Raw genomic sequence first — 72,089 nt, 5'->3', positions numbered from 1 at the left:
TTGGCGATAAAGGTGGATACTTTGAAGAATACTGTAGATGCATTGACAAAGTTTAAGAGCACTGAGAAGTTCTTTTGGTGTAGAGAAATAGTGGGCATTACAGGGCTAGATCAATGACTAAGCTCTCTTGTGGCCCATTGTGGAAAGAAAAAAACAAGTGGGAGAATGTTGGGTTTGTGTTATATTCTTTCCACCTCTACCCCATGCATGGGTAGCCCCCCCTGTATGCTACTTCAGGCACAACAGGGGGGTATATATGGGGGACGTAACCCCCCTACGTGAGGTCTAGGGCAAGACCCTGGGAATTTTTTTTTTTACCTTATATTAGGTGGGTGGACTTACCTATGGTTTTTTGCATGTATTGAACACATTGTTTTCGGCATGATGGTTCTCTTTCCATTGTATTTTGTAGATCCGGTCAAGGGAACTATGGATATGTGCTAATCCAAGGTTAATGGATTGGGGTTTTTGGATGCTTCGACATGTATATATATGTATTGTAACATTGAAAGGAATATAATGAAATAACAATATGGTAGTCTTGGTTTTGGAATCCAGTGGAAAATAACTGTGTATATCTATTTTATGTTTTATGCTCTCGCTATTGTTTATTTTCTATTTTTTAGAATTTGTATGCAGGTAATTTCTGTATGGGGTTAAAACCTACAGTTACCACCAAAAAGGGATACTGATTTCACTATTGAGCTAATTTTGGGGGTCGCCCTAGTATCAGGAGCACCTTATAGGATGAGCATACCAGATCTCACAAAATTTAAAATTTAGTTACACGAGTTGCTCGATAAGAACTATATATGCCCAAACGTATCTCTATGGGCAGCTCTGGTGCTGTTTGTTAAAAGGAAGGATGATACCCTAAGACTGTGCATTGATTATCGACAGTTAAACAAATTGACTATCAAAAATAAATATCTACTGCTCAGAATTGACGATCTATTTGATCAAATCGAGGACACTAAGGTATTCTCAAAAATTGACTTACGATCAAGGTACCATAAAATTAGAATAAACAAGGAAGATATATGTAAGACTACGTTCAACACTCACTATGGAAATTACAAGTTTTTAGTCCTACCCTTTAGATTAATGAATGGCCCAGCTATGTTTATGAGTCTTATGAATGGGATTTTCCACCTATACCTTGACAAATTTGTACTAATATTTATCGATGATATTTTTGATTTATTCTAAAAGTCTAGAGGAGCATCATAAGCATTTTCAAATTGTGTTTCCAATCATGGGAACACTAGATGTATGAAAAATACTACAGGTGTGAATTCTCCAATGAACAAATATAGTATTCGGGGCATATTATCTCGCAGGAAGGTGTATTCGTAGATCCCAAGAAAATCAAATCAATCATGGAATGGCATGTCCCTAAGAATGTGGTAGATATTTGTTCCTTTCTATGGTTGTCTAGGTACTATAGTCACTTTATTGAAGGATTTTCCAAAGTGGCCCATCCTTTGACTTCCTTGCAGAAAAAATGGAAAATGTTCAAGTGGTGTGTGGAATGTTAGCAAAGTTTTGATCGGTTGAGGCATTTTCTAACTACTACATCATTTTTAAGAATAGAAGATCAAAATAAAGAGTTCTTAGTTTGTATAGATGCATGCCAAACTGGAATTGAGGATGTATTGATGCAGGAAGGTCGAGTGGTGGCATATGAATCAAAAAAGTTTAGGGAGCACGAAAAATGCAACTCGGCCTATGACTTAGAGATTATAGCAATAATTCATGCTTTAAAAATTTGGTGACACTATCTTCTAGGGATGAAATTCATCCTTATGATAGACCACATCAGTCTAACCAATTTCTTTCATCAACCGAACTTGAACCCCTGTTAGGCATGATGGATTGTGTTTTTAAGTGAATTTAATTTTGATATTAAGCATGTGAAGGGAAAGGACAACCAAGTGCTTGATGCCTTAATTCTAAAGTTAAATTTTATTTATGAAATTTCTGTGAGTAAAATAAAATTTGACTTTCCAAATCAAATTAGAGAAGCTGCTCAAAAATATCTAGAATATCACTTCTTATGGCAACAAGAAAGGCATGAGGACATCTCTGAAAGGAAATTGGGTGATGAAGTTAACAATGAAGGCATGTTGATGTATAGGAATCATATATATGTGCTAAACCAACAAGATGTTAAAAGATTTATTCTAGACGAATACCACAACAATCCATATACAACACACCTAGGGTACTAAAAATTAATTACAGCTCTAAGGAAAAACTAATTTTGGCCAGGCATGAAGCTAGAAAAAGCTGGGTACTTATCATAGTGCTTAGAATGCCAGCAAATGAAGACAAAGAATCAGCACCCTTCAAGCTTACTTTTGCCTCTGCCTTTTCCCGAGTGGAAGTGGGAGGTTGCAACATTAGATTTTATCACTGGACTACTAAGGTCAAGAAGACATAATGACTCCATAATGGTGGTAGTAGATAAATTAAGCAAGGTTGCACACTTTATACCTGTACAATCAACCTATAAGGTTGTACAAATTGTTGACATATTTATGAGAGAAATTTTTAAGTTACACAAGATACCTAAAATGGTAATCTCAGATAGAGATGTAAAGTTTACTTCTGCCTTTTGGAAAGCCTTGTTTACTGGTCTGGGCACCCAAATACAATTTAGTACCACTTATCACCCATAAATGGATGGGAAAACCGAAAGAGTAAATCAGGTGTTAGAAGATATGCTTAGGATGTATGTGATGCAACAGCCCGCAAAATGGGAGGAATATTTACACCTAGTGGAATTTGCATATAACAATAGTTATCATGCATCATTAAAAATGAGCCCATTCGAGGTCTTATATGGAAGGAGATGTAGAATACTTGGCAATTGGAATAGCCCAGAGGATAAGTTGATGTTAGGACCAGAGATGCTTAAAGAAATGGAAGAAGCAGTGAAAAAGGTTCGGCACAACGTAAAGGCAACCCAAGATCGACAAAAACATTATGCTGACCAACAGAGAACCTACTAAGAATATCAAGTTGGAGAACATGTATATGTGAGGGTAAAGCCCAAGTGGAGTGCTTTAAGGTGCGGAGGATGCTCCAAATTTCCCCTTGATTTTGTGGCCCATTCCAAATCGTTGCTAGAATTGGCCCAGTGGCTTATCAGCTAGCCTTACCCAGTCATATATAGGTGCACAATGTGTTTCATGTATCTTTAGTAAAAAAATACATACATGACCCTAGACACATTATTCATTGGCATATCATGCAGTTCGAAGTAGACGGGGAGTTCCTCGTCGAGCCCTTGTGTATTCTCGATCGGAGATAAATAATGTTATGGAAGCGATTTATCTCCCAGGTTAAGGCGCAATGGCAGCACTTTAGCCTAGAAGAGGCTACCTGGGAGGATGAATAGTTTATGCGAGAAGCATACTTAGGTCTATTCTGAAGGGAAGAAAACACTGGGGACATGTTTCCTGCACTGGGGGGAAGATGTAACACCCCTATGGGTTAGGATAATTTTCCAAAATTACTTTATCTTACTTCACTTTATTTACTTTACTGTAGTTAACCCAATATAAAGATTTGATGTAATTAATGCAAAGTTTTAGGAAGTTACATTAAATACTTTTACGAAAATAAAGCAGCCAAGAGTCACAGGGATAGAATGAAAAGAAAAGATTTCATATTTGGAAATAGTTAAAGAAAAAAAAGTTATGGGTTGGTGGTTACCTGCCCAACTTCTCTCTCTCGGAGAAACTCTGGAAAGGAGGAAAAGGAAAAGCCAATAGGGTATTGGGTACAAGAGGGGATAGAGAGGAGAACTAAAGGGAATTGAAGTGAAATGCTACTAGCTTGCAGAGATGGCATCAAAATCTAAGTCCTTGAGTTGGTTGGCTAGTGGGACTTCTTAAAAGACCTGTGACTGAAGGTGGTTGGGACCAGGTGGTCTAGGGTATCAGAAATCTGTTTCCTAATATGCAATCAGCTTGGGGGGTTACCAATAGAGTTTTTAGTTCTCATAGGTTGGGAGGAACATTTGATTCCCCATCATCATTAGGGGAATTTTGAGGTCTAAAATGGGCCTCGTAAGAAAATTTGTACAAACAAAATAAACTTTATAAGAACCAATATGATTTAAAATGATGATCTCAACCATGGCAGATGATTCGCCATTTTTGGAGTAAAAAGGTAAAATGATAAATAAAATAATAAAATTACTTTTTCAACTCATATTTTCAACTTATCTCCCTAATGTTTTAATCAAATTTTGAGCGGGAGTACTTGTTGGATGAAAAACTTAATTCCTCTTCTAAAGAGTATCCTTGTTGCATAGTTTTGATGGACCTTTATACACAAAAAAAAATGAGAAATACATGAAAACATGTGATTGCAATCACATTTCCCATGTATTTCTCATTTTTTGTGTAGCAAAGTCCATCGAAATTATGAAACATTGGTACTCCTTGGATGAGGAATCAAATTATGCATCTGACAAGTGTTTCCATTGAAATTTGAGTAAACCCATAGGGAGATAAGTTGAAAATACGAGTTGAAAAAATAGTTTTTTCTTTTCTCCCTATAAAATTTGATGATGTAATCTAATCTTATTTTATTGTTTCCACTCTTATCTTATAATTTCCTTAGGAGGCTCGTTTTAGACCTCAAAATTCCCCTAATTTTTGTGGTTGGTGAATCGAACCTGCACATATAAGTATAATTTATTGATCATTCTACTAGTTATTGACAAAGTGAATGAATGATTTAGTCATGAAAAATTGTAGGATATATGTTAACTACGATTATCTATGTTTTTAACAAGTAAATTTAGGTTTGAAACCATATCAATGTTGGTAGACTTGAGAGAGAGAAAAATTGTTATTAAGATAATAGTTGTAAAACTGATAGAGGAATCATTTGTTCAGAAGTACTCACAGTGAATTTGAACTTGGCAAGGAAAAGAAATAAACAAAAGAATATTGTTATTAATCCATTACTCATGTTTATAAAAGAATTGACAAAAATTATTTGTTGTGAGTTATATCTGTGTTTATGAAAATAAAATATTTGTAACTATACCTAACATAGCCAGAAAATTAACAAAGGAGACAGGCATGGTAGGGCTATGAATCACACTAGGAATTTTAGTCTCGGAACTCTACATGAACCCCATAAGTCCTTAAGAAAACAATTCCAATTAGGCGTAGAATCTCATACAAGTAACTAGTAGTATAATATGGGAAATGAAGGGAAATAAGAACATTAATGTTATTACTAGAATTTCCTTTAGGAAAACTGGAAGTCAGGCCATAAGAGAAACAAGAATCATTGTACAAGTGAGCTTTGTGAAAACTCGTTAAAGGTCACAGGTTGGTCTCTCGATATTAGGGAAGAAACCCTACAGAGCAACAATCTTGCTAGTCATGTGTAACTAGAGTAAGTCAAGAGATGAGTATGGTCACTTATTAGCCTACCGTTTCATCCACTGTATAAGATGAGGGAGGCATCAGAGGAGTAGGAGTCCTTTTAAAGGGAGTAACAGGAAGCCTTATGAAGGTGAGTAAATACTGTAAATAATTTCAAAAGAAAAGCACAAGCGTATAAGAGTAACAAGACTAAAATCTGTTATAAAAAAAATCGAATATGGGAAACTCAATGCAATATGAAATAATCTGATAAACCTGAATTGATAAGAAAGAACCCATGAAAATTAAATGAGGTTTGTTACGCATTCTAAGCCTTGCAAAGAAGAAGCAAGGAGACCAAACCAAAGAAACTTTCGTATGCATATCCAAAAATATATATATATATATATATTAAACATGTGGTAGTTTGGTAAAAATAAAAGAAATAACTAATATGAAGAGAGATAGTAAATGACCCAGAGTCTATATGTTATCTATTTACAAAATGTAACCATTTCCAGTATAACATAGTTGAAGTTAAACTCAAAATAAAGGGTTTCATCTCTTAATCATAGCGATCACATTTAGAACAAATCTGTTTAAGAAAAATAAGCCACGACATCTAACAATAATTAATGACAGTAGCAACAAGCCCTTAAAAACCTGCAATGACTTCAGGCAACTAAACTGCTAATCAATTTGTAAAACGGCTGTGCCAAGTCTAGCGTATATATGTAGAGCTAAGACCACACCTAGAGTTCAAAGGCATGACTGAAGAAACCCCACCATGTGAAAACCCTCAAATATATCTCTATCATCGTGAAATCCAAAAGAAAGGTGAGGGGATGAAATTAGATACACAGATAATGGGATTAATAAAACAAATTCTTCGATTTCGTAGCGAAAATCACAGGTTACCTGTAGGGAGTGTTGAGGGTTCGAACATGCATTATGTAAGCATACTTCCTTCATGCCAGGAGAAGAAAAATGTTTGCCTTGCACAATAATTTGAGAGTAAGATCTTTTTCTCATGCTAGGAATAGATAAAAACAACTAGGTAAGTAGAGTTTCCATAAACCCTTTCTATTCTAGACTTACCATGGCGAACTGGTTAAAGGGATGGACCTTTGTAGGCAACCCATTAGCTGACCAAGCTCCAGGAAGGAAAATAGTTACCGGTAACCTGGGTTGCAGGAAGAAAACATAAAACCCTAACTGAGTTGCAAAAGGAAACATATGTCTCGGTGAAGGTATCGAATGAACGCTTTGGTAGCGCAAGAGAAAAAGGTAGTTACCCTTTACCCACCGAGATTTCATCTCAGCCATTGATGGATTCCCAATTTTGTTCCACTGTCAATTTAGTGTTGATCCTGAGAACTACATCCGTCATCGATCTGTTGCCCATCTGTCGATGGTGAATGCTCCAGGTGGTAGGATAGTGCACTTGTCTAGAAGTTTCAAGAGGGCTAGGTTATAATTAATGCTAACTCGTTTTAATTGCCTTCAACACATATTATATGATCTCATAAAAACAATTAAACATTGTAGTCGAAATATTGATTCCAAATCCCATGAATGAATGCATATATGATTTGTCATCTCAATTCAAATAGTAATATTTACATTGTAAAAGTTATGTATATAGATAAATAAAAAATAAATAAATTATTGGGAAACATTACAATCACCATCTATGCAAAACCAGTAAACCAAGTTAATGATATTTGTGAAATAAATTTTAAAATACAAAATAATCTATTCTTTTTTATAAACATATTATTTAGAATTTACATTATTTTAATTAAAAATGGTTAAAATAAAAATTAGTTTTAGTATTAGTACTTTTATTCGAAGGAGGATATAAATACCCACGTGCCAGTTGAATTTTAAGGAATCGTATTTTTTTTTCAATGAAGATAAAGATAAAGTTGTTTTAATGTATCAGTTTCAATAATAATGTATTTTATTAATTTTATTACAAAATGTAATATCAATTAAGTAGTCACAATAATTTTATTAAGATATAAGATACAATAATAATATTATATATTAATTGCGCATGATGCCTAGAATGGATTGTGACAGAGTGTTTTTTTAAGGAATTTTATCATGAAATGATCGTGTGTTCAGAATTCCAAGGGTAAAATCTAGCCATGCTAAGGGTTGGTGAGGCCAAGGTCGGGTGCGATCTTTGGATGGTTTTGATGGCTTAGATGTCCCTGGGGTGTAGTTACTCAAGTCACACGTTAGGTGTTATCTAACAGTATATATATATATATATATATATTAAATTGATATTTTTTAAGGGGAATTGTATTGCATTTAAAATAAAGCTAGGATTTACATTGTGAGTGTGAACAATATTGTCAGCTTCTCATTAAGGAGACTAGACTAGATCCAAAAATATAACTCTCCACAGTGTGGAAAATGATAGCTGAAAAATAAAAGAGATAACATTACTCAAAATATGACTGGAGTACTAGTCTGAGAAGTTTTGCATGATAGTTTTTGTAGTAAAGGAGGCACAAAGCATGGATATGACACACCTAAGCTAAATGATCTAAATCTGGGACTGCAACCTAGATGGGTTCTTTTGGGCCCTCAGATGTTCTCCCTTGCAGAGGAGGTATGTTAATATGTTTTTATATTCTTTCCTTTCTAAAGTCCAATTCCCTCAAGTGTCGGTGTAAGTGCTACAAGGAATGTAGAACATCTTCATGGTGCTCATACTACTCTATAAGCGTATGCCCTAGAAAAATTTCATTTGCCAGTAAAGGTCCATAATTTTCATATACTTATTTAACTTACCCCTTAGAATCTAATCTACCCATTCTATAAGCACCTCCATATTTGAGAAGGGAATTTTGTGCATGGAATCTTCTCCCTTCACCCAGGTGATTTCTTCCTTGATAGGTTTTGGCATAAGGACTCAATGACGCATAGAAATATCCTTCAAATAGTTGTGCATGTATGTCTTCCCACTATTCACATGCTCTTGGTAATATGTATCCCCACTTCAAACTCGTGCTTGTGGATGAGGCATGGTGGCGAGAGAAGGAGGAATGTTAGGCTAGAGTAAAGGTCAAAAAAGTATAGCAAGCTCTGTAGTATAGAAGGGGTGCCACATAAATAAGTATCACCTAGAGAACCATCACCAATAGTGGTTCTATGCAAGACGGAACTCAGAAAAGGAATCACAAAGAGAAGGGGAAGAGGAATGCAGGGTTGTACTCCCACCAAAACATTATCTGATGCCATAGAAAAGGTTTGTTAGAATTCCATAGAGAAAAAAAAGGTTGCGCCATTGAGATGATGGCGGGGACTCAAGGTTTAGCAACATGGAGGACAATTAAGATCTGTATCCATGTCTATAGGGTCGGTGCCAAGGACATAATATATTACTACCAAGCATGGAGTGGAGAATAAACCACCAGAGAACCCAAAGACATATGGTTGAGCTAGGAAACAACATGACCTCAAGCCCCAGGATGACAAAATCGTTGATGGCCTTTAAGTTAAAAAACATAACTAACCAAAAACAATTATGAGATTCAAATGAGTGTTACCAAATTCCAAATGCTATTGCAGAGTATGAAAGGAAAAAATAACCACACATTGTTGAAGTCCAAATTTGTAAGGTAGAATCATGATGAAAACGGTCACTCCACAAGTTGTCCAACTACACCAACTCACTAAAACTACACCATACACCACCTCTATTTCCCAAAACTCACTCTAGAGGAGATTCTTGTTCAAAACAGTCGTTAGGAAAATTTTCCATTTGATTGCCATGGGGGGAGACTTGATACCACCTTTATTCACATGATTCTCTAGCTTGAATTCTACGCAATTAACATGCCACCTAAATGATATGGTTCTACAAGACCATTGTTCCATTTAATATTTTTGGGCGTGTGTTACCACATATCTAGTTTATTGACCAAGCGGAATGACGGTAGCCCATCGCCACTCTTCTACCTCGAGAATCACCCCATCCAAAGAAATACTAAATTGATTTAAAAATATGAAATAAAAGTAACTTTATATTTAAATGGTAAAATTTTATTATAATGTTGGAGGAAATTCTATTAAAAATATTATATGTATTACATATTATATAATAAAAATATTAAATATATTAATATGTCAATCAAATTTAATTATTTCTTTTAAAAAATTATATTATTTTATGTGGATAATTTTTAAATTCATTATTTAATGTTAATATTCTTAATAACATGTATTTGAAATTATCTTTATTACTTCTTAAATGTTATATTATTTTAGATCAAATATTTTTGAAATTCTTATTGATATTTAGAATAACATGAATTTAATATAATTTAATATTAAATATTTTTTCCCTTTGGAAAAATCATAAATTTCATTAATATTAAGGAAAATTACATGTAGATGATGTGTGCATATGCATTTTTTATAGGCTATAAGTCTGTCAAAAAATAAAAGCAGATATAAATATGTCCTCCATGCACAGAGACATTTCCTTAGATATGTACTATTTAGTTCTCAAAATTTAAATTACTCTGCACAAAGAGTATTTCCTGTAACATGAAGCTAAATATGTATAAGCAGAATAAATATAAATAGAAAAAAGGTCGCATATCAAATGATATCAGGCTCCTGGTAAGCCTGTGCAGCATGGTCCATATAGGGGCGGTGGTAATACTGGCAGTGCTCCCCTTTTCTTTGTTCTTGTATCATCCAGATGTCGTGTGGCCGGATCACTGCCTCTTTCGAAAGCTGGTCAGCGAGTGAGTTTTGTTCCCTATAGATATGATGACATGCAAAATTGTCAAAATATGATATATATCTATGAACCTCATCCAAAATGTGTCACAGAGTGTAAGCATGACATGTTGTAGTTTTGTTTATCCAATTGCAAACAATTTTTGAGTCACCAAACACTTGTAGATTCCTGCAGTTTTTTTCAATAGAAAATTGAATGAGATGTTTGGCTGTGATGAGTTCTGCATAGTTGTTTGTGCCTCCTCCAAGTCCCATTTGTATGTGATAGTAATGGGAGTTAGTTAAGTATAGTACGACACCCCCCCCCCCCCCCCCCCCCAACATCCTGCCTCTTGTGCTGATCCGTCAAAATAAGCCCAAGGTTGGGAGTGATCAATGGTTTCAGGGATGATATGTCTGGGTGGAGTGTTATCATCCTCATCAAGCATATTACTATAGTCAGCAAGGATTCAGGTGGTGATGGAGGGTCAATGGGGGGCAGTGTCTAGAAATATGATGCGGTTCCTGGCAATCCAAAGTTCGCAGCTAATGAGAAGGGGGATATTCCTTGCTTTCTACGGGGATGTTGTTGTCCACCAATTGGCCCAAACCTCCCTGATAGCTTGACCACTCCATGAGTTGGCTATAGGGGTGTGTGAGAGCGTAGAATTCCAGAGGTCAGTGGTGATGGGGCAAGAGAGAAATAGGTGATCCACTGATTTTGAGCTCGCTTTACATAGGCTACACCAAAATGGCCCATGTTGACCCCTTTTGATCAGGTTATCTCCGGTCAGGGCTTTTTTTTTAGGATTGACCACATGAGCAGTCTTGTTCTAGGGGGTCTTTGATCTTCCACATTCCTTTCCACCATATATCAATATGTTGTGGTCTATGTCTATTGGCAAGGTGTAGATATGCCTCTTTGGGAGAGTACTGACTATTTTTTGCTATTGCCCATGTAATATCATCCTCCCCTTCCAGTATTCGAATGTGAGACTCAGTAAGAGTTGCTGTGTATGCCCTCCAGAGATGGTGCCAATGATGAGGTAGGTGCACGTTGTGCATAGATTTCCAAGCTTGGTGTAGGAAGGTAGATCTCTCCTGGTCAGCAATGTGACAGATATGGGTGATGCCAATCTCTTTGAGGTGCTGGATTAGTCCTTCTGGTAATAAGTGTGCATTCCCACATCCTATCCAAGGGTCAAGGCCGATATGAACAGATGTCCCATCATAAATTCTCCATGTAAGTCCATCACGGATCAGTGACAATGATTTCAGTACCGCTTTCCAAATGTTTGAGATCCCTGATTTGTTCCAGCTTGTCTCTCTCAGCCAATCCATCGGCCTTAACAGATCAATGTATTTTGAGGAGGCTACTTTGGTCCAGAGATTGCTAGAAGTGATTAATTGTCATCCTAGCTTGGCCACTAGTGCTGTGGAGAAATCTTCCAGTTTTTTAATCCCCTGGCCTCCCCATTTCTTAGGAATGGACAACAGATCCCATTTTATCCATGCAAAGATCCTCCCTATTTGCTTGCCTTTCCAGAGGAATCTACAGCAGATATTTTGTATTCTTGAAAGGATGCCCCTTGGGATCCAACCTAGTGACATCGAGTATACAGGGGTGGCCTCAAAAACAGCTTTAATATTAAATATTTATATGTACACTAATTAATTTTAAATATGAAATGTACCAATATAAATTATTATTTTGTGTTATATGATAAAATGAATTTTAATTTATAATTACTATTTATGTTTTACATATATATTTTTTAGTTTTTTTTTTTTTTCTATATAGAAATATTTTTTTGTAATGATGTATTTATTAATTTAATTTATTATTATTTTTTATATATTTTAAAATATTATAATTAAGAATATAAATTATTTTAAATTTTCTTTAATGTGATATGCATATGATAATTTAGTTTATGATAAAATTTATCTATAATTTTATTAATAAGAGAAAAATTATAATTTAATATATTGACTTAAATTAATTTGTTATTTTTTAATTTAGGCTTCTGTGATCTATAATTTTTTTGACGAAAAATCTTTCATCTATTTATTTTGATGCCTAGATTGGGTTCGTCCTATCACTAGTTGCTTTGAAAGAACTTGTTTGACAAAAAACCTTTTATCACTAGTTGGTTTGAAAGAACTTGTTTGACAAAAAACCTTTTATCTATTTATTTCGATGCCTAGATGAGGTTCTCATCTTGTTCTGAAGATAAACCACCACACTAGTTGGTTCGGGACAAGATTTTCTCCTATATGTTTTGTTATTTTTATTATTTTTTAATTTAATGAATATCATGTTTTATTAATATTATTTTTAGATTTAACATTACATTATAACATCTCTCACATTTTAAATTGTAAAACAATTCTTAATACAATAAAAAAATATTTTATTTACATAGTAATGAACTTTTGAGTATTTCATTTCAATATATATATATATATATAGAGAGAGATAGAGATAGATATAGATATATAAAATAAATTAAGACATTTTTTTTTTATCTTATTTTATTTATTTTAATTTTATTTATTTTTTTACTTTGAAACTATTTTTTCTAATATTTTCGAAGATGAAGAAAAATATTTATACTTAATTTAATTATACTTTCCATAGACTGGCAAAAAGAAAATGATTGATGTGTAAAAAAAAAATGAACATTTATAAACGGTTTCTTATGATTTTGTCTTCATGAGATCATTCTTACTATATAGTATTTTAAAAGTTCAATATCAGCTTTTGATATAGCTTGAAAGTATGCGTTCGTAAGTTGTTAGTCCATTGTCAATTATAATAATTCACATGTTCTTTTTTTCTGCTGATATTAATTTAAATTGCCTTCCACAAAAATATAATATACTTTGCTTATAGCCAGAGGTCCACCATTAGAGTAAATGGACTAGTAGCTTAGGAATGCAATCTTGATTTAGACCGTAAGTGCAAAACTGATAACATAATTACATGAATTATAGATCATGAAATTTTTTGAAGAATGATTAAGGTAACTACGAATACTATTATAATGGATATTTTGTTCATCGTTCATCCAAAAATTAAAGGTAGAACATAAAAAGATGAATTTTCAGATGGTGGTGAGCTTATCCAGATAGGATGAGGGTGGGTTGTGTCTTCCTTACAATCGAAGAAGTCCAAATAAGTGAGACTATTCATTTATGCATAGGAGAAACTCCTATAACATTTCATACCATTAGTTCATTTCTTATTATCTATGTGATTTTCCAAAATATATCAATGTGCTAGAGGTAGCATGTGTGCCTAGTGTGATTGTTACCATACTCCAAAATTTGATGTCTAGCATCTTATTCCACATGTGTCCTTGATGAAGTGATAGTCAACCTGAGCTTCATGCTCGATGGCTTGAGGAGTGTTATACTAAAGGCTTGAGGAGTGTTATACTAAAGGCTTGAGGAGTGTTATACTAAAAGGAGACTGCATACATTTCCATGATTGATTTATTCTTAGGAGTGAGTCAAGCGTCTCCTTCCATACCATACCCAATGACGCGAGGATGACTCAGGCCTCGACGTTGTGACCTTTAGGAGGAGGATTGAGAAAAGAGGAATACTGGGAGTGGAAACAAAGGTGTAGGATAGAGTAATGGAAAAACATGGCCATCGAGAACTAGAAGATAGCTAGATAGTTGTTATACTAAATTGGCACATATCTAATAGATGTTGAACAAAATTGGTTCATGTGATTACTTTCATATGTGGAAAAGTGTAGTTTTATATGAAACACCATTTCCTTGACTATTTATATGATTGTGTAAGTTTAATAACCATGATAAGTACTCAATATTCTATTAATAAGTTGTTATTTTATTAATAAGTTGTTGACACTAGTTTTATTAGGAGGGGTGTAGGTATTTATCCCCAAAATCTAGTGTTGTGGGACAATTGTGTTAAGCCACACTCCTTTTGACGTGTGATGGTAATGATCAATTTCTTGGTATGGAAGTTTGGTTGATATAGTCAATAATTCACTTGCAAGTTCTATTTGGGATGAGGTCAATGTGCTTATGATTCGAAATAGTTTAGTAGAAGGCATAATAAGCTACATAACATGGAATTAGGGTATGGTAGAAGGGTGATTTAAAGAAATTTAAAATTTCATTGGGAATTACAAATGTAAACATAATTTCCTACTTACTTTCTTTATGGGTTTTAAATGTTATATTAATTCATGTATGATGATATTGGTGCAATGTTTAGTTCATATGTAAGTATTTTGACTTAGTTATTATGATCAATATTGAATGTTGCATATGAAGGATAATTGTTTTGCATACCTGGATGACAACATATAGGAATTATGCATTAGAGGTGATGATTGCTACCTCTATCACATGCACAAACTATGTATGTGTTAGTCACATATACATAACTTGCATGCACATAATAACGTAGATTCATATGTAATAGATATTAGAATAATATTATTAATGATTGATGCATGGGTTTAGTGAAAAATAACATGTCATAATTATAATTTAACCTTCGATGGATTAGGTACCTTTTATATGAAAATTTGGTCACATATACATAACTTGCATGAACATACTAACATAGATTCATATGTAATAGATATTAGAATAATATTATTAATGATTGATACATGGGTTTAGTGAAAAATAACATGTCATAATTATAATTTAACCTTCTAAGCATTAGGTACCTTTTATATGAAAATTTGGTTATATTATTATGTAAAGAGAAAATTTCATTTGAATTGAAATATGATTTCATTTGTTAAGAATTAGGATTTCATCACCTACTCAAAATTTGGTTAATTTTAATTCATTTTAATATCATGTTATAATTATTAATGTGGGTAAGTGGGGTGATATATTTTTATACTTTCCTTTTGCTAGGTTATATTGTAATCAATTTATGGCAAGTAAGATTTTACTTCTCAAAATGTTCAAACAATCTATAAAGTTTATTAAAGCTTTTGAAAATTATAATATTAAATCAAATTTTTTGAAAATTAAAAATCAATTTTTAAAATTTTAAAATCTAAATTTCTTTTTTTCAATTTGCTAATGCATAAGGAATGACTAATTTTATAGCATTTTAGATATACTTTTCAATATATATATATATATATATTAAAAAAAAATATCACAAAGTGTTTATAAAATAAGTTAACATTGCCACCAAATTAATACTTAGTACTTCCATCAAATAAATCCATTGCAAGGTCAGTATATAAAGTCTCTACCAGTTTGATTGGCTCACCTTTACTTGTTTTAGTGTGCCTGAAACATGCCTTTGTCTTGTTAATTCAAGTTTTATCACACTAATAGAGTACATATAAGAGCCTTAGAGAAGGAACGAATACTGAGACTTAGTGCAACATCAGCTAGAGGATTAGGATTTTCATTCTAAGAAGAAAAACATAATTTCCTACTTACTTTCTTTATGGGTTTTAAATGTTATATTAATTCATGTATGATGATATTGGTGCAATGTTTAGTTCATATGTAAGTATTTTGACTTAGTTATTATGATCAATATTGAATGTTGCATATGAAGGATAATTGTTTTGCATACCTGGATGACAACATATAGGAATTATGCATTAGAGGTGATGATTGCTACCTCTATCACATGCACAAACTATGTATGTGTTAGTCACATATACATAACTTGCATGCACATAATAACATAGATTCATATGTAATAGATATTAGAATAATATTATTAATGATTGATGCATGGGTTTAGTGAAAAATAACATGTCATAATTATAATTTAACCTTCGATGGATTAGGTACCTTTTATATGAAAATTTGGTCACATATACATAACTTGCATGAACATACTAACATAGATTCATATGTAATAGATATTAGAATAATATTATTAATGATTGATACATGGGTTTAGTGAAAAATAACATTTCATAATTATAATTTAACTTTCTAAGGATTAGGTACCTTTTATATGAAAAATTGGTTATATTATTATGTAAAGAGAAAAGTTCATTTGAATTGAAATATGATTTCGTTTGTTAAGAATTAGGATTTCATCACCTACTCAAAATTTGGTTAATTTTCATTCTAAGTAGGAAAACATAATTTCCTACTTACTTTCTTTAGAGGATTAGGATTTTCATTCTAAGTAGGAAAACATAATTTCCTACTTACTTTCTTTATGGGTTTTAAATGTTATATTAATTCATGTATGATGATATTGGTGCAATTTTTAGTTCATATGTAAGTATTTTGACTAAGTAGGAATACTTAGTACTTCCATCAAATAAATCCATTGCAAGGTCAGTATATAAAGTCTCTACCAGTTTGACTGGCTCACCTTTACTTGTTTTAGTGTGCCTGAAACATGCCTTTCTCTTGTTAATTCAAGTTTTATCACACTAATAGAGTAAATATAAGAGCCTTAGAGAAGGAACGAATACTGAGACTTAGTGCAACATCAGCTAGAGGATTAGGATTTTCATTCTAAGAAGAAAAACATAATTTCCTACTTACTTTCTTTATGGGTTTTAAATGTTATATTAATTCATGTATGATGATATTGGTGCAATGTTTAGTTCATATGTAAGTATTTTGACTTAGTTATTATGATCAATATTGAATGTTGCATATGAATATGTACTAAGTAGGAATACTTAGTACATATGTAAGTATTTTGACTAAGTAGGAATACTTAGTACTTCCATCAAATAAATCCATTGCAAAGTCAGTATATAAAGTCTCTACCCGTTTGACTGGCTCACCTTTACTTGTTTTAGTGTGCCTGAAACATGCCTTTCTCTTGTTAATTCAAGTTTTATCGCACTAATAGAGTACATATAAGAGCCTTAGAGAAGGAACGAATACTGAGACTTAGTGCAACATCAGCTAGAGGATTAGGATTTTCATTCTAAGAAGAAAAACATAATTTCCTACTTACTTTCTTTATGGGTTTTAAATGTTATATTAATTCATGTATGATGATATTGGTGCAATGTTTAGTTCATATGTAAGTATTTTGACTTAGCTATTATGATCAATATTGAATGTTGCATATGAAGGATAATTGTTTTGCATACCTGGATGACAACATATAGGAATTATGCATTAGAGGTGATGATTGCTACTTCTATCACATGCACAAACTATGTATGTGTTAGTCACATATACATAACTTGCATGCACATAATAACATAGATTCATATGTAATAGATATTAGAATAATATTATTAATGATTGATGCATGGGTTAAGTGAAAAATAACATGTCATAATTATAATTTAACCTTCGATGGATTAGGTACCTTTTATATGAAAATTTGGTCACATATACATAACTTGCATGAACATACTAACATAGATTCATATGTAATAGATATTAGAATAATATTATTAATGATTGATACATGGGTTTAGTGAAAAACAACATGTCATAATTATAATTTAACCTTCTAAGGATTAGGTACCTTTTATATGAAAATTTGGTTATATTATTATGTAAAGAGAAAATTTCATTTGAATTGAAATATGATTTCATTTGTTAAGAATTAGGATTTCATCACCTACTCAAAATTTGGTTAATTTTCATTCTAAGTAGGAAAACATAATTTCCTACTTACTTTCTTTAGAGGATTAGGATTTTCATTCTAAGTAGGAAAACATAATTTCCTACTTACTTTCTTTATGGGTTTTAAATGTTATATTAATTCATGTATGATGATATTGGTGCAATGTTTAGTTCATATGTAAGTATTTTGACTTAGTTATTATGATCAATATTGAATGTTGCATATGAAGGATAATTGTTTTGCATACCTGGATGACAACATATAGGAATTATGCATTAGAGGTGATGATTGCTACCTCTATCACATGCACAAACTATGTATGTGTTAGTCACATATACATAACTTGCATGCACATAATAACATAGATTCATATGTAATAGATATTAGAATAATATTATTAATGATTGATGCATGGGTTTAGTGAAAAATAACATGTCATAATTATAATTTAACCTTCGATGGATTAGGTACCTTTTATATGAAAATTTGGTCACATATACATAACTTGCATGAACATACTAACATAGATTCATATGTAATAGATATTAGAATAATATTATTAATGATTGATACATGGGTTTAGTGAAAAATAACATGTCATAATTATAATTTAACCTTCTAAGGATTAGGTACCTTTTATATGAAAATTTGGTTATATTATTATGTAAAGAGAAAATTTCATTTGAATTGAAATATGATTTCATTTGTTAAGAATTAAGATTTCATCACCTACTCAAAATTTGGTTAATTTTAATTCATTTTAATATCATGTTATAATTATTAATGTGGGTAAGTGGGGTGATATATTTTTATGCTTTCCTTTTGCTAGGTTATATTGTAATCAATTTATGGCAAGTAAGATTTTACTTCTCAAAATGTTCAAACAATCTATAAAGTTTATTAAATCTTTTGAAAATTATAATATTAAATCAAATTTTTTGAAAATTAAAAATCAATTTTTAAAATTTTAAAATCTAAATTTCTTTTTTTCAATTTCCTAATGCATAAGGAATGACTAATTTTATGGCATTTTAGATATACTTTTCAATATATATATATATATATATATATTAAAAAAAAAATATCACAAAGTGTTTATAAAATAAGTTAACATTGCCACCAAATTAATACTTAGTACTTCCATCAAATAAATCCATTGCAAGGTCAGTATATAAAGTCTCTACCAGTTTGACTGGCTCACCTTTACTTGTTTTAGTGTGCCTGAAACATGCCTTTGTCTTGTTAATTCAAGTTTTATCACACTAATAGAGTACATATAAGAGCCTTAGAGAAGGAACGAATACTGAGACTTAGTGCAACATCAGCTAGAGGATTAGGATTTTCATTCTAAGAAGAAAGGGCTATGTCATGTTTAAATGAAACCATTGTTCAAGTGTTTGACCATAATTTGAATTCTAGTCATTTGAATATATGATTCTAGTCAAACTTCAGTTGTTTTGATTAGGGGTCAGAAGTATGTAAAAGCACAAGTATAAGATCTCAGAGTTTTAATATCATCTATGGTGTTGCTCCACTTTCATTAGGCTTGTTCAGTACCCAATGGAGTCATTTCAATGAATCAAAATCATTGCTTCGTTGTTAGTGAGTCTATCTAAAACCCTGGCAAAGTGCTTTCTTCACCTCTCTATACAAGAAGCATTTGTCTTCTTTCACCCATTATTTATTTTATAACTTTATTCTCATTGGAATTGTATCGAGCTTTATATTTCCATGCGTGGAAGAGGGCTCCCGACTTATTTAAAAATTAAGAGAAGTTGTTCATTATTTTATAAATACTCTTAAGTATATATGATTGAAGTATGTTAGTTCACTTAGGTTTCCTCCGTTCCCTTATCTACTCCACAAAGTTAACATGTTAAAACCAACCCAACATAAAAGGCCAATGCAAGGAAGAAGATCCCACTATAGATACAAGTGTCCAGGCTATTTATTGCTTAAAAAATAATCAAGTATTGAACATTAACCTAGGAATTGATCTTTCTATGTCAAGGAAGTTGGAGAATTTTATGCAAGGGGCTTTCAAAACTAATGATGATACTATATGAGATAATCTAGAATCTAAATCCCCTTCACACAAACAGGTTGATTCTAAATAATGAAACCAAATCCCATTAAAAAGAAGGAAATTTAAATACACAACTATCTATTAAATAAAAATTCTAACTAAGGAACACCATAAGCAATCTTAATTCCAAATTTAACAACTCACGAATGAATATAAAATGACCTAATTTAATAGAAGTTCCTCAGGAAATAGCAATAGAGAAAAAAAAGTGAAATATTGAAAAGAAAATTGTAATTTATCCCGGGAAAAAAAATACAAATAACACTATGAACATTGCCACTATTGAAACAACAAAAAAAAATTGTTTAACAATTAGCTTTCAGAAAAGGAAACAACATATATTAATCTAATTTACTTTAGATAAAGAGGACAATGCTTCATCTAGGAAGTGGGTCCAAACTACCCAGAATCAAATTGTCTCAAGAAAAACTCAGATCAAAAAATAATTGATAATTCAAAAGTGAAATAGGGAATTCTTGTATTATAATCCTTCAAAAAGAATAATTACAGTCAATAATTTTGTATTCAGTTATATCTCTTTTACAAAAGGTACAACAATCCCTACAGAGGTAAATTCCCTTGTTTTTAAATTACAAGAATAAAGAGAGCTATAAAAAAAATATACTAAATAATGAATGTTCCTTAGCATCAAATATTCTAAAAACATTCTTTTGCAAACAAATTGTGTCTCCTATTTTCAACAAATAAACCAATAGATTTGCCTCATAAATGAATCTTTAGTTAGGAACATATTCACCTAAATTAACAAAGAGCTCTTTAACATGATCATCCTCCAAATATCTTCTCAATCTTGTTTTTCAACTAGACTCATCCAATGATTTATTAGCTTAACTGTAAAGAAAAATCTTTGGTTTATCTTATTAAAACATGATCATCCAAGCGAATAAATTATACCAAAGTTTATACCATATTGAACAATTAATGTAAAGAAAAGGCAACAAGAACTAGGATATATCATAGTAATTGAAGAGGTTATATTAGAAGAAAATATAGCAATTACAAGTGCAGCATTACCCCCCAACTGACCTGATTGCATTTCCTCATGCAATTAATTTCTAAATCAAGAAAATTGATAGTTAACATGCAAAGAAGTCACAGAGTAATCTTTGTAATTTTCTTCTCCTATATACCTGAATCCACCCCTGCATTTAATTTCTTGAAGAGTCGAATACTTAACTTGTTTGGATAGTTCATAGTCAGATTAGTAATAAGATAGAGGGCACCAAATCATGGGGCATAGGCATGAACTCTGGAGAGAGCTCACTGGAAGTTAAGGAGGCCAAAGGTTTCCCAATTCTTCACCTCTTGTGAAGAAGTTATCCATCTCATTCGAGCCCATCTTAGTGTATCCTCCTTGATGTCATTTAAATAATCAAGGCCTAAAATTAATACACCCAAATGAATTTTTTTGAGTGACGAGAAAACATTTGGTCATTTAGAAAATATGTTATGGTTGTAGAATGTAATAAATGTGTTTTAGGTTCCGCAGGAACCCATAAGTCACAGTTTGCTTCATTATGCACATAAGTGGTATAGGTCTTTCACCATTTTATCTGATTTTGTGCGAAAGATATGAGGACTTGATGTCTCACATCTCTAACAAAAGGTTTGATATTTTCATTCATTTGTCCCATTAACAGAAAATTATGCATATAAAGTTCACATAAGAGATATTTCACATTCTCATTTTTCTTGTGGAAGACATTTATAAAATGCAAAACATCAGAAAACTCATAGGGAAAGCCATGTTGAACTTCTTGAATCTTGAGAATTAGGTAGTATTCCACAAAAAATAAAGAATAACTACAAGATGGTGCTCTACATGCCAAAATATTTGGGATCGTGGAATAAATTCCATCCCTTTGTCAGGTCAATTTGTGAATTTGTTCTTGTAACTCACGAATATGCTTCTAGGCATCAGCCAAATTCTCAACTCTTTCTCCACATTTGTTAATGCATAAAATCGCTTTGAAAAATTCTCATATTCTTCTTGAGGAACCACCTCCACTCGATACTTAGTTACAATCTTCTTTAATGTTTTTATTTCAGCATCTAGGATTATGGAAGAATAAGGAGCCACGACATCTGTTTGTACTCCTATCTATGTCTGTGTCATTTCTTTGGTCTACGTCTCTATAGTTTGACTCTCAGAGACTTTCCTTTTCTTCGTGGCCCTTCTCTTTTGACCAACATAAGACTATTTTCATTCAAATAACTGAATCTGTAATTCCTATATCCTCTTTCTCAAAAAAACATTTTCCCTTTCAAGGTAACAACTTTTCATAAAGCTTATTTCTCACTCGGTCCCTTCCCACTTCTGAATTTATGATTTCATCTTTCCAAATTTACTTATAGAGGTAATAATCCTATAAAGAACAAGTAATAGGCTTTAGCTTCTAAGAAATTAATAAGGGATTCTAGGATTTCAGTGGCTAGAAAATTAGGCGAAATCCTTTGAGTTATAACAACCAAGGAATCAATAGAAGGATCACAAACCATATCAACTCGGGAGACAACATAGGGTTCAATTAAGGGTTTATGCATCAGGACCGTCGAGGACTCAATAGAATGCTCTTGAACCATAGTAATTGAGGAATCAACTCGGGATTTTTTAACTTCATCAACCAAACAATCAATAAGAGACTCCATGACTTCATTAAATGGGGAATTAATAGAAAGTTCTTTAACTTCGTCAACAAGAGAATAAACAAAGGGTTCTTTGATTGTTGTAGTTGTAGAGTTAGTAGAATGTTTCTATATTGCAGTAGTTGTAGAATCGGTGGAAGGTTCATCAATAGCAGCTATAGGAGAATCAATGGGGGAAGTTGGAGCTGTGGTTGTTGAAGGATCGGTGGGAAAATCTTGAGGTATATCAATTGAAGAATCAGTGAAATGTTCTTGAGTAACAATAAGCATTTCTTCCTCCATAATCAAAGTTTCTAACAAACCTTCAACCCTCTCTAATGTCTGCTCCACTTCTGCACTCGCTATTTCTTGATCTAAATCCATTTTTCTAGTACCTGTGCATCTTCAATATTTTTAGCAATTTGTTCCATGTTCTCCTCACATGATTCTTGAACTTTTACAAGGTATTGATCCTTTTGATGCACTTTTTCTTCTTTATGTCATAAATAAAATGACATTTCTCCCTTATATAATTGACTCAAGCTTACTATTGTTTCCAATAATTCTTGCATGGATTGATCCTAACAAGTGTCTCCTCTCCCACCGAAATCTCCTAAGTCAACTTCTCTAGAGACATGAGAGGGGATGAACTGAGTCCTTGGTACATGTGTCAACTCAATGTTGAGCATGGGAAAAATTACCCATTACCCTCATACTAAGTTGTAGAATGAGCCTCTGGGCTTAATAACTAAGAGTGAGAGTGAAATATTTTTACCATATCTCCTTTGTATTGGGTTGTAACAACAATCAATAAAGCAAGAACAAGGACAATTAGAGCGAGACTACGTTTGTAATACTTTTAAGTAGAACTAATTAAATATGTATATTAATTTTTTATTTTGATTATACTTCACATTATTTTTTAATTTAATATATCTATATATATATATATATATATATATATATATATATATATATATATATTAAAGGGACACATGTCAACTCTAAGTTAACCATGTATGAAATTACACATCGCCTCCATACTGAGCCATAGAATGAACCTTTCAACTTAATAAAGTGACTATTGATTATGACATCTAAGTTACTCTAATAAACCATTTGAGATTAATTTAGTTCTAGTTTATAATAATATGAAAATTGTTCTAGAGTGGATATTAACTCATGTTTGAAACAAATTGAAGTTGAAAGTCGACATATTAGTTGATGTTTTACTCCAAATATTTTGAAATTATGTGTAACAATGATGAGATACATGAGTTGTAATAATGTACTCTAAAGTCATTGCTAACAAGAGCGACTTGGTGGCATGTCAGTGCTTATTTGTATACATGAACTATGTGCATATAATTTTTAGCTTATTTGGGTGAAATGATGTATGAAGATGAAAAATTTGAAATAAAAAAACCTTAATCTAAAATGCATATGTTTAAATTTCAATTATGTGTATATTGAAAATTTAAATTATATTTTTATATTAAAATGAATTAGTAAATTCAAAGAAGTTTTTAACTATAATTGAGTTAGAAATGTTGTTATTTGAAAATGAATTTAAATAATTTACTAATTAAACTTATATAATTTGGCTAGTTCCTAATTTTCACATCTAAATATGAGAAATGCTTATTTTAATATCATAATTATAAGTCTTCTATTAATCATCTTCTCAACACTATAATTATAACCAAATTTTAATAGATGTAAATTTTGAAATAATAATAAATATAATGTATATTAAATAAATTATAAGATAACATGATAATTAATATGAAAATTTATAATAGTTTACTTTATTTTGAAACTGTTTAAAAGTATACGTTTTCTCAATTAATATGAGATAATTATTTATATTTAATATTTTTAATTAAAAATATATAATATTTTTAATTAGAGAAATTATATAAATAAATCAAAATTTAATCCGGTTTCTTTTTCACTATTTTCAACACTTTATAATTCAATTTTGATGAGCCTTCTTTTTTCCTTCATTTTCCAATTTAATATTTTTCATAAAGTCCTATTAAAAAATAAAAAATTATTTTAAGAAATAAAAAGATATACATTTGTTAAAAATTTATATTAAATAAATACAAATCTTCTTAATAATAGATTTATGTTATTTTGAGCTCAATCTCATAGAGTCTGTCTTAACTATGCTACTCTAATGGACCACCAATGGCCGATTAAAACACACTTGTACGATTTTGAAATTATCTGTAATATTTAGATAATCGAAATTATTATTGTTATCCGACTCTAAATAAACAAGAGATCCTATCGCACCAAATGGTGGCATTCCTATATGAACGAAAGGATGCAATCACGTCAAATTACCAGTGATCGCAAAAGATGAAAACGCACGCTTAAGGAAAGTCTCCTCTTACATAAAATTTCAGGTTGTAACTATAAGGCGTTTCTGTACATTCTATCAGGAGGATTTGTTCATGGCCGACAGTGATTATCTCACGGGCCTTTCGCTAGACAGGCTTAGAAGTGGTGAAAGTATCCTTCGTTACTATCCAGGTTTATGAAATCAAAGCAGAAAGTCTGACTGGAAACGATTACACGAAACAGGCGGCCGAACCCTTTTCTATTGTTGTCGCCGCTAAGATAATCGTGACAAGCCATTGTGTGGCCGACTTACCAATTTTGGAGGTAGATTTGACGAAGGATAGAGGCGCATTTGACGAAGGAGAGAGGCCCAACGGAGTTGGAGGAATTGTTTGGATTGCTAAAAGTAGTCGGAATTTTGGTAAAAAATAAATTTAAAAATTTTGTAAAGGCAGTGTTTGAATCATGTTTTTGATGGTGGAAATCGATTTAGCACCATCAAAAACGTCTAGAACACCTAAAATTTTGAAGTTTAACAATTATAACTTGGATTTACAAAAATACTTGCTAAATTTCCTCTAAATATGACAAGAATTTCCATAACTTTCCGAACAACTCCTCCGCCTCGGTAAGCTACGCTACGAGGTACCAGATCCCATTAAGTAACTAACATTCATGTGTAATTAATCACAATCGCCGGCGAAAAATGGCCCACGCATGTGACAGCAAGATGATCTCAGTACATTGAAAAACCAAAAGCTATTAACGTTGATCATAGGACAAAATCTCTTCTAATTTTTTGGTATAATTTTGAATAATACTTCCAAATTCAAATGAGATGTCATTGCAGATAGTCACATATTAATAATGAGTTTAATCAGCTTTAACAATAACTAATTTTAAATAATGAATGTTTTTACTTTGAAATAATGATAATAAGTCTCACCATGTGTAACGATAAGAATTATAATATTTAGTACGCACTCATAATTGGTATAGGTGGTTTAATTGATAGGACAATGTAGAAAAAAGTGTAATTTGAGTTTCAAATTTCATAAAATGAATTAATAAATGAAATTAATATTTGTTTAATGTGAATCTGTCAAAAAGACTTATAATATTCCGTACGAACACATAATTGGTATAAGTGGTTTAACTCATAGAATAATGTAGAAAGAATTGTAATTTGAGTTCAAATTTCATAAGATTTTGGGTTAGTTTAATAAATAAATGAAATTTTAATATTTTAAAAAATATTGAAGTGCGAAACCTTGTAGATTAAATAATTTAAGTTTATAACTCTTAAAAATATTTATTAATTTTTTTTTTTTAGAAAATTGACCAGAAAATAAAAAATATAGAAAAAAAACCATTTAATTTATTAATTAAATAACGTAGTATTAATTTTTAATTAATAAGTAGTTAAAATTATAGTGGATATTTTAAATAGGTATGAAAATATTTTGAAGCAAATTTTATTGTAATTTAGTCATTGATTTCAAGTGAAGATAGTTATTGTTTATTACTATGAAAAATATGTATTTATTTATTATAATTATTTATAGAAAATTAAATTATTTAAAACAATTTTTAAAGATAATTATCATCTATTCCTATATAAATGTGTGTTTGTTTCTTATAATTATTCAAATAAAATTAAATTTTTTGAGTCATCTTGGGGTAGTTCAAGTGGTAGTGGATGCGGAAATGAAGTGTCACCGAACTAGAAGTTTTGGGTTCAAATCTTGTGCTACCGTCCCCCCATAGCCAGGTGAATAATGGACATGTAAAGTGGAGTCCTACCAAGCTTAAAAAAATTAAATCTTGTGCTACCGTCCCCCCATAGCCAGGTGAATAATGGACATGTAAAGTGGAGTCCTACCAAGCTTAAAAAAATTAAATTAATTAAAATCGTTTTCTTGGATTGTTTTTAAGGAAGTGGAATTTACTTTTCCTAACAGATTTTTGGATTTTAAAATTTTGATCTTCTTGTGTACAAGATAAATTTTTAATCAATTGGAATCAGTTTTAAATATTCCTTTTGGAAAAAAGGTAAATTCAACCTAAATAATATTTGCAAAAAAATCTAATATCTCATCCCATCATGGTTAATATATTTTAAAAAGTGTAAGTAATTTTTAATAACATTTAAATTTACTCGTAGATATATTTTTGAGTTAGAATGACCATCTTTAAATTTAATTATTAATAATTTTCAGGTGGATAGTAAGGATTAACCTCCATAAAATATGATAGAATATTTTTAGTATTAGGCATAAATTGAAGATTAAGATTTATATCGAAAGTAACTATGCCGTTTATTCTTTAATTGATTGATTAAAAAAATATCATACTAAGAAGTGTCATATGAAATGACTTATAAATTTTTGAGTTTTTGGATATGTGAGATTGATAAACAATAATATTAACTCATAACATTATAATAAAAGCTATTCAATTAAGAATATTCATAAATTTGTAAAACGAATTTCCATAATTTAAATTTGGTTGAAAATACTCACTTCACAAATGCGAATATAATTCTTGTTTAAACCATAGTTACCAAATTTGAATTCAATTCGATACCGAAAAAAAAACAATCATATAAAATCTAATACGAAAAAAATTGGATAGTATACATGTTACAAATATTTAAACATATTAATTTTTTTTATAGGAATTATAAATTTGAAACATAAATATATCATTTTTATAATTTTTTTCCAATATAGAAATTACCTTTTTTTATTTTTGTTTTTATATAGGAATTACTAATTTGCAACCAAGTTACTATTTTATAAAAAAAATTGTTAAGCTTTGCATGACTCTCTCATTTTCGATTGTACATGTCCATTATTTTTGTTAAGCTTGGTAGGACTCTCTCATTTTTTATTTTACATGTCCATTATTCAACCCGCAATGGGGGGAGGGTAGTACAAGATTCGAACCCAAGATCTCTGGTTCGGTGAGACTTCATTCCATGACCATTGCCACTTGAGCTACCTCAAGCGGAGCTATTTTATAATTTTTATTACGCCGATAGGTGTCCCTCCTATTGGAGTTGGGCACTTTAATCATTTTCTTAATTAATCTTTTTGATATGAGGGTGTAAATTGAAAGATGCCAGTATATTCTCGTCATAGCCACTTGATCAATGAATAAAATTGAAAGTGATAACCTCCTTGCATATCTAAATCAAGTGTTTAAACCCTACTTAAATTAATTTTTTACCAAATGATCATTAAAAAATTATTGTGGCTCTTATTTATCTCCATGTATGTGGGATTAGAAAAAATTAAATTAAAAAAATAGTGCCAAACACGCATTGAAACTAATGTCTATTTGCATTCTGAAACGTATGAATGTTGAAACTTGGAGGACATGTTTTCATGCCCTATCATACCAGTTATGCTACTACATGTTAATATTCTACTTGTGCACCTTTGTCATAAATGTGGTTGTGTAATGGCCCCTGTTCATATTCTCTTTGTGTCGCATGATCAGAAGTTAGTTTCAATTCATAGGATGAAAAGGAGACAAATCGCATGTCAGCGAGAGTGTCATCTAGACATATATGCAAGATTCAGGTAAAATGTAATTTATGTCATCTAGAAACAATTGTAAGACATAATCATTCATAGTTTAACATACAATTAATCAAACACAAATTTTTACCTTGGCTTCCCTGATTATGGCCTTACCTTTGGTATTGTTCCATCTCATGCTAACCGTGGAGCTTCACAATCCGCAGACCCATCCCACTACCTGGAATTTGTGAGTTGGGTGAGCAGGAGATTGGACATGGCAAGGCTCTTTAGGTTGGCAGAAGAAGAAATCAGAGCCGAATTTTTTAGATGTTTTCACTTGCTTTCTATTTTTGTTGTTTTTTTAAGCATGGCCATAATTAATTGAATAATTATTTCATGTTACCGTCTCTTATTGGGTTTTTGGTTTTGATTTTATTTTTGAATTTTTGTTTTGTCTTGGTTTTGGTTTTCTTTTTTCAGTCTGGGTCTAGAGGGAGAGGAGATTGGCTCTAGTTGGTTGCGGTTAGGAGGGAGAGGAGGTTGGATCTAGTTGGTTGGGGTTAGTAGGGAGGATGATGCCAAAGAGAAGAGGAGAACATGGGATGGGATCCTACCAAGACATGGTATGCACAGTTTTATTTCTTATTTTTATTTTAGGATGGTTTTGTGGTGGAATGCCTAAATTAATTGTGTGTGTGGTTGAAACATTTTGTTATGCACATTTGTTTTCCCTAATACTTCATGTTTTGACTTTGTGTTTGTAGTATAGAGGTAGAAGAATTACAGATTCAATTAAATATTGTAGAATGCATGCTACAGATTTTTGCTGCTATTGCAGGTGAGAATGCAAATTATGGCTTCCCTAATTAGAAATTTATTCATAAATAAAACTAACCAAGGTTTAAATACACATATGCTACTATTATAATTTTCCCTTGTATTCCAACTCCATGTAAAGATAGACCCAAAAACATTGATGATCTCTGATGCCTTGGATTTCTAAGACTGTATGTATTTAAGAGCTGGGGATAATTGTCAAGGCTTATTTTCGTTCAATGTTCTTAGATAGTTACAGGTTTATTTTCTTTTATAATGTTCAATTTTAATAGAGTAGAGTTATATTTTTGGCTATGCTTTGTTTTTTTTTCTCTCAAAAAAACTGGATAAACATTAAATCTATGAAAACCTTTAAAAAGAATTGGGGTTTATCTGGATTCGTTCATTCTCCCACACTGTAATTAGGCTTCTATATATTTCAAATATATGGTCTCAAAAAACCCAAGTTGGCATGGTTATGGAAACAAATAATCGCATGAGGGTCTGCGCCCTTGCTTAGTCCAATGCAATGTGCCTAGCACAAGTAGGTAAGTATAAATGCCTACCGCAAGGAATGTCCCGCAATCAGACTGTGAACCAGTCATCAGTAAATTTTTTTATATTAGCTGCTCATAATGAGGTCCATTCATTTGTTATTTATTATATGCCTAATTAGACTTACTTGGTCACACCTATAGTTTTCAGAACTCATTGCTCACGTGGCCCTAAAAAAAATGTGGGTGAGGTGGTTAAAAGTTACAGGGTATCCACCTAAAAGGGTCGTTACTTAATTTGGCATGGCATCTTCATGTTGAACTGCGGCCCTATTCCAGTTTTTTCTTTGTTCTTGCCTCTGCTACCCCATAAGGTAATAGGCTCTGCAATAACCTCCTCTGCCTCTGCCCAGTGCTGCTCACGGTTTTGCCAGAGGGACAACGCCCTTGATTTCATGTGAAATACTTGGGGAAATTTATAAAGCCTAGATTTCTATTGTCTATCACATTTATTGTCTATCACATTTATTTATTTTGACTTGGATTTGAAAGAATATTTAATTAATTGTATTTTGTATTTATTATATAAAGATAAAATTTCTAATAAACATTTAAATTTCTTATGATATGAAACAGATAGACAAAGGAAGAGAGCAGAGAAGAGTTGAAACTTAAGAAGGAAGTTGTGCACAAGAATGTAATTTAATTCATGATATAGATCAATAGGATAGCAATTAGATTTGAAAGAATATTTAAGTAATTCTTTTTGTTTTTATTAATTGACAATGAAATTGCTACTAAATATTTAATTCTCTTATGATATGAAACAGATTATATGGAAAATGTTTTTTACAAGAGTAAGATATTGTGCTAGACAAGGTACATGTAGCCAGAAAGTTGTTGGAAGGTCCAAATCATATAGGAGTAGCAAGTAGATGAAGTGTAATTGGTTAAGACAAAGAAGTGTAATTGGTGAAGACAATTATATTATTATTGTTGATGTAAACCTCAAAAAGGAAAAAAAAAACTATAATAGATATATAATTAAGCATTTTCTTTTTGACAGGGGGTTTCCCCTTCTCACAACCTTCATGGATAGCCTTGGCCAAAGCTATCATGGAGGAGTGTGTGTTTTTATTGTGTTTCTCATGCTTTTGTGGTTTAGTTTTTAAATTTTTTATTATTTTTCTATGGCTTTGGTTTTTAAAATTTTAATTTTAAATTTATTTCTGCCATCATTCATTTTATAATAAAAGTTTTTTTTATTGATTTTAAACTTAAAATATTAATAATATTTTTTTATTTCTTAATGAAGTGTTTTTTTCATAATAATTTTATAACAAAATTTCTAACAAAATATTACCTTAAAAATTTACTGCACTCTTTATGTAAAAACTTTTGATATATTTAATTTTCAACCTCACATTTCAAAATTTAATTTTTGCATTTTAAAACTTGGATGTGTAGAACTTCTCTTTATTTTAAATTTCCCATCTCAAAATTTAAATCTTAGCACACTCTGAAGACTCATTTAAATAATAACAATTGTAAAATTACATTTAAAAATTTCCATGTTTGATAAATCTACAATTGCATTTTTAATAGAAATTAATTTTCAAAGTTCTAAAATTTATACAAACACACTTTTCCAAGCCAACCACATTTAATGGACAATTGTACTATTTAATTTTCAATTCCACTACTTAAAATTTGATGCTTATACACACAGTTATATACTCCAATGACATTTATAAAATTACATTTGTTAACTTTAGACAACCTCATGTTAAAATCTGATATATCTAATAAAGTAGAACATTATAAACATAAGCTTAAATCTATATATTTGTGTTGTGATGTGTTGTAGTGTTTTGTGTTGTATCCTGTTAATGTCAATGTCAAATGTTATGTTTTTGTTGTTGTGTTTGTGTGTATAAGGTGATACACACAACACTCTATATTTAAGTTAATATAACTATTCAAAATTTAATGTTTGAGAAACACATACTTTTATTGCATTCATATGATATTTAATTTCTAATTTAGTTTTACCAAAGTAATTTAAATACTTTTGATGTTTGACACACCTAAGCTAAGAAAATTTGTGTTTCATTAATTGTGTGTTAAACTATAATGGTGAAACAATTGTAAGACATAATCATTCATAGTCATATAATAATAATACTTATTAAAGTTAATAATAATAATAATAATAATAAAGAAATAATAATAATAATAATAATAATATTATTATTATGGTTGTTGTTGAAGATTTATTAAGATTAATAATAGATTTTGATATTGTTATTAAATTTAATATTAACAAATATTTATATTAAATATTAGTATACTCGTATTATTAATATGTTAAGTATTATTATACTTTGTTATATAATATAGTAATATAAATATTTCTATATTAATACTTTGTATTGGCATTTAATATTTAAGTATTAGCATTTAATATTCAATATATATTAGTATGTGAATATCAATAAATATATTAATATTAATATTATAATTAATAATAATTATAATCTTTCATAGTCATATAATAATACTTGTTATTAAAGTTAATATTATAATTATTATTAACAATTAAAATTTATATTAATTATTATTAAAATTAACAATAATAATAAAGTTATTAAGGTTAATGATAATAATATTATAGATTAGAATGACCGAATATGATCAACCAATGTATTTTATGATTGAATGTGGTAAACCATTGTCAAAATGCACAATCATAATCTATGATAGAAAAGTATGGTGTGAAACAATGGGTAATCGTGTTTAGCCATGGAAAATGTAGGTCAACCATGGTCAATCAAGATCAACCATAGTCACACAATTGTCAACCATAGACATATAATTGTCAACCATACTTAAAACATAGTTTGTGATGTTTAGACATGGTGAACATGGACACATATAGTCAACTATGGTTAGCCATAGTGAAACAATGGGTTCATTATCCTTTCGGTTTATAATACTAATCCCTTAGGTTTATTAATCCCTTGAATTTATAATATTATTAGTCCCTTGTGTTTACTAATATGTTAGGTTTAATATTCTCATGTTGGAATGGTACGAAAATTTATCCAATGTCATAGTCTCACAAACATCGTCGCAATAAGTCAAGCATAGTGACATGCATCATTGCAATAAGACAAGCACTCTCACAATCATTGTCACAATTATAAATTAAATTGTAATTTATTCAATGTTGCATTGCGATGTTGAATAAATTAGGGTTTAATATTCTCATTTATAATATTGCATTTAGGGTTTATAATCTTAAGGTTTATAATATTATTCTTAGGGTTTTTAATCCATTGAATTTATAATATTTATCCTAGGATTTATAATCCCTTGGGTTTATAATGTAAATCATAGGGTTTTATATTATTCTCATGGCTTCATTATCCCTTCGGTTTATAATATTAATTTCTTGGGTTTATTAATCCCTCGGGTTTACAATATAAATAATCCCTTAGGTTTAATAATCAATAATCCTTTAGGTTTAATATTGTGATGTTGGAATGGTATGGAAATCTATCCAATGTCGTAGTGTGATAAGCATTGTCATAATGTGACAATCATTGTTAGCAATTTATTCAATGTCGCATTGCAACATTGAATAAATTACAGTTTAATATTCTCATTTATTATATTGGATTAAGGGATTAGGGTTTATTATGGTTTTAGGGTCTATAATCTTAAGGTTTATAATGATATGGTTTATAATATTATTTTTAGGGTTTCTAATCCCTTGGGTTTATAATATTAATCCTAGGGTTTATAATCCCTTAGGTTTATAATATAAATCTTATGGTTTAATAGTATTCCCATGGTTTCATTATCCTTTGGGTTCATAATATTAATCCATTGGGTTTAAAGTTTATAATCTTAATGTTTATTATCATAAGGTTTATAATATTAATCCTAGGGTTTTTAATCCCTTGGGTTTATAATATTAACCCTGTGGTTTACAATCCCTTGAGTTTATAATATAAATCCTTGGTTTAATATTATTCCCATGGGTTCATTATCCTTTGGGTTTATAATATCAATCCTTTGTGTTTATTAATCCCCTCAGTTTATAATATTATTAGTCTCATGGGTTTATTAATCTGTTGGGTTTAAAATATCAATAATATCTTAGGTTTAAGAATTTATAATCCCTTGGGTTTAATATTGTGACATCAGAATGGTACAAAAATCTATCGAATGTCACAATGTGACAAGCATCATCACAATGTGACAAACATTGTAGGAATCATTGTCACAATGACACACTACACTGCAAGTTATTCAATGTCGCATTGTGACGTTGAATAAATTAGGGTTTAATATTCTAGTTTATAATATTGGATTTAGGGTTTATAATCTAAAAGTTTATAATCATAAGGTTTATAATAATAATCCTAGGGTTTTTAATTCCTCGGATTTATAATATTGATCCTAGGGTTTATAATCCCTTGGATTTATAATATAAATCCTAAGGTTTAATATTATTCTCATCGGTTCATTATCCCTTGGGTTTATAATATTAATCCCTTGGGTATATTAATTCCTTTTGTTCATAATATTATTAGTCCCTTGGGTTTATTAATCCCATTGGTTTTAAAATATCAATAATCCCTCAGGTTTAATAATCAATAATCCCTTAGGTTTAATATTGTGATGTTGGAATGGTATGAAAATCTATCCAACATTGCAGTGGGACAAGCATCATCACAATGTGACAAACAATGTGAAAATCATTGTCAACAATTTATTCATTGGGTTTATATCATTAACACTTATCGATGTTTTTCAACCATATTTACTAATGTGGTTGGGTTTATAATATTAACAATCCCTAGGATTTATTAATCCCTTGGGGTTTATATACCTTGGGTTTATAATATTTATCCCTTGGGTTTAACATTATTCCCTTGTGTTTATAATCTTTTTGGTTTTTAGTATTAAACCTTTTGGTTTATAATATCAATCCCTTGGGTTTATTAATCTAAGGGTTGTTATTCCTAAGGTGTAATGTTATTCATATGATTTATAATATTAATCCTTGGGTCTAATATAAATCCCCTTGGTTTATAATCATGGTCATCCATGGTCGAACGTCACACTGTGACAAAGTTTTTCTCAATATGAAAATCAAACATGGTCCAATGTCGCATTGTGGCAAAGATTGTCTCCATATGAAAATCATTCATGGTCAACCATGGTCAACCATGGTGCAATGTCACATTGTGAAAAATATTGTCTCAATATGCAAATCAACCATGGTCAACCATGGTCCAATGTCACATTCTCACAAAGATTGTCTCAGTGCGAAATATTATTCATAGGGTTTATAATATTACTCCTATGGTTTAATATAAATCCCTTGGGTTTATAATCATGGTCAACCATGTTCCAATGTCACATTATGAAAGAGTTTGTCTCAATATGAAAATCAAATATTGTTAACCATGGTCAACCATGGTTCAATGTCACATTGTGACAAATATTGTTTCAATATGAAAATCAACCATGGTCAGCCATGATAATTCTAGGGTTTGCAATATTTATCTTAGGTTTTATATACCTTGAATATTAATCCGTTGGGTGTAATATTATTCCCTTCGGTTTATAATCCCTTGGTTTTTTTGTATTAATCCCTTGGGTTTATTATTATCATGGGTTTATAATATCAATCCCTTGGGTTTATTAATCTACAGGTTCATATTCCTAGGGTGTAATATTATTCATAAGGTTTATTAATGCTTATCGATGCTTTTAGACAAGATTTAGTAATGTGGTTGGGTTTATAATATTAACAATACCTAGGGTTTGTTAATCCCTTGGGTTCTATAGACCTTGGATTTGTATGATTTATCCCTTGGGTTTAATATTATTCCCTTGGGGTTTATTATTCCTTTGGGTTTATAATATCAATCCCTTTGGTTTATTATTCCCTTAGGTTTACAATATCAATCATGCTCAACCATTGTCAATCATATCCAACCATGGTCAACCATGGTTGAATGTCACATTGTGACAAGGAATGTCTCACCATGAAAATAAACCATGTTTATTTTAGTGTTTCTAATATCTATATTAGGGTTTACCAATGTTGGGTTTATAATATTAGTCTCTTGGGTTTAATATTATTCCCTTGGGTTCATAATCCCTTGGGGTTTTAGTATTAATCCCTTGGGTTTATTATTAGGTTGGGTTTATAATATCAATCATGGTCAGCTTTATGAATCTCTTGTGTTTGTAATATCGATCCTTTATGCTTCTTGATCCCTTAGGTTTTTAATATTTATCCCTTGGGTTCACTAATTCATTGGGTTTTTAATATTAAATAGTTGGGTTTATTAGTTCCTTGGGTTTATAATATTAATAATCCCTTTGGTTTATTAATCCCTTGAGTTTAAAATATTAATTCTTAGGGTTTATTAATTCAACCATGTTTATTTTAGTATTTTTAATATTTATCTTAGGGTTTGTATACCTTGGGTTTATAATATTAGTTGATTTTGTTTAATATTATTCCCTTATGTTCATAATCCCTTGGGGTTTAGTATTAATCCCTTGGGTTTATTGTTCCTTTCTCTTTATAATCTCAATCGCTTGACTTTATTATTCCCTAGTCAACCACGGTTTATTATGATGTCAACCATGGTCCAACACAGAATTGTGATAAGAATTATCTCAATATAAAAATCAACAATGGTCAATGATGTTTATTTTAGTATTTATAATATTTATCTTAGGGTTTATATACATTGGGTTCATAATATAGTCCCTTTGGTTTAATATTATTCCCCTGGGTTCATAATCCCTTGGAGATTTAGTATTAATCCCTTAGGTTTATTATTCCTTTGGGTTTCTCATATCAATCCCTTGGGTTTATTATTCCCTTAGATTTATAATATTAATCATGGTCAACCATGGTTCAATGTCACATTGTGACAAGGATTGTCTCACCATGAAAATAAACCATGTCTATTTTAATGTTTGTAATATTTATATTTCGGTTCACCAATGTTGTGTTTGTAATATTAGTCCCTTGGGTTTAATATTATTCCCTTGGAGTTTTAATATTAATCTGTTGGCTTTATTATTCCTTTGGGTTTATAATATCATCCATTGGGTTTATTATTCCCTTAGGTTTATAATATCAATCATGGTCAACCATTGTCAATCATAGCCAACCATGGTCAACCATGGTTGAATGTCCCATTATGACAAGGATTGTCTCATCATGAAAATAAGCCATGTTTATTTTAATGTTTGTAGTATTTATATTTGGGTTTACCAATGTAGGGTTTATAATATTAGGCCCTATAGTTTAGTATTATTCCCTTGGGTTCATAATCCCTTGGGGTTTTAGTGTTAATCCCTTGGCTTTATTATTCCCTTGGGTTTATTATTCCCTTAGGTTTATAATATCAATGATGGTCAGCCATTGTCAATCATAGCCAACCATGGTCAACCATGGTTGAATGTTACATTATGACAAGGATTGTCTCACCATGAAAATAAACCATGTTTATTTTAGTGTTTGTAATATTTATATTTTGGTTTACCAATGTTGGGTTTTTAATATTAGTCCCATGGGTTTTAGTACTAATCCCTTGGGTTTATGTTTCCCTTGAGTTCATAATATCAATCCCTTGGGTTTATTATTAACTTGGGTTTATAATATCAATCATGGTCAACCATAAAAAAACATGGTCAATTGTGTGCAATCATTGATTTGATATGACCATATACTAAAAACTATTGTAGAAGTGATTAGCCATCTAAGAATTCAATGTTAACTGAATGTGCAGAAATCGAGGAAAACTGTTGGAGCAGAACACTTTACAACATCTAATAAACCATAATTAAGATGAAAAACATAAGTGAAATTAGTGAAAACACAGATATACCAGACAACAAGATTTCTTACGGAGTTCGTCCCTGATGGACTATGTCTTCGGGTCCACTTTTAAGATGGGTGACTGTTTTATTAAGAAGGAGAAGAAGGTGTTGATTACATAGTGATTTAGTCAGATTTAACTTGCACACAGATAATTATGACCTATATCATCAGTTAGCCCTTTGAACCAGCTTTCCAACGCTGCTTACAGTTTCCAATTCTGACTCCAGATGCTCCCAAAACACTGAAAACAAAACATCCTATGTCCTCCAAAACCTGCATACGAAAACTAAAACCACTCCAGCTCCCTCTTCCATGAGTAATCCTGCCTTATATAGGCCTGTGGATACATTTTAACTTCTTTGGGCTAAACATGGCAGGAATGAGCTGCATTTTGGGTTTGAGGGGCTCGGTCTTATCATCCTTAAACACCTAAGGGTCATAGTCATGGTCCTCAAATTAATGTAAAACAAACTTAACAACATAAAACCAAAAATGACATTTGAAATACCCAAAACCGTTAGCAGTTTGCTAACCGGACAGAGGAGCGCTGATAGCGCATGTGACTAGGGCGGTCAATTGCCACCTAATGGTTATCTCCTGTGGTTCCAGCTATCCTCGTGGTGACAGTTGACATGTGATTGCATTCTCCCCCGCGCGGTCATCGCTGGCACCTTACCATTGACGGCTTTCCACTAACATTTCCACTTGACTGTTCACATAACTCCACTGTGGTTTAAATCCCTGCATGGTTTAGGTTGGTGGTTAGTGCTAACCTCCGCTGCAAACTCTTATACCTACTCACATGACACGGTCCTGCCGTGGTTAGATGCTGGTGATTAGGACTATGTTATAGCTATTGTAATGTTTTATGTGTGTTTTACAATGTTTTACGGTGTTGTAAATGACCCGAGAGGTTTGTAGGTTACATAAATGTATTTTAATACATGGATTAAGCATAGGCTAGGGTTTTAGGTGTATAGCATAGGATTTGGCTAGGACTTAGGAATTAAATTTAAGCATATGTGTATGATATAACTTAGGGTTTACATAAGGTTTGATTAGGGTTTAGACCTTAGATGTAGGAATATGGTTTTAGGTCTACAATTTAAAAACCTGTTTACAATCCTTTGTCACTATGTGACACAAACCCATATGTGATGACAAATCCCGCACACATCGTCAATTCCTGTTGTCTTTGCAATGACAAACTTGACGATGAACTTATACCTCAGACGACACTTTTGTCGACACATCAAACCTCTTCCATAGATGACACAACCATGTCGACACCAATCTTGTTTGTCGAATGACAAAACGCATGTCATCGAAGAAACCCTAGGGAACTATCGACGAATTCAAGTTGACAACCAGGTGCTAAACCATCTACATTGAATGCCATGAAAACCTATAAAAATTACCTAAACAACCTGATCATAACCAACACTATCAATCTCTCGAAGCTAAACTAAAGTGACGATGACACTGAACGACACCCAGGAACACTGATGATGACACTTTGAACACTTGTGCAATTGGATCGACGAATCCTCCTGGATCATTCCTCTCCACTTGAAAGCTTTTGGACCACCAAAATTTTGACTAAACAATTATTCGATGAGGGTAGAACTCCCTCTCTTTCCATCTTGACCTGACGATGTACTAATACATACGATCAATCACCTGCATGTGATGACCCTGATGATGCTAACCATGATACTTTTGATTCGGTGACTTGTTTCTTCCATCCGCAGTATGAACAACTTGCCACGATGGGAAAACAACCTGTTATCAACATGACAATTGAATTCTTTCCACAAAGAATCATGAGTTGGTGATTTAAAAACATCTTTGAAAATATTATTTGTAGAAATTTGTTCAACACATCTGATGGGTATTAACAATCTACTTTCTGGAATAACTGTAATATTCAAAGACTCATTTGATTTTGACTTCATATTAATTACCTGACTTGATTTACTTTCCTGTTGACTAATTACTAAGTGAACTTACTACTGGAACTCATCCAGCTATGATGTAAAGACTGTTGCAACTTAGTTTGATTTTGAAAGTATCTAAGTAATTATTGATTTACTTGAATCACTATTTCTTCGTTTATTAACTGATATTTCTAGTGACTTACACTTTCACTTAATGCATTAGGTTTTGAATCTTGGTAAGGAAAATTTAGATCTGCTTTCGAAAATGCTGTCATGAAAACTTATAGACTTCCTCTCCACTTGAAGAGAGGCTTCATTACTTTTTAAAGCATGAAATGATGATGCAATACCAAAGAAATGTAACATTGACTTTCCCCAATACTGACCTTCACCCCTGAAACTGAAAATAAACATACCATTTGAAACAAGTCTCTGATTAGACTCACATGTATCATTCCCTCCAATACACTGCTGATGATGATAGCTTCTAGAATTCAGTTGAATGAATGAATTAAGATTCATTTTGTCTTTAAGAAGACGTTCATAGGACATTAAATGTATCTCATGTTGCTTATCATGTTCATGAATAATATTTCTTGGAAATGAATTAATGACCTTGACCAATTGATCTATAAACTGAATCTGGCATCTCAAACAATCATCCTTATGTTGTTCCTTAATAAACATAAGTACATATTTACTTGAACTTATTAACTGCTTAACTTGATTTGTAACATTTAAATCCAAGTTTGATTTGACTTTATGTGTCCTAACAATAAATTCAACCCCTTCTTTCTTTAGGTGATATTTATTTTCTCTTCTGTAAAACACTGCATCTCTATCATAAAGATAAGGACTTCCTAAGACAACTTCACATATGTCTACTGGGACCACATCTAACTCCAATTCATCAATGTACTTAGATGTGATTGCAAATTTTAACCAACACTGCTTTGTGACATGTATCTGAGTTGATTTATTAATCCAACCTAATGGGTATGGTCTTGGATGATTCTGTGTCTCCAATCCCAATTGATTAACTATATGTTCAGATATTAAATTTCCTTGTGATCCACTATCAAACATTAGGTCAATATTTGTATGCTTAGAGGTTATCCTTATGTGGAAGATTTCAACTCTTTTATCCTCATGTGGAGGACTTATGTATGAAGAAGATACATTAGTTTTCAAACTTGAACCAGTATCAAAAGTTTTACCTGTCGTAACCATGGTGGTTATTCTCCCTTCATCACCTGAATCTGAACTCAAATCTTGCTGGGCTACTGCAATGGCCTTCTTTTAATCCTTTGCCTTAAGGAACTTTTTGGGCTTAAGTTCTGGATGAAGTTTCCAGCACTTCGATTCATCATGACTGATTCTCTGGAAATGAGAACAAGTAGGTCTTTCCTTCTGAACAATCGCTTATTTCTTTCTCTTCAAAATATTCTTCCTCTTACTATTACTGGAATCTCTGGTCTCCAACTCTTTAGATGACTAAGATGAAAACTTGAATGGTCTACCACCTAATTCAATATGTATGGCCTAAACACACACCTCATCAAAATCATCACGATTAAACATCAATAAAGTATGCTGCAAATATGAATGTAAACTACCGATGTATTTTGACAAAGTTTCACATGTATCCAATGAAATACCAAGCACCAATGCTTTCTTTTTGAACTCCTGATTAAAATCCTGAACACTCTTCCCTTTACCTTGCCTCAGATGCTGCTAATCAATAACAACTTGCTACATGTATCCTAAAGGATAGAACTATTTCCTAAGAGCTTTTAAAAACTTAGACCATGAAGAGATGACTTTTCCTTTACGATTTACATCTATCTAAGTTTTACTTTCCCATTAGATTAAAGTTGTTCCCCCCATTCTAAGTGTAGCTAACTGAATTTTACTTTTATCTTTAGAAATGTTCTGAATGTAATAATACACTTCTAACTGCTTTATTTAGTTATCTAGCCTTTTAGGATTCTTTTCGCCATCATAAATAGGTAAATCAAATTTAACATCAAGTTCTGAAAGAGATGTTTTCTTAGGTTTCTTTTCCGTTTCAGATGCTACACTGGAAGAAGAAGAAGAAGAAGAGGATGATGGAGGTGAAGGAGGTTTATCATCCTTGCCTTTACCTTTGTCCTTCTTCGATGTCTTTGATGAAGAAGTTGCATCTCTTGCCTTCTTATCTTCGTACAATTCTCCCAACATCTACTGAATAGTTAAGAGTGCCTTCTGAAACTGTTCTTCACTCATCTTAGTCTCAGTGTTTTCACCTACATCAGGTACTGACATGGTCGACTTCTGAACGACTTGTCGCTTCCCAATCTCTAGATCGATCTGCTCAAGGATTCCTTCTCCTCTTTGCAACTTTGACCTGGTTAACATTCAATGGCACATTCTACAAACACAACCTACTTTGATACCAAATTATATGAATTGATATGACCATATACTAAAAACTGATGTAGAAGTGATTAGGCATCTAAGAATTGAATGTTAAATGAATGTGTGGAAATCGAGGAAAACTGTTGGAGCATAACATTTTACGATAGCTAATAAACCATAATTAAGATGCAAAACAGAAGTGAAATCAGTGAAAACACAGATATACCAGACATCAACATTTGTTACGAAGTTTGTCCCTGATGGACTACGTCTCTGGGTCCGCTTTAAAGATGAGCAATGTTTTTATTAAGAACGAGAAGAAGGTGTCGATTACATAGTGATTTAGTCAGAATTAACTTGCACACAGGAAATTCTGACCTCTGTCATCCATTAGCCCTCTAAACCAGCTTTCCAACACGGCTTATAGTTTCCAAATCTGACTTCGGATGCTCTAGAAACATTGAAAACAAAATAGCCTATGTCCTCTAGAACTTTTATACAAAAACCAAAACCACTCCAGCTCCCTCTTCCATGAGCAATCCTACCTTATATAGGCCTATGGATACATTTTAACTTCTTTGGGCTAAGCATGGCATGAATGAGCTGCATTTTGGGTTTGAGGGGCTCAGTCTTATCTTGTTTAAACACCTAAGGGTCATAGTCATGGTCCTCAAATTAATGTAAAACAAACTTAACAACATAAAACCCAAAATGACATTTAAAAGACCTGAAACCATTAGCAGTTTGGTAACCGGGTGGAGGAGTGCTGACAGAGCATGTCACTATGGTATTCGACTGCCACCTAATGGTTATCTCTGATGGTTCCGACTATCCTCGCTGTGACGGTTGACATGTGACCACATTCTCCCCTGTGCGGTCATTGCTGGCAGCTTACGACTGACAGATTTCCACTAACATTCCCGCTTGACTATTCACATAACTCCACTGCGGTTTAAATCCCCACGTGGTTTAGGTTGGTGGTTAGTGCTAACCTCCACTGCAAACTCTTATGCCTGCTCACATGACACAGTCCCGCCACAGTTAGATGTTGGCAGTTAAGACTGTGTTATAGTTATTGTAATGTTTTATGTGTGTTTTACAATGTTTTACAATGTTGTAAATGACCTGAGAGGTTTGTAGGTTAGATAAATGTATTTTAATACATGGATTAGGTATAGGCTAGGGTTTTAAGTGTAAAGCATAGGATTTGGCTAGGACCTAGGAATTAATTTTATGCATATGTGTATGATATAGCCTAGGGTTTACATAAGGTTTGATTAGGGTTTAGGCCTTAGATGTAGGAATAGGGTTTTAGGTCTAGAATTTAAAAACCCGTTTACAATATTTCATCACTATGTGACACAAACCCATATGTGACGACAAATCCCACACACATCGTCGATTCCTGTTGTCTTTGCAATGAAAACCTTGATGACGAACTTATGCCTCGAACAACACCTTTGTCGACACATCAAACCTCTGCCAAAGACAAAACAACCATGTCGACACCAATATTCTTTTCTAACAAAAAAACACATGTTATCGACCAAACCCTGAGGAACTGTCAATGAACTCAAGTCGACAACCAGGCGCTAAACCATCTCTACTGAACGCCATGAAAACCTATAAAAATTACCTGAACAACATGATCATAACCAACACTGACGATGTGTTGAAGCTGAACTGAAGCGACAAGTACACTTAACGACACCCATGAACACTGATGACGACACTTTGAACACTTGTGCAATTGGATCGATGGATCCTCTTGGATCAATCATGGTCCGATTTCACATTATGGAAAAAAATGTCTCCAATTAGGGTTTATATACCTTGGGTTTATAATATTAGACCCTTGGGATTAATATTATTCCCTTAGGTTCATAATCCCTTGGGGTTTTAGTATTAATCGCTTGGGTTTGCTTTTCATTGGGTTTATAACATTAGTCCCTTGGGTTTAATATTATTCCCTTCAGTTCATAATCCCTTGGGGTTTTAGTATAAATCCGTTGGGTTTCCGATATCAATCCCTTGGGTTTATTATTCTCTTAGGTTTATAATATGAATCATGGTCAACCATTGTCAATCATAGCCAAGCATTGTTAACCATGGTTGAATATCGCATTGTGACAAGGATTGTCTCACAATGAAAATAAACCATGTTTATTTTAGTGTTTGTAATATTTATATTTGGGTTAACCAATGTTAGGTCTATAATATTAGTCCCTTGGGGTTTAATATTATTCCCTTGGATTCATAATCCCTTGGGGTTTTAGTATTAATCCCTTGGTTTTATTATTCCTTTGGTTTTATAATATCAATCGTTTGGGCTTATTATTCCCTTAGGTTTGTAATATCAATCATGGTCAACCATTGTCAATTATAGCCAACCATGGTCAACCATGTTTGAATGTCGCATTGTGACAAGGATTGTCTCGCCATGAAAATAAACCATGTTTATTTTAGTGTTTGTAATATTTATATTTGGGTCTACCAATGTTGCGTTTATAATATTAGTCCCTTGGGTTTAATATTATTCCCTTGGGTTCATAATCCCTTAGTGTTTTAGTATTAATCCATTGGTTTTATTATTCCTTTGGGTTTATAATAGCAATCCCTTAGGTTTATTATTCCCTTAGGTTTATAATATCAATGACGGTCAACCATTGTCATCATAGCTAACCTTGGTCAACCATGGTTCAATGTCACATTGTGACAAAGATTGTCTCACCATGAAAATAAACCATGTTTATTTTAGTGTTTGTAATATTTATATTTGGGCTTACCAATGTTGGGTTTTTAATATTAGTCCCTTGGGTTTAATATGATTCCCTTGGTTTCATAATATCTTGGGTTTATTATCAACTTGGGTTTATAATATCAATCATTATCAACCACAACCATCCATGGTCAAACATGGTCAATCATGGTCTCATATCACATTACAAAACAAATTGTCTCCACTTAGGGTTTATATACCTTGGGTTTATAATATTAGCCCCTTGGGTTTAATATTATTCCCTTAGGTTCATAACCCCTTGATTCCCTTAGGTTTATAATATCAATCGTGGTCAACCATTGTCAATCATAGCCAACCATGGTCAACCATATTTGAATGTCGCATTGTGACATGGATTGTCTCACCATGAAAATTCTCCATGTTTAGTTTAGTATTTGTAATATTTATATTTGGGTTTACCAATGTTGTGTTTATAATATTAGTCCCTTGGGTTTAATATTATTCACTTGGGTTCATAATCCCTTGGGGTTTTAGTATTAATCCCTTCGTTTTATTATTCCTTTGGGTTTATAATATCAATCCATTGGGTTTATTATTCCCTTATGTTTATAATATAAATGGTGGTCAACCATTGTCAATCAGAGCCAACCATGTTCACCATCATTCAATGCCACATTGTGATAAATATTATCTCACCATGAAAACAAACCATGTTTATTTTAGTGTTTGTAATATTTATATTTGGGTTTACCAATGATGGGTCTTTGATATTAGTCCCTTGGGTTCATAATCTCTTGGGTTTATTATTAACTTAGGTATATAATATCAATCATGGTCAATTATAACCAACCATGGTCAATTGTGGTCAATCCTGGTTTGACCTCACATTATGAAACCAATTTTCTCCACTTAGGTTTTATATACCTTGGGTTTATAATATTAGCCCATTGGGTTTAATATTATTCCCTGAGGTTCATAACCCCTTGGGGATTTAGTATTAATCCCTCGGGTTTATTGTTCCATTGGGTTTATAATATCAATCGCTTGGGTTTTTTATTTCGCAGTCAACCATGGTCAACTGTGGTGTAACATTGAATTGTGATAAGGATTGTCTCAATACGAAAATCAATGATGGTGAATCATATTTTACTGTTTATAATATTTAGCTTAGGTTTTATAGATGTTGTGTTTATAATATTAGTCCCTTGGGTTTGATATTATTCCCTTGGGTTCATAATCCCCTGTGGGTTTTAGTAGTAATCCATTGTGTTTATTATTCCCTTGAGTTTATAATATCAAACCTTTAGGTTTATTATTCTCTCAGTTTATAATATCAATCATGGTAAACTATTGTCAATCATGGCTAACCATGGTCAGCCATAGTTGAATGTTGCATTGTGACAAGGATTGTCTCACCATGAAAGTAAACCATGTTTATTTTAGTGTTTCTAATATTTATATTAGGGTTTACCAATGTTAGGTTTATAATATTACTCTCTTGGGTTTAATATTATTTCCTTGGGTTCATAATCCTTTGGGGTTTAAGTATTAATCCCTTGGGTTTATTATTATCTTGGGTTTATAATATCAATCATGGTCAGCTTTATTAACCTCTTATGTCTATAATATTGATCCCTTGCACTTCTTAATCCTTGGGTTTTTAATATTTATCCAATGGGTTCACTAATTCATTGGGTTTATAATATTAAATAGTTGGGTTTATTAGTTCCTTGTGTTTATAATATTAACAATTCCTTTGGTTTATTATTCCCTTGATTTTAAAATATTAATTCTTAGGCTTTATTAATTCAACCATGTTTATTTTAGTATTTTTAATATTTATCTTAAGGTTTTTATACCTCGGGTTTATAATATTAGTCCCTTTTGTTTTATTCCATCGGGTTCATAATCCTTTGGGGTTTTAGTATTAATCCCTTGGGTAATAATAATATAATAATATTATTATAATAATAATACAATATAATGGTTATTATTATTATTATTATTATTGTTATTGTTAATTGAATTGAGACTTTTGTGATCCATATAAAAAATTTGAGACATGTAATCACATCAAAATTAATTTGTCGACGCGTTTCGAACCGACAAGTTTGTTTCATCGTCACAATAAGATAATATATTATTATTATAATAATATTATTATAATATTATTATCCCTTATTATAATTATTAATTAATATTACTAATATTATTAATATAATAATCATAAAATATATAAATATATAAGAATATGGTTGTTATTATTTATATAGTTATTAATAATCATAAATAGTTGGTGTTTAAAAAAATATACATAATAATTATTCATGTGGTTGATATAATCTTATCCTCTTATATCAATTACTTTGGAAAATGTAGTTGTATATATGCTTTATATCGGCATATATCAATCACATTGGGAAATGTGTTTGTGCTAGTTTTTATTAAGGTAGGACTTATCTTTTTTTATATCTTTTTACATTGCAATTTACCATTTTATAAATTTCTCTAATATAAATTACTGTTTTTAAATTTTTTTTCATTTAAAAATTATAGTCTTTATATTTTTTCTTTACAAGAATTTCCAATTTGCAAATACTAATGTTTCCAATATAAAATAGTTTCCTTTCTAATTATTTTTTCATATAGACAAAAACTTTATAATAACTATTTTACTTTTTAATAACTTTTATTTTCCTTCCATTATTTCCACCAGTGTTACCTAAATCCAAAGTATCCTTCCAAACACCTTTCATTATTTCGACCAAATCTGCCTAAGTCCAAACTTGTATCCTTTGAAATAAAAATAAAAAACTAAAAACCACCATTGTGGCATAATTCATTGCTTCCAAAATTAAGTTGATTCTTCCTGTAATGTAGGTCATGTGTTGAGGCACTAAACACAGTGGATAATGAATATGGGAGGCGACAACACAGTTGATAAGAAATTAACATACTAGTAACACAATGTCTGTTGTAGTTTTGAGAATAAATTAAAACGTATTTGAGGGTTCAAGAACCATAATTAAGAACAAGGAGCCACTGTTGTGGCGGTAGTCCCTGCCGGGGTCTGCAGGGAAGTGCAGAACTTGGAAAGAATAAATGGAGTGAACCAGAGATAAGTTATATAAGCATTCTAATCATAGATTCAATGAGATTCAAAACCGTGGGAGCCTAAAAGGACACGATTCATGAATTGGAATAGCTTCCAGAATTGGAATAGCTTCTAGAATTGGAAGCGCTTACTAAATGATACTACAATCTTGAATAAAAGAATAATTTTGTTTCAAAGGTTTAGCCCATGAACCAATACACATCTGCCATTCTGAGATATGATCCACATAAATATATGAGAGCATCATCCATTGACATTGCATTGAAGCATGAATTGATGCTCTTGTTTTAAATACTTAGTGCAATATGGCTTGTATTTATTAATACCTATCTGTAACCACGAGTTCAATTTGCCATTAAAATGCAAAACAAGAGATTTTTCTATATCAAGCTGATCAATTCCAAAGTCATGCCCTAAACCAACTGAAAGCCAAGAGTCTTGCAGGCTTTGGGTCATATTGTAGAATGTAATCAGACTTGCAGGCAATGTCCCAAATCTCCACGGAATATTATACCTATTTTGCTGTTGAACAGGGAAAGAGCAACATTAAGATCAATAATATTCAATCCAGACATCTATGCACAGGCATTTCTATCAAAACCATTTGGGAAAAACTTTGAAGAGTTAAGGTACTTACTCAAGTGATGAAACCTTACTTCACAAATCACCATGGCATCATTTACTTTCCCATGCAAATTAATAGTCCAAAGAGCTGTCAGGTCCCTTTGCATGATCACATCATCATCTAGAAATAGCAGTTTGTTCAGTCTTGGAAAAATTTCAGAAACCAAAAAGTGAGGATGATTGAAGGTAGACAAGTATTTACGTGTGTACCTCCTGAGAGTGGATGCTTGGTTAATAATATATCCAGATTTCCATGAGTCGTGCCAAAGAAGTTGTAACCAGTGTTGAAGTCAGTATCTTTGGCAATTATATATGGCTTTGTCTGGGAAATAATAACCTAAAACCATTCATTGGAATGATGTAAATATTCGTGGGAAATCATTAAGGAAAGTACAAAGGATGGTACATTAATAGAAGTAAAGCAAGATAGTTTGTGTACATTCGTTGCAGAAAAATTTGAGGTCTTTGTTACAAGTTCATCTTTGGAAACCTTTGATAGTTCAGACCCCAATTTGTTTAGATCATCGAGATGCCTAGAAAGATTTCTCTGCAAAATGGAGACAACAAAAGGTGGCTTTAATCAGAAAATTGATTTTAAAATTTATAATTTAAAAGCGCAGTAATATCAAAATCCATTTCTTTCATAGGTAAAGGTCACATATAAAATTATAAAAATGTCATACAGGAGCATGAAAAGGAAAACATTAAGTTTAAAGAAGAATAAATTGTTATATTTATTCTCATATATATTTAAGAATGTATCATTGTACAAACAATTATAATGGTGTATAAATACATCCACACTTCCATTTATTCTAACTGTATGAAAAGCTAGAGTTGTAGAAACATGGTTATGTTTAGTATATACTACTAATATCATAATAAAATGGATGTATTTAGTTGTAACCTATTTAGCATTAACAAAAGAGAGTGTCATAGATTTGAAGAAAGAGAAAAGTAACATTATAGAGACAATAGAAGTAAAAAAATCAGAAGATAAGAAGAAAATGTATATATATATATATATAATTAATTTCAATTATAGAAAGAGTTAACAAAACATTTTGTATAAAAAAATAGTATTTATAATAACTCACTCAAGACTCTTATTAGGCATCCTTCCCTAATAACGTAGGGGAAAACAAAATATCCCAAGTAACTGTAGCTCCAAGGTATTTGCATAATGAAAAATCAAGACGAAACATGGTAAGACAATAGATGTTGTCTTCGCTGAAGTATAACTCTTATGCTTAGAGAACATAGAGAGAATACAAGTAGTTTTTCCAAGTTGGAAAAGAAAGTTCAACAATAAGTTAATAATTTTTGGACCTCCAAACGAACTTCAAATGTTGAGTGAAAGAAAAAGTACATAGAGAAATTAACAGGGAAATTTATGATAGTTAAATATTAGTTTAAGAGATAAGCCACCGATGAAAAAAAACTTCAAAAACCATAAAACTCTTCGAAAACAAGAATTAAGGAGTTTTACCTTACGTGGTTAGGAGTTTGTTCCAGAATCCCATATGATGGAGGGAAGCAAGACAATATCGAATCAGAGAAATGAATACGAATATGAATGCATTCTGGATATAAACGAGCATGAATATATATATAAATCCAATTATTAAGGAGTAACTGTGTTTATGAATATAAAGTACTTCAATTTCAACAAATATGTAAAAGAACGGAATGCCTTCTAGGGTAGTTTTTGTAAATAGATGTTTAATGGAAACAGAAACACTAACAACAAAGGAATTCTAGATTATTAGCCTGGCAAAAGGCACGAAAGAAAATTGTATTTAATACATAGCCACTAGATCTTGGTGAAATCTTATGTAATAAACGTTACCTCTGTTTGTTGTGAAGCATCATCGTGTTTAGACACACTGACAGTCCTGGTAAAATCTGTTTGGTTCTGAACACACCAAATGTAGCAAGTAAAATGTTAGAAAACTTTGATGACATCATTACAGAATTCAGTACATATACGACTTGCAGAGAAGAAGAAGAAGGAAAATTGACTAAGTTATTGACTTTGGATGTCTTTCCTTCAAATTCTCAATGTGAAGTTAACAATATATTGATGTTACACAAGTTAACAGAATGTATACCAGCGTTGGAGGGACTTCATCATTGATATAGCCTGCAAGAGAAACATACAACAGGTTACAGAACAACCAAATGACTTCTTTGATGTTGAAGAGATAAAGAGGATTCAAAATTTCAAAATAAGATCAAGCTGCTCAAAGGTACTCTATCACACGCAAGTTCCTCATCGCAAACTGTTTCTAGTGGCTACTGAAGATTGCAAATTAAGCAATCCTACTACTGGTTACAAATCTATCATTATCAAATGAGACAAGGTTGCACCAAGATGGGAATCCTGTGTTCTGTAATCTTTGGCATCTAATGTGCGCAAATGCGACAGCCTTAAACTGTATCTACCCTCAAACCTCACACTCACCCTAAGTAGCTAAACATGACAATGCAGAAGGAGAGATCAAAACCCTGAGCCTACAAACTGATAAAGTTCTGAAATAAGCCTCGCAGTGCCTGCTTTTCAATGAGATCTAATACAAACATTGGCCCAAAATATTCCACAATGCTGAGGATCTAGGTAATTATCAAATGTCCATTGTCTTAGTATACAACAAAGGGGCAAAATGGTGCAAAAAAATGTAAACAACTGACTACAAATTCCAGGAACGGGTTTCATAAATACCTTTAAGTCCCCTTGCCCAGGTACTCCAAAGCCAGCTTCTCCATACACGACATTCTGTGTGAAGGGGGCTTCAAATCATATAAAAAATGAAATGGGTTTAGATAAACTTACTACTGTGAAATCCAGCATTGAGTCCGAGCAAGAATACCAATGGAATGAGCATGGATAGAAGCACCAAAAACAACACTATTCCATATCTCTTCCATCCCTTTTTCATAGACATAATTTCCTGCAGAAAATGCTAATCAATGGGTGCTATACGCCCTCCGTGCTTGCACCATCAGATCTGGAGGTTCAATAGCCACAAACTTATTAGTGGCTGAACAGAGATTTATCACCAAATCAGCAAATGACTTCAGCTTCGGTACTATCAAAATCTCAGAAGAGCTTGCAGTTGCTCAGCCTTGTTAATTCAGTAAACTCTAAGAGAAATTTGCAGCAGACATAAATTTAAACCATACATAAAGATTAAAAAGCTTCCCCTTAGACAAAATCCAATGAAAAATCCAGATATAAGTTATTGAAATGGATGTTATTTAACTGTTCCAAGGTTTTGACTTACATATAATCAAAATTTGTCAAAACACTAAAACATAATATACAACTCAAAACAACTGCAAGATTTGTAAGAAATAAACAACGCTTACTGAAATTTTTGTGATCTGATTATGGTTTGAAGCCTAAAGTTACATCAGATATTATAAAATATCACAATATACCATAAGATAGTTTATATATAAGTTATTTTGAAAAATTTCTGATCTCAGAACGGTTGGAAGCTTGAACTTACATGGGACGGTATAAAATATCTTATCAAGTTCACGGCGAATTGCCACCAAACTGTACCAAAAATGTAACCTGTTACTCTTTGCATCCGGCGCATGAGGCAGACAGAATGGTAAGCCTTGGGTAGATATTGAAATAAGAATATTAGGAGCAGCAGTGTCATAATATAAGTGATTTCTGCCCTTTTTATAAGGTCTGGCACAACCAACCAGAAGACCACCTGCACAAATAAATAGGCATTCAGTAGCAATAGGAATTAGAATGTGATAAAGTGTATGTAGGATTTATGGAAAAGATTAAATAATTATAATAAAAAATTGTTTATACTTCAAGATAAGTTCATCTTTGCCTTCACCTAAAAAGATATCTGGATCTCTATATTTAAATAAAAATCAGAGAATCTAAGAATCTAGAAATATGTAAATCCAAAGACTGTCAATCCAAATGGTCTAAGAATTTAGTAAAATGCCAATCAACACGCAACTGCTCTAGGACTTTAGTAAAATGTCAATCAACACCCAGCTGGTGTAAGAATTTAGAAAATTGTCAATCAACAGTCACCTGTGGAAGTGGCACTATGACAAATATATCAAACCAAAATCCTTTGAGAGAACGCAAGTAATGGAGAGCAATTAAACGAGCATCCCAAACAAGTTTCCCAGAGCCCACTACAAGTGATTCCTTTGACACATATGCCATAAATATGCCATAAATGCAAGGCATCATTGGTAGAATGCAGAACAGTGACGAGAACAACGAACTTCCCATCTAGGTAGATGCACATTAGGTCTTTACTAATGGATAGAACATAAAAGAAAAGGCGGTCAATTGCCAATCCAATGGCACACACAGGAAGAATAATTCTGTTCCATCTCTGGATGGCTTTGCTTCTTGGGTGCAATACTATTCCAAGTATCCGTTTATGTCTCTTCCTTCAGTGCAGGCATGGCTGATGAACTTAGGATTCGGTTGGAAAAACAGAGGAACCTGCATTGGCTTCCCAGTGGAGATGGTTGCTCTTATTAGAGCTAATGGAATGGAAAGCTGGAGTTTCTATCTGGGTGCAAGCAAAAGACTCCTCTGCTGATGTGCCTCCAGATCTTGACAGGGCAGGAGACGCCACTGTTGCCATTGATTCTTCCCCTGCTGCTTGAGATATATTGGCTGCAGGAGGTGTTGAATTTTCTGTGCGCCTTGAAGTTTTGAAAAGCCATCTGCAAATATATTTCAGGTCCAGTCAGCGCATTCTATTGCAAGATCTTAGTTGCAGCTACTCTATAACTATTTTTCAATCAAGCAGACTAGAACATTGAATATAGGAATTTAGATTACTTACGCTGCAGCTATACTCTTCAAAAAGGATGACATGCTTCTGGTTGTTATACCATTCTATGACATAATGGTTATTGCAGTGAATAAATTTGCAAGCCAAAAGACCAGGTGAAATGTCAGTCCTGAATCAACACAGAGGAAAAGGATTTAGGATTATATAGCAATGTTGCAAATCAAAGCATTGCGGCCTTTCCTTTATATTCAGGTTTAAACACACAGGAAAAGGATTTAGGATTATGTAACACGTTGTACTTGATGCAGTTGGGCAGATCACTGCAGATTTAGTGCAAATGTAGTTAATGTAGGTAGGGCACCAGCGTGAGAGGAATCTGAGAAATCTGTTGGAGTTAACCAGAGAAATGTATATCAGTCATTATCTACATTACTACTCAGCTGGACGTTTGCAAATTCTGTGGAGCTACCAGAAATGTATATCAGCCATTCTCTCCTTCGTGCTTTGTAGATTGGAAACCATGTGACCACTCTTCAGATTGTAAATTGGAAACCATGTCAGCACTCTTCCGATATATGGCATATTGAGATGGTGTCTGGGATAAATTCTTTCCTGGTAGTGCTACCAGATTTTATGCAAAGCAGTTACCCTGTAGCATTCGCTTCGAAAATATAACTCTACGTTTGACTTTGGATCACATGTGTTTAGTAACATGCAAAAAATTTAAGCAAATTGTACAGTTAACAATAAACAGAAACATAGGTAAAATAAAATAATACCAAATGCAATACAAACGTCTGTGGTGCCTTGAGGGCAATGTACGGAGCTGTCCACTGATTAGCAAAGCTCTGTTATCATAGCTAGTTATCAGTAGATTTTGTATAGCACTGTGCCATAATTCCATCTTCAAACAACATATATTCATTTTAAAGTCCATATAGTTTGGTGCTATTTATAAAGTTTACCCGGTATGCTAACATATTGCTTCTAAGTAGTTTGCAGTACTTAATTTAATAGAGGAAAGTGCCATAGTACAACAAATTAAATAAATTATTAATAATTAATAGATCTATACAGGGAAAATAAATTATTAATACTAGCTTTCAGGCATAACATAGGAAGAAACAGAAATGACTAAGCGATTCAATATACAATTTGTCATTTAACTTCACTGGATAATAAGCACCATGTTTAATCAATCTATGGAACCTTTGGTGTTCGCATTTAGCAGCCGTAGATACAAAATTATGGCTCATCTGATGTTGCATTTGCTGTATTCAACGATATAATTTAAACCAAACATGGTACTTTTTAAGATAGAGCAAAAATATAAATACAAAAGGTGGCAAGACAATGTTTGATTGTCAAGCTTCAAGCATGTTGCAGAATGCGTTCCATCTGAAATACAGGACAGAAATAGAAACAGTACAAACACACATGCATAAAGACTTTCCAGCTTTGTTTCCTGAACTGTTACCTAGATTACGCAAGAAACAAAAACTAACATAGCTTTCAGGCATAACATAGGAAAAAACAGAAATGAGTAACCGATTCAATATACAATTTGTCATTTAACTTGAGTGGATAATAAGCACCATGTTTAATCAATCTATGGAACCTTTGGTGTTCGCATTCAGCAGCTGTAGATACAAAATTATTGCTCATTTGATGTTGCATTTGCTATATTGAACGATATAATTTAAAGCAAACATGGTACTTTTTAAGATGGAGCAAAAATATAAATACAAAAGGTGGCAAGACAATGTCTGGTTGTCAAGCTTCAAGCATGTTGCAGAATACCTTCGATTTGAGATACAGAACAGAAACAGAAACAGTACAAACACACATGCATAAAGACTTTCTAGCCTTCTTTCCTGAACCGTTGCATACATTACCCAAGAAACAAAAACTAACAAAACAAGATGGCTTATAACAAGTTCATTATGACTAAAATTTGAACCGACAATAGAAATTTAAAATGCTCTGTTCTCTGTTTGAAGTAGCAATGGAGTTTAAAATATTGAAAGTACATTTTCTTCGTAAATGAGTGGAAATTGCAAGTTAAATAGTTGTATTACAGTAAGACCATAATATGAAGAAACATATTCATATCAGTTTTGCATTTGCTGTATACGTGAAGGCCGCCATGTTCCTGGATTTTGTAATCTGTATAACAAATAGTTAGTTAGAATAAAATGATAACATTGTGAATTGAAGGGAGGACCTATTTGAGACAAAAGATGTTAAGGCATATGTTGATGTACCTTCCATTTGTTAGTTGACATGTAATAGCTCACTATCTTCATTGAGTGTGAACTTGCTCCGAATTTTGAAGTCATGTAACATGTAAACAGTGGTAGCTTTCTGTTGCAAATATCTCTCATATGACATTGCTTTTAAATCAGGAAGTAAGTCATGTAATAAGGGTTGCCTGATAATGCATTGGACAAAGTTATTTGTAATGGATTCTATTACGGAATTTATACAATGCTTGTAGACGAAAGGGCAATTATCATTGCATTGTGAACAGAAAATTGTTCCATTGGCTATCACTATGGATGAATTCACTCGGGAGTTACAAATTGCACAAACAGGTTCGAAAGGAGTTGAATATGGATTTGTTGTGATCAGAATACCTTCGACCTATTTATAAAATATTCAAACATTAATTTACATTATTACATGGCAAATGCAAAGGTAGTAAAAACACTATTATTGTTATACTTACAGCATAGGTAGATGTAGTTAGTTTTCTGAGATTGTTCAGTGCATCTGTGTTAAGTTCAGTCATGAACGTTGACTTTGATGCTCTGAATATTGTTTCTTTTGTGTTTACCTTTTTTGTTAAATTTTTTAAAAGGATGAGGGGGAAGTGTCCTTTCTGCAATTGTTTTTCCATTGAAAGGAAAAATTGTTCATATGTGTCAAACAGTTGCAACTGCAAAAGAGAAATTGTTATCTATTGAAAAATACGAAAAGTAATATGCAAATACATTGTTCGTATGTGTTGAAAAATTGCAAGTGCAAGAGACAAATTACAAAAACTATAGACAAATTACAATAACTATATATTGAAGTGATGCATGTTATCTACTGAAAATTAGGAATAAGTAACATGTGAATACATACAGTTGCATTGTCATTTTCAGAATCTCCATCTTTGATATGGAGTATGTAATGCAATCCAACCCGTTTGGCAAGTGTAACAGCGGCAGCGATTGTGCCAATTGGGTACATTTCTTTTTTGTTTGCAAATTGCCTAATGGTTGTATTGGGAATGAAGCAATATTGTTTGCAAACTTCAGGTACAGTTTCTATGATACTTGATTCATTAAGCAAAATTATTTTGTCACAGTCACCGCGATCATAAACAGTTTTAGGCAATATCCTGAAATTTGTAACTGAGATGTTGTTGCCTTGCAAAATTTTCTGTTCATGTCGCTCCACTAAATGTGCAGGTACAGTCAACGTTATAGTCATCATTCCTTCAGCATCTGTCAAATCAGCTCGTAATATTTGACGTGATTTGTTTGCTTTATCAAGGAATGCAGTATAGACAACCATTATGTCTCCAACAAATAGCTGCCCAATTTTACGACTATTGAGATCTTCAATTGATACTTTAATTGGCAGTATCTGTTTTTGCCTATTAAAATTGCTTAGTTAGAAATTGCTATAAACATTTTTACAATACTATGTTTCTCCTAAAAACTGAATAAGTATAAATAGATTAGAGTGTTGTGTTTCATATGCATACCTTTTTGATGTATCATTTTGTACATTTGTTGAATCAAGTTTTGTTGTGATTGTTTCACTTGGACTAACACAAGTAAATGCACATTTCAATATGATGTGGATATTATCACATGTATTTTGTGATAAGCAATCAATAAAGAAATTGTGATATGTAACCTGTACATGTCTTCTTGCTGCATTGTTTGGGGGGACTTACTACTAGTGCTTTCTTCACTCGTCCAAGATTTTCTAATTTATATACATTTAAATATACATATGTAAAAAGAGAAGGCATATATAATAAACATTAATATTTTAAATAGAAAATAGCATATTTGTATAGTTGTCACACATACCTTTTCAAAACAAGTGGTTGGCTTGCCTTTTCTAATTGAGTTATGCACTCTATTTCTTCAATTGTTTGTTTTCCTTTTTCAGGATTTATGCTATGTTATAGAATAGCAACATATATTTAGTTCAATTTGAAACAACATATAGAAGTAAAGAGTGAACAAGAACATTAAAACCATAGAACCATACATATGTAAAGATAGAATGCATATATAGTAAACATTAATATTCTAAATACAAATTGGCATATTTGTATAGTTGTCATAGACATACCTTAGTAAACATTATTATTCTAAATACAAATTAGCATATTTGTATAGTTGTCATAGACATACCTTTGCAAAACAAGTGGTTGGCTTGCCCTTTCTAATTGGGTTATGCATTCTATTTCTTCAATTGTTTCTTTTCCTCTTTGAAGATTCAGGCTATGTTATAGAATAGTAACATATATTTAGTGCAAATTAGAAGTAAAAATTGAACAAGAACATTAAAACCATAGAACCATACATATGTAAAAATAGAATGCATATATAGTAAACATTAATATTCTAAATACAAATTAGCATATTTGTGTAGTTCTCATGGACATACCTTTGCAAAACAAGCGGTTGGCTTGCCCTTTCTAATTCGCTTATGCATTCTATTTCTTCAATTGTTTCTTTTCCTCTTTCAAGATTTATGCTATGTTATAGAATAGTAAGACATATTTAGTGCAAGCTAAAAGAACATATAAAATTAAAAGTTGAACAAGAACAGAAGATCCATAGGAAAGGAAAGGCAAGAAGAATATACTCTGTTTGTTTATGTTCCATGTTGTTGTTCTTTTTTCTTGGTTGTTCTGTTCAATTGAAAAAGGTTTTACTGGCAGAATCTGCATTCATAAATAGATGAGGTCATACCTGCACATTTATGATAGGATGCTTGTGTTGGTTTTGAAAAGGGTGTCTTTGGCATAATTTGCATTGATGAATACACAACATCATATATGTAAATGTACGATAGAATGCATAGTATGTATGCTGTTATCATTTGGTTTAGTACAAAAAGAATATTGTAATATGCTTTAGTAAAATAGAAATGGTAAAACCAATGAGGTATTGCAAAAATGTCAAAATTTGCAATTTTGTAAACTGTTTCATGTGTATATCATAGCTGAAGGACAAGAGATATTGTATCATGGTTAGACCAATATGTATCCAATACGAAAATTCTATATTTTATATTAGCTAGATTTGCCCAAACATGGTCAATCAATGATTTATGCATGGTATTAGTTTTGTCAATTAGGAAATGAAGATTGTAGTTTTCCATGTAGGTTTCTAGCTGCTTTGTTTTTTGATTGCAATGTACCATATCAATATTGAAGTCCCCTAATATAACTATGATATTGTTTAGATCTAAGTGGCATAAAGCTTTTGCAATGACATTGAGAATATTGTTTAGATTTGCATGTGGCGATGCATATATATTGAGTATTGCAATTTGTAATGTGTGAACTTTTATTTTTGCAAGCAATGCTTCTACAAAGCGCTCTTCAAAATGGGTATGTTCAAGGATAATGATATTTTTCTTTATCAATATCATTACTCCATGCTTAATGCAACTTGAGATGCAATTGAAATTTTTGAAATATTCATTTTCCATACACAGTGACATATGTGTTTCTTGTAAGCATAAGATATCAGATTGCATTCTATCATAATCATTGCATACGTCAGTAAGATGTGCATGAAGATTACGAGTGTTCAATGAAAGAATAAAGATGGATCGCAATGATTGTATTGATGAAGAGTCATATTCTAATTGCCATTTTGCAGTGGTTTGCAAACGTTGCATTTCACAATTTACTTTTTGCTTAACCTTAAAATTATTGTGTTTAAGAGGATTAAGCAAATACAATGATTCTATGTTTCTGACACGTGATAGTGCTATGTATACTAGGCCATGCACTTGTACTCCAGTAGGGTCGAATGCAAGCCTATCCAAGGTTAAGCCTTGTGATCTATGTATTGTGCGTGCACATGCAAGTTGAATTGGAAATTGTTTCCGTATTTTCAATTGGGCCATCTTTGATGTCATAGGCATTGCTTTTGATATTCGTAGTATTGGTATCCAATCATGTGCTATGTCTAAAGTATACAAATGAGCTAGTTTTCTAAATTGTTGGTGACCAATATTAGGGTCATGGAACTTAATCCATAGAACATCGACCTTATCTGTATGGGTATATGCTTTAACTATTCCATCTGCACCATTCACTAGCCCATCTGGTGCATCATAATTGGAAGCATACATTTCAACTAACATGTTCAACTTTATCAGAAGGTGCGAAGGCAAAATAGTTGTATGTTGATGGGTTGGGAAATTGCCGTTATTCTCCTCATTTTCATCAATTGCATTAATTAAAATTTCTTTGCCAGGCATCAGCATTAACATTTTCTTGTTATGCATTGCAACATCTTTGTTTTTGTAAAATAAATAGGGAAATGTCGGATCATTTGGTACAGGGCGCATGCAACTTGTATTCATATATGTTATATCATCAGATGTTTGACAATTTTTTCGCATTCTATTGAACATTGATATGAATCTCTTATTTGTTTGTCGCATAGTCATATGCAATTGGAAGCACTTGACATTATCCTTCCAGAAATCATGTGTTATTGTTTGATTGTTGATTCTTGGTTGTTCAAAAATAAGAGAGTCTTGAATAGGTTGTGCTTGATAGAAATCACCACAAAATATGATGTCAATGTTCCCAAAGTATTTGGTTTGGACATGTTTTATGTTTCTGAATCTATTGTCAATAGAATATAAGAACTGACTACCAATCATCGAGATCTCATCTATGAAAGCTAGTTGCAATTCTTGATATAGCTTTGATAAGTTGTCCAATACTTCTTTGCTGAGTGAGAACAGTTGAGACTTGTTAAAAGGCATTAGCAATGCAGAATGGATTGTTGTTCCACCTGCATTATATGCATATTTTCCTGTGTATGCTAATATTAGACCTTTTGGTTTCATAGGATCAGTTGTGTTTTGTGAATCATAAATTCGTATAAGCATTTGGAAAATTGCTTTTGCCGTGAGTGTTTTACCTACACCTGCTCCACCTGTAATAAAAAGGTAAATTGGTTCCTTGGGGTTTTTTTTTTTTTTTTTTAATTGCAATGTCTTTTACAATTGCTTGTTGCTCTTTGTTCAAGATTCTTCTAAGTTTGTAATATTCATTGTTCTCCATTAAAAATGGATGGAAAATAATTTGAAATCCAAGATTGATTTTTTTCTTCATTTCAAATTGTTTTGGAAATTGCAAGTCTGATTGCAAATCATATTCCTCATAATGGGAACTGTTCTCTTGGTTTCGCATATTCATTTGGTTAGTATTCAAAGAACTAATTTGCTCATTTGTTGCAGTCTCTAAATCACCCCATGTTGGATTGATGTTATATGTAAATTTGGCTTCATTGGCTTGAATTGTTTTTTCATGTAATGTATATGCAGAGAGCCATGTAGGCAATTCTTGTTTCAATGTATTTTCACAATTTTCAAATGGCATATATAGTAATAATTTCTCTCGGCAGAAGTTTTCAATATCATTATGTTTGTTATATTTGACAAATCGTATAACATTTGGTTTTTTCCTTTTAGATATGGGTGTGCCATCTTTCCTGTAATTTGATACAAATTCTGCAAGGCAGATTTTGCTAATGGAACTTGGCCGTCCAATGTAGTAGTCAATAATGGAATGGCACATAACAGCTTCTGAATCATCAGGTTCTTGTTTCAAAAGAATAGGCGGTTTAAGCATAAATGTGCGTTCATCAACTGGAGATGTGTTTACAAATATACATTCCCTTGAACTACAACTCAATGCCAATGAAAGTGCTATATGCACTGCTTGTTGAGCTGACATTTATTGTAGATTGAGTAATGTATTTCCAAGTTTACGAATCATTTGCATAGCATCAATTTCATCTTTCTGATGCTCTTTGCGTATTCTTCTAAATGCATTTGTCATAGACTTGTCAATTTTGGTCATATATGAACTACAATATGACGCTGCGACATATGCATTTAGCACAAATTGTGCATCTATATTTGCATTCCATAAAGTAGGCATAGCCTTCGCAAAACTATTTTCCAAATGTGAGAAGGTTTTCGTTTCAGGAAAATTGTTGGTTGCTTTATTGTATGTTGTAATAGTTCTATGTACTCACTCTCTAGTAGTCCTATTTCTAGGAGGAAATTGTCATGGGTTATTGAATCATTGTAGTTTGTTTGCTCCAAGAATGTGAAAAGTGATATTGATTTCTCTACGATTATTTTATTTTGTGCATTGGTTGGCCCAATGATCATTGTTGATTTCATTGGTGGCATGGGGAAGTTGTATATGCAATTTGAATTTTTTCGCTTCTTACAACTTTTTGTATGGTGATGTTTATGCAATTTAGCAACATCTGGGTCCAAATGATCTATATTACAAGTTATGCAATTGTCAAGAAACTTCTCAATTTCTGAATTGCTTTGTTTTCCATATATTGGACCATTCTCTATCCATAACAGTCCATGTTCATGTTCAGTTCCTCTATTTTGGAATTCTGTTACGAAATAGTAATCAGATATTTTTCCAAAGAATGTAGTATCTTGACATATCAATCGCTTTACAGCATTAATTCTATGTCTATAGTATTGGCTACATGTGACTGGATATTTTCTTATAAGGTAGTCAATGTCATCATCTTCTAATATATCAATTGCATTTTTATTTGCCTTATTTCTAAACAATGTGACGAGTGTATCTGCTAATGGTTTCCATCGATGTTCTGCACTTGTAAATGTCACAAAGAAAGTTGGAGGCCCCAATTGTCGTATCATTGCAAATATGTTTTTCTTAATTTGTTCCAAATGATCAGAAGATATGCGAATGTTTTTGAAATCTATGTATCCAATATCAGATTTCAATAACTTTTCCAAATTTGCTCAATACTTGACATCTTTTGCTAATATTTTCCTGCCTTTTAGTTGTCCTTTTCTTATTCGTACCCATATGCAAGAAAGCACTTTATCAATTATTATTCGCATTGTCTTGAAAAACAAATTTGTTGTATGATATGAGAAGTCACCACTTGCTTGTAGCAATTCCCATTGTACAATTTTTTGGTAACTAAACCTATTTGTGATGTCATGATCACGTGCATCGCCATAAAATAATGTTGGAAAGTTCATTTCTTCTGCATATTTGTCCTTGAAAATGCCTAGTGGTCGTTGTCCTTCAGCAGGTGCCAGTTCAATAATCTTGTCTTGCAAATCGTAGATGTGTTGTGACTCTATTAATCCATGCACCAATGTTTCAGTAGGTGTTTCGTTATTTGCATCACTGTCTGTATCACTTTCATTGTCGCTATTTGAATTTTGTACAATGTATTCATTATTCTCTTGTAAAACATGGGCCCAATTCTCATTTATACAAATGTTGTTAGCTTTATAAAGACTTCTAGAACATAGTTCGTTCAATGCTTTCATGACAATAATTGGACGTACTTTACCTGCTTGGTATGCATTTTTGTACTTCAATCGTCTTTTTAATGCAACTGCAATTGTCATTGTATCACTTAGATATTGTGGCAATGCTTTTTGCACAACATCCATATGAACTAGTACATTGATAATTGATCCTGTTAAGCCAATTTGTGATCGCCTATATCCCCATTGTCTGATTTGTGCAAATGCAATTCTCAATGACACAAGTCTTTCTTCTAGATCTGAAAGTGTATTTATAGTTGGCAATGGAATGTTACGTCTTATTTGTTCAAGTGTTGCAAATTGTGGTAGCTTTCCATTCTTGAGTGCTTTTTTGCAAGGAACACATATGTTTTCATTGCTGAAGGTCCTATTGTTCAATGTCAAATTCATATGCTTTTTTTGCAAATCTATAGTGAAGAATCTAATATTTTTTGCAAAATGCAATCTGGTACAAACTGCACATGTATTCCTAGGCGTGTCTTTGACTTTTTCCATATAAATCTGTATTGCATTTTTCTTGCTTGTAATTCTTGACTTCTTATTAGAAAATGGTTTTTTGCATATGTCATTGCATTTGCGTTTTGTACGTATGAATTGCTTTAGTTTGTGATAATTCAGCCTACGATGCTTAGTTGGCTGCACTTGTTCTAAATGAGATGCTATCTCAAATGCAATATTATTGCTAAAATGTACTTGAGATATACATTGTTGTTTTTCTAGTATATGCTTATGATGCAATTGATTACAATCGTCGTTTGCTTCCATGTGCACTTGTTGAGAATTGTGAACATATTTTTGTATCATTGCGTGGTAGTGAATATGTGATGTATTTGTCCTGAATGACATGATGTTAACAATATGATTGCATGTCGAATAAGCAGAACTATAATTGACAAAGTTATTAGCAACAGAGGACCATACTTGGATATTGACTTTGAATATCATAGATATCCATTGCAAACAGAATGGTCCGCCTTCTACCTGTCCTTTCTCATATGGCATTGCCATATTTATGAGATATTGTTGCCAGTTGTTATTCATTGTATAGTGTATCACATCAACTACTAGGTATTGTTCTAAACAATGCAATGCATCTCGATTCTTATGCATAAGTGCATTGCAAAAAGATTGCACAATGTAAAGTCGCAAACACTCTGCATCGAATTCTGTTGCTACTAAATAGAAAATTGCATTAAAGAGACTGTCACCACAATTAGATGTCATTTGCTTTGCGATTGTTAGTTCATTTAAAATCATATTATTTGCAATATGCATCCAGTGGCTTTCAATATCTTTGCAAATAGGTGACAGGTAGATATGAGACTGGCTGCAAATGCATATTGGAAACTTTTGGTAAACCAATGGTTCATAATGACCACTAACAGGATTTGCATCATGAAAGAGAATGCAATATGGAATTGCATTTTAATGTTGATTAAAAAGCAAATATCTTGTTTTTCTTGTCAATGACCAAACTACAATTGATATATCTAGCCATTTAGATAACCAACGTATGCAAAAGGTATCACCCCATAAACCTCGGTCAGACTCCTTCATATTTGTAGATGCAGAACAACGCATTTTATGAAGATATGTACCAATATCATTAACACCATGTAACTCGTATAGGAAGTCAGGTTCTAGTTCATACTCATATGACTCTATTGCTTCAACATCATTGTTGTTTAAGCAAAAAAGAAAGTGTTCTATTAACCCATTTCACAGTTCATTTGAAGTATAACGAAAATGTAGAAGCATTTCGAATGAGTCAAACAGACAATCTCCTATAGTATATGAAAATGCATTTAGTCTAAAAAGACCATTTCTTTTTAATACAATATCAATGTTGTCAGGAAAAATGCATTGCAATCTGAATTTGTAATTGTCAACATCTATTATTTCTTCCATCATTTGCAATTGCTTACCAGAATTGCCTTTTGCAATTGTCTTCTACAGCTTTGCAAAAAATATTGATCAAGTTAGCAAAAAGTGAAGATGATTGTTTTGAACAAAATATATATATTACAAAAATAGGCTCTTGCATTATGTTGCCAAACAAATATCAAATTTCTAGCAACAAGCCATATTTATAAATAAGAAAGAAATTGGAAATGGAAACAATGGAAAGACATAATGAAAAAATGGAGCATAACTTTAAGAATATTTCTGCAAGTTAACAAAAGGAAGCAATGGAAAGACAAAATGAAAAAATGCACCATAACTTTAAGAATATTTCTGAAAGTTAACATTATTGTCGATTGCATTTGTGAAATAAAATAACTCTGAGGCTATTTATGAGTTGTGTGACATTGATTTCTTTTGATCATTTAGTTGATGATATCCTTCTCTAGACTAAATGACGATGAAGTTAGCTTTCTTTCCCAGTTATTCCCATACCAACAGGTTGGCTTTCAGGAGAGGCTGAAATCCTTGGGCTTTTATCTCAAGCCTAAAGATTATGGTAAAAAGGATTGGCTATCGCTTATTGCCAAGGTTAAGAAGAAATTGAATGTTTGGTATAACCGATAGCTTTCACAATGAATGTAGCATTCCCAATAATCTGTCAATGACTTATCTGGAGGATAGGAAATGGGTAGAAACTAAGGATTGGTATTGGTGCTTGGGTTGGATGTGGAGAAGGTTTCAAACTATCTGAGGGCTTAATTGAGGTTCTACATAGGACTGGTTTTTTCTTTTTGCATCAGGTGGCACATTCATATTTAACCATTATTTGGAGGCAAGAATGGAAACAAGTTTAGCTTTTAGGATTGGATGCGAGGGATGCTGAAGAATGGGGAAGATATATACACACCCTTAGACCTAGTCATGCTAGCATCAGGGAACATTAAGATGAACTCATTTGGGGGAGAAAAGCCCTGCAAATGGGGTCTACACTCCTAAACTAGGTTCTCACACTACATATGCAGCGAAACAAAGAGGGATAGGGTCTGATGGTGGAAGGGTTTGTGTAAATTTAAAAGCCCCTTAAGGCTCAGATCTTTATGTGGTCAGAATTGAATAATAAATCCCTCTCTTGGGAAAAGCTACAAAACAGAGGCATGCAAAGTCCTGGCTGCTGTATACTTTGTAAAGAATGCAATGAATCTATTGATCATTTACTAATGAATTGTCCATATACAAAGAAGGTTTGGAGGGAATTGGAGACACTAACTGTATTAGGGGAGGTTTGGGGAGGCAGCATAATTGAAGAGAGTTTTACATAAGTGGTGCAGCAATTCAGCTGTCAAAATATACAAAGTATTGCCTCCAATTGCTGCTAGGTCGCAACTCCAAAATATTTCAAGGAAAAAAGTTTCCTCCTATTTAGTATGAGAGTATGGATATACTATATGGATCTACACAGAATTCAAGGATCAAGCAGCCCAAACAGGGCATTGAGAAGCAGATAGGAGTAGTGCATAAGCCTACTTCCATAAGACTTGTCAAGAAGATCCATCATTATGTGATGCTGGAGGTATGATTCATATAAATGATCAACATGTAATATGTTCAAAGGACAGCTTTGGCAAACACACCAACAACCTGCCTAAGCAAATTGCCCCAAGACTGCTGCCGATTCTGGCACCTGAAAAAAGATGCCCAAAAATTACAGATCTTTGATGATTCACAAATTGTGGTGAATTGGATGAATGGAACAAATTCATTGGATAATTATAAATTTCAGCCTATATTTGAGGAGATTCAACTTGCTTGAACAGAGTATTTAACACATTATCTTTCAACATGTGTACAGAGAGAGGAACATGGAAACTGATGGACTCTCAAAAGCTGGATTACACTTGGAAGCACGAGCTTGGATCATTCAGAAGAAAGTGGAAGGGCAGCTCATGGAATGTCTTCATACACCTTTCATATAATCATGGGACTGTTTAAATGTGAATATCTATATGTATATTTTTTTATGGGACTGTTTATGAACATATCTAGGAGCTAATTTTTTATGAGACAAAACTGGTTTCAAACCTGTGATATATGTTAGAATGACTATGATAGGGCTGTCATATTGACATTTTTGAAAACTGTTTATGAAGCAAGATATCTTCTCAGCCATACTTTTATCACTTCCTATGCTTAAGGATATCTCTGAAATGCAGAAACACATATAGTAAATGTAATTTTGTTTTCATAATAAAATTATTTTTTCTCCCTGAGGAGAATAAGGTAGCCTAACATCATATCAGAACCAATCTGGTTATAACTACCTAACATGAGATTTTAATCTAAGGGTTAAATAGACAGAATCTCTTCATACATCATTATACGCAGCTAGTTGGATCCATTACCCAACTTCTACTTGTTGGGATCATCTCAAACAAGACTCCCAGTCTAAACTAACATCTAACTTTAACGTGGTCAAGTGTTTCTCTAACATTGTAGCTTAAAGTTAAGATATACTTTACCAACATAAGATAGTACAAATCATTAGAATCGAGAATAATTTCTTAATTAATTATATGAAGTGCTCCGAAACTGGAAAGTTGAAACATATGCTAATTCAAGTTGTCTGCGCTATTGACCCCAATTAACATCATCGCAATACATCCACTTTGTCATGGATGATAAAAGTACAAAATGGTTATGCGGAATGACCCCTTCTCAACTACAGGGTTTACCCGGAGTATGGTACAAATATGTATTTTGAAATAGCAAAATAATGTTGAGAAGTCATTTGGATGCATAGATAGAAGAAAGAAATGTCTGTAAAGGAAAGCGCAGTAAAAGAAACATTTCTTGTGATCCGCGGAGGATTACCCACAAAAGATAGCAAAAATAAAATGTAACCTTGCAACTTTAAGATATTGGTAAATATGAGGGTGTATGGTGTATTTTCCCTGATTTTCATGTATGCATAAAACATACTAGAAATAGATCAACATAGCAGGCAAAGGGATTTTACTATGAACGTTCCTTGGGGAGAAATCACTTATGGAAAGCAATTTCATTCTTGCATATATGGTACGAGGTCAAATAAAAAATACTCTTCCATTTGGAAGGAAACAATGATGGTACTTTTTGAGTGACCAATAATATACACTATGCAAATCTGCTATAGTCATTAAAGGTCAAAGTGCAAACTAGAACAGGTGATGAAACTTATTTCATTATACCACTCATCTGTCAACTGTTAGTTCCATTCTAAAAGATAAATAATATATCATTGTAAAGAGCACTGGCACTTGGGAATCAAGTTTTTTAGAACTATAATGCTACCATGAAATATGATTTTCCAGAAGGAGGAGTGGACATCTCCAACTAGAAGCATAATATAAGTGAATTTGACATGAAAATGCCAGTACCTCAATAATCAAAAGTGCTGCAGGAAACTGGAAAAAGAAAACTAGTACGTCCAAAAAGGAAAACATATTAAACAGAACTTCAGATAAAAATTGAGTTTAACTAAAAGTAAAGCGTTCAACTGCATCCTCGATAAATGATCTGTAAATACAATAACAAGTTCGGTGTATCTCACATGTGGCAGAGAAATAATAATATACTGCTATAATATATGAATAAAGGATCCTAGACTTAAATAACCCAGTAGCATGAGGTTCATATATATGCAACACAATCCTTGTATAAAAAATAAACCTAAGTTCCATACCCGGTTATAGGTGGCATTTGCAAACTGGTAACCGTTAGAACAGTCATTGTGGAATGAAGAATCTGAGTCCCAAAGGCACAAGTCAATTCGAACCAAAAGCATAAAATCAGGATAGAATACAGGTATATCTATTATTATTTTTCAGTTGTTTCCCCTCATCTGTAAAGCAAAGGTTTAGTAAAGCCGAATATAACCCAAAGTGTGACAACTCTGCCAGCACTGTTTCAAATATTCGTGATGCTGTGTTTGAGCAGAAAAAGGTATATGACTTGACCTATAATCACAAGCATTCTCTTAAGAAACTGGCAATACCAAAGACCAATCTACTCAAAGAAGCACACAGTGGAAGTAATATGACAGAGAAATTTACTCCCAATATAACTGGAGTGCCATTGGATTACCCCCAGAATAAACTTGACTCTCAGAAAACCTCAGCTAAGGACAGTTGTGATAGGAAACCCAACAATGCTAGACAAAACGTGTCCAAACTGATGTAGCAATGAAATTTACCAATTAGAGCTTGCGAGTTTTAATGGGCATACAACCTCAGTGACAAATCCATTACATCCTCGAACTGTAATGAGCTCATGGCCATACCAGTAAGACCTGCACTCTCTTTAAGGAATACAGAGGAAAAGTATTAGGCTTTAACCTTCAATCTCCCCCTGGAGCTGCTTTGTTGGATTATTTTGGGAGTTTGATTTGCAAAGCGCCCCAGATGACAAGGGTCCATGAGTGCTATGATCAAAGTCATAATTGAATAGACCATGATGACTGGAAATTCGTTGTGTACCTCCCAACCCACAGTGTGAACATGACTGCGTACTAAGAATCGAGCTACATTTGAGCCCTAAACCTCTAGGTCGAAATCAAAATCAAAACTTACACTGCATAAAATATGAAATAGAACAACCTTTTAACATGGTGAAAAGAAGACATTCAACCGTCCAAAAAACTTACTTCCAGCGATGAGATTTCTCGGTTTAACTGATCCAATTCGGCCTGTTTTCTGTACTTTCCATTGATATCCGGATGACGAGGAGGTGTCCTGGACTCTGGCTGTAACCAAATTCTGAATACCGGAACAACTACAACACCGCAAACACCAATCTCAGAACTCTCAGATACGCATTTCGCAAGATCCGAAAGGAACAATATTACAATACCCAGAATGAAGGAACACAATCTAGAACCGTCATGAAGTGCATAAGGGCCACACAGATAGAGAACAATCCATAAGGACCAACCTGTACTGCAGGAACCACTCGTCAAAACTGGAAACGAGGGGAAATTCTTTTATCAACTTCAAATTATTTTTCCTTTCCCCGTCTCTGCATACCTGCATACAAATTACCTCATGAGGTTACTCGATTGAAATATGCAACTTACAAATTACCCCATGAGGTTACTCGATTGAAATATGCAACTTAGGAATGGGATTTCAAAAACAAACAAAAAAAACCTTGCCGCAGGAAGGAAAGGGAAATAAAGGAAAATAAAGAAGGAATATTTACCTAGAAAGTGGCGGGACGAAGCAGTTTATCACTGCCATAGTAGATCGGAGAAGGTTAAGAGATAATTTAGGCACTGAAACCCTTGACTGTTGGAGTCTTAGGTTAACATGAAATTGTGTAGCAACGTAGCTAGTCCGGTTACCTAAGATAGCTCGCCAAGAAAAAAAATCGTGACCATAACCTCTTTCAACAACCCGTGACTCGGGAAATCCTGGGTTTCATGACATGTAGCAAATAATTTGAGGAAAAAAGGAATTAACGTTGAAAGTTAGCTTTGGGAAAAAAAAGTTTAGTAACAATTGTATTATAACAGTCAAAGAGGATCGACCAGTGAAGGCCTGATGAGGGAAAGATCACAAACGCCAAACCGTCGCTTAGGAATATGACCCCTCTCCACGACGGTTCCATAAAAACAAAGTTATAGCCATAAAATGAACCCCAGAGTGGGGAATTACTGTTATCAGGAAGAGATAGAACGCAAGAACAAGAGACATGACATGGAAACAAAATTTCTCCTCATGATGTTAAATAAATAAGAAAACCTGCGAACAAAGTTCTCATACCTGGATAGCTAGTTTGCACACGGTAGAGGTGGTAGCACCAAACATTACAGGTGTGGAATGTAGGGTTTCATTTTCCGTGGTTACCAGGATAGGCTCTGCTTTAGACGGTGCCAGCTGAACCAAATTGAGCCAAGAGTATAGAATGCGACCCTTTAAGAGTGCTAAGCTAGCGTTCGAGTAACAAAAACGCAACTCTCTGAGCAAATTAGAATCGATCGCCAGCATTGATGGTGTGTATGAACGACAGGTGAGTATCACATGGCTAAGGACAAATGCCCAAACCCGTGACAGACGCATTCAATGACAACCATTTGCATTCGTGCCGATCACCCCTTACGACAACCCAACTTGCCGTCCTTTGCATCGAACAATGTGAAACCTGTAATAAGACTCCAATAATTTTCCACCCCAAAACTTTCGTTCGACTTAGGTTAAAATCCTAATATAATGAAAAAATACCACAGTCAACCTACGGTCAGCGATCGATCGATCGCATATAGTCCCAGGCAGGGACTAACAAGACTTCATAACCCTAGGCCCTAAAAATACGTAGTGGGTTATGTAATATAATGGTCTTCAACCACAAGCTCAACTTTGACGGAGCTTCCAAAGGAAATCCTGGGAAAGCCGGATACGGGGGAGCCTTCAGGGATCATATGGGTAACCCTCAATGTATCTTCATGGGATCGATAGGATGGGACACCAACAACTCTGCAGAACTGGAAGGTTTATGGCGAGGTCTCAAACTAGCTCATGAAAAGGAATATTTTCCTCTCATCATAGAAGGCGATTCGCAAATACTAATCAGAATGATCACAAAGCTTCAGCATGGTTCATCCATTCACAAGGTAAGCAACAGCTGGAGGATGGCCCAGAGGCTTGAGCTAATAAATCACTGGCTCTCCCAGCACCAAGCAATTGTATTCAAACATACCAGAAGGGAAGGAAATAAGCTTGCTGATCTACTTGCCAATATCGGAGTGGATGCTATGGACGGGTACTATGAGGGTACTATAGACAACTTAGACTCCAGGGAACAAATTGCCAAGATACAGGAAATTGTCACTCAGGACAATTCTCAGGGGAAGAATAAGCACCCGGATGCGGGTGTTAACCTTGGCAATTAATGATATGGCCTTCCGTCCAGCCATCTGGCTTGACAGCAGGCAGGAGAGCGATCATCCGGCACGCATGATCGACGCCATTTTAAGGTTCATGGTAAGTGAGTTAATGTTAGCTCAGTCTCGGACTGCGCTGCAATTCAATGCGCGCATGGCCCTTTCGTCCTGGTTCGAGCTCTTCAGCATGACGCGCCTTCATTTTCCCGCTGCGGGTTTTGCCTTCGCTCTTTATATTATTATGTGGTCTCAGTTAGTTCATCCTGTCCCTCCTGTGGCCTCAGTTGCTTGGCTCTGCAATAACTCGGGCTTCCATAGCATCCCTGTCCCGCCGGGTCTACTCTGTCTCAGCCGTTTTCTCAGTTTCCCTGACGCTCCTTCAATGCCTCGCAGTCGAGGTATTCCGCGAAGGGGGGGTCGTTCTGGAATCAGAGTAAGCCCCTCGCCTTCAGAGCCCCAGCATTTAACCCCAATTGCTTTGGTTC

This window comes from Pinus tabuliformis, chromosome 2_1 (genome assembly GCF_031772625.1).
Source record: "Pinus tabuliformis cultivar Carrire ecotype Pingquan chromosome 2_1, CPIR1, whole genome shotgun sequence".
NCBI lineage: Eukaryota > Viridiplantae > Streptophyta > Pinopsida > Pinales > Pinaceae > Pinus > Pinus tabuliformis.
This window is presented reverse-complemented; position numbering follows the sequence as displayed.